General features: G+C 47.6%; 2 protein-coding genes across 4 annotated transcripts in view; both read left to right on the plus strand.

The window, feature by feature from the left end:
- Window positions 1–9,901, plus strand: part of LOC144479589 (homer protein homolog 3-like) — a 78,151-nt gene extending 68,250 nt beyond the window's left edge. For all 3 annotated transcript variants that reach the window (XM_078198485.1, XM_078198484.1, XM_078198486.1), the window contains 3 exons: window positions 1,026–1,136; window positions 1,534–1,614; window positions 2,724–9,901. In XM_078198485.1, the coding sequence (XP_078054611.1) occupies window positions 1,026–1,136; window positions 1,534–1,614; window positions 2,724–2,921 (390 nt within the window). In that variant the 3' untranslated portion in view covers window positions 2,922–9,901. The remainder of the gene's footprint in view (window positions 1–1,025; window positions 1,137–1,533; window positions 1,615–2,723) is intronic.
- A 13,297-nt stretch (window positions 9,902–23,198) lies between these two features.
- kxd1 (KxDL motif containing 1) lies at window positions 23,199–57,297 on the plus strand. Its single transcript, XM_078198493.1, has 5 exons — window positions 23,199–23,283; window positions 33,461–33,566; window positions 35,826–35,978; window positions 44,179–44,225; window positions 56,692–57,297. The coding sequence occupies exons 2-5, from the start codon at window positions 33,472–33,474 to the stop codon at window positions 56,931–56,933; spliced, it is 537 nt and encodes a 178-aa protein (XP_078054619.1). The 5' UTR covers window positions 23,199–23,283; window positions 33,461–33,471; the 3' UTR covers window positions 56,934–57,297.
- The last annotated feature ends 3,651 nt before the right edge of the window (window positions 57,298–60,948 follow it).

The following is a 60,948-nucleotide window of genomic DNA, read 5'->3' on the forward strand; positions in this document are numbered from 1 at the left end:
CCCCCACACTCTGCCCTCCCCAATCACCTTCCCACTCTGCTCCCTCCCATTCCCCCCTCCCTCCCTCCCATTCCCCCCTTCCCTCCCTCCCATTCCCCCCTTCCCTCCCTCCCATTCCCCCCTCCCCTCCCTCCCATTCCCCCCTCCCCTCCCTCCCATTCCCCCCTCCCCTCCCTCCCATTCCCCCCTCCCTTTCTCCCCCATTCCTTCCCTCCCTTCAACACCCTCCCAACTCCCCCTCCTCTGCCCCTCAACTCTGCCTCCCCTCAACATACCCTCCCCTCCCTCCTCCCTGTCACCTCCCTCCTCCCCCTCCCCTCTTCCTTCCCCTCCTCTCTCTCCTCCCTCCTCCCCTCCCTCCTCCTCCCCCTTCCCTCCCTCCTGCTCCCCCTTCCCTCCCTCCTGCTCCCCTTCCCTCCCTCCTCCTCCCCCTTCCCTCCCTCCTCCTCCCCCTTCCCTCCCTCCTCCTCCCCCTTCCCTCTCTCCTCCTCCCCCTTCCCTCCCTCCTCCTCCCCCTTCCCTCCCTCCTCCTCCCATTCCCTCCCTCCTCCTCCCCCTTCCCTCCCTCCTCCTCCCCCTTCCCTCCCTCCTCCTCCCCCTTCCCTCCCTCCTCCTCCCCCTTCCCTCCCTCCTCCTTCCCTTCCCTCCCTCCTCCCCCTTCCCTCCCTCCTCCTCCCCCTTCCCCCCATCTCCTCCTCCCCCTTCCCCCCATCTCCTCCTCCTTCTCTCCTTCCTCCTCCCTTTCCTTCCCCCTCCCACCTCCCCACTCCTGTCCCCCACCCACTCCCCTCCCTTTCCCACCCCCTGCCCACTCCCCTCTCCCCATCTCCCCCTCTACTCCCTCCCCCTCCCCCCTGCCCTCCCCCCTTCCAATCTCCCTCTCCCCCTCCTCTCCCTTCACGCTACCCTCTCCCTCCACCACCTCCCCTACTCTCCCTCTACCTCCTCCCCATCCCTATCCCCACTCTCTTTTATCCCTTGCCCCTAACCGCTCCTTCCTGCCCGCACCCCCGCTCATTCTCCAGATTATCGAACTTGAGTCACAAGGTGAGGCTGTTGTAACTGTTGCAACTCAGAACACGGATCTCAGCCAATCAGTGGAAGAGCTGGAGGGCCTTTTAAAGGAAAAAGAGGAGGTAACCTTATCTCTCTGATATCACAGACACACTCGGGGTAATATAGGGGTAATATAGTTGTTGTTGTTCGTGCATATTCACACCCAAACTGTTTCCCTTTGCTGAGCAGAGAGAACCCTGACCCAAGCTAGAATTGGATGCGATTCATTCAATGTATGAGTTTGGCATCGGTGTGTGGCCTCCACCCACCTCAGGATCACATTTTTCCTCCCGCTTGACATCACATCTCTCCTCCCTCCCCTCCTCCCACCTCAACAGTGCCGCGGTCTGCCTGTGCTGCGCTCTGCCCGTGCCACGGTCTGCCTGTGCCACGGTCTGCCCAGTGCCGCAGTCTCCCCGTGCCGTGGTCTGCCCCGTGCTGCGGTCTTTGTGTCCCTGATCGTTTCGTTTTTCTCAGGAAATCCAGATGTTGAGAAGCCAAAAATCTGATGTGAACGAGTTAGAAAGTGACCGGGAAGAGGCGCTGCTCCGACTGCAGGTAGAGGCGGCGGCCGGCAGGGTTGGGGGAGGGGTGGGGCAGGGTTGGGGGAGGTGTGAGGGTGGGGCAGGTTTGAAGGGGGGGTGGGGCAGGATTGAGGGGGGTTGGGGCAGGGTTGGGGGGTGGGCAGTGTCGAGGGGGGAGGGTGGGGCAGGGTTGAGGGGATGTGGGGCAGTGTTGGGGGGGGTGGGGCAGGGTTGAGGGGATGTGGAGCAGAGGTGAGGGTTGGGGGGCATGGTTGGGGGGGGGGGGCGCAGGGTTGAGGGGGGGTGGGGTGCTTGTATTTGATGCCTTGTCCAGTTTCCTCCCTTTTAGAGCTCGGCTGTGCTGTGATAATAGTGTGGTTGAAGTCCAACAGGTTTATTTGGTAGCAAAAACCACTAGCTTTCGGTGCGCTGCTCCTTCATCAGGCGAAGTGGAAATTCTGTTCACAAACAGGGCATATAAAGATACAAACTTGGTACATTGGGGAGACCATGCAGATGTTACGACAACGGATGAATGAACACCGCTCGAGACTGTTCTCTTCCTGTTGGGGGAGCACTTCGGCGGTCACGGGCATTCGGCCTCTGATCTTCGGGTAAGCGTTCTCCAAGGCAGCCTTCACGACACACAACAATGCAGAGTCGCTGAGCAGAGACTGATAGCCAAGTTCCGCACACATGAGGACAGCCTCAACCGGGATCTTGGGTTCATGTCACACTATCTGTAACCCCCCACAACTTGCCTGGGCTTGCAAAATCTCACTAACTGTCCTGGCTGGAGACAATACACATCTCTTTAACCTGTGCTTAACCCTCTCTCCACTCACATTGTCTGTACCTTTAAGACTTGATTACCTGTAAAGACTCGCATTCCAACCATTATTTTGTAAATTGAGTTTGTGTCTTTATATGCCCTGTTCGTGAACAGAACTCCCACTTACCTCACTTAGCGCTCCGAAAGCTAGTGGTTTTTGCGACCAAATAAACCTGTTAGACTTTAACCTGGTGTTGTGAGACTTCTTACTCATAGAAACAGGACAGACAGTAAGGAAACAGAGCGGCCTGTGGGCCTGGACAAAGCTGCAACTAACCAAACTCATTTAACCGCGGACAATTATTTTTCAGGAAGTTGAGAGTCGGAATGCTGATCTGGAACAGCAGTTACAGGATGTGGAGCAGACACTGGTCGACTGTGTGAATGATCGGGAGAGGATCCAGTGTGATGCCCGGAAGCTGCTGGATATCCTCGATGTCAAACTCTACGAATTGAATGATTTGCGACATGGTTTAGCGAAAATTGCAGAGAAGGAAGAAAAGTCTTGAAATATTCAGTTCGCCTTGGAGTGATGAAGAATCATTGCATTTTTGCTTTGATTTCCAGTGACACCCTCATGTAGAGCAAACTCTTCAATTGCTTTATATCTGTTCCCACTCCCATCACTCATCCTTATTTACATTCACTTCCATTTCACCCGGGACACAGTCAGATGTGGACACAGGATCTCAGCAGTAAGACAGAGCTTCGGATTATCTGTCTAAATCAGCATTTCACCCATGTCCAGAAGCTACAAAGCCAACGCTGCAGCTTATCTCTGTGAAGCTTCGCTCTCAGCTTGCCCTGACTGCCCTGTATTCACTTATAATCCTGCAGTTCTTTCATTCAACTATTTATCCAATTCTCCTTTCAAATTTAGGATTGAGTCAAGCAGATTAAGTCATTGGAGGAAACACCACTGCCCCTCAGGAATGAACACTGGACCTCACTTCAAATTCAGCACGGTGGCACAGTGGTTAGCACTGCTGCTTCACAGCTCCAGGGACCTGGGTTCAATTCCCGGCTTGGGTCACTGTCTGTGTGGAGTTTGCACATTCTCCTTGTGTCTGCGTGGGTTTCCTCCGGGTGCACCGCTTTCCTCCCACAGTCCAAAGATATGCGGGTTAGGTTGATTGGCCATGCTAAAATTGCCCCTTAGATACCTGAGATGCCTAGGTTAGAGGGGTTAGCGGGGTAATATGTAGGGATATGGGGGTAGGGCCTGGGTGGGATTGTGGTTGGTGCAGACTCGATGGGGGGCCTCTTTCTGCACTGTAGGGTTTCTATGTTTCAAATACGTTGGTCTGCAAGGCATGAACTGAACACTGGGGGACTATCCACAGCTCATTAAGATCCTGTCTCTGGATGTAAAACTCAAATACCCACACCCCTCATTGTAACCCTTTAATATATCCCACACCCCTCACTGTAACACTCTGATATATCCCACACCCCTCACTGTAACACTGATATACCCCACAACCCTCACTGTAACACTCTGATATACCCCACACCCCTCACTGTAACACTCTGATATACCACACAGCCCTCACTGTAACACTCTGATATATCCCACACCCCTCACTGTAACACTCTGATTATCCCACACCCCTCACTGTAACACTGATATACCCCACAACCCTCACTGTAACACTCTGATATACCCCACACCCCTCACTGTAACACTCTGATATACCCCACACCCCTCACTGTAACACTCTGATATACCCCACAACCCACACTGTAACACTCTGATATGCCCCACACTGTAACACTGATATACCCCACATCCCTCGCTGTAACACTCTGATATACCCCACACCCCTCACTGTAACACTCTGATATACCCCACACCCCTCACTGTAACACTCTGATATACCCCACACCCCTCACTGTAACACTCTGATATACCCCACAACCCACACTGTAACACTCTGATATGCCCCACTCCCTTCACTGTAACACTCTGATATACCCCTCACTGTAACACTGATATACCCCACATCCCTCGCTGTAACACTCTGATATACCCCACACCCCTCACTGTAACACTCTGATATACCCCACACCCCTCACTGTAACACTCTGATATACCCCACACCCCTCACTGTAGCACTCTGATATACCCCACAGCCCTCACTGTAACACTCTGATATATCCCATACCCCTCACTGTAACACTGATATACCCCACAACCCTCACTGTAACACTCTGATATGCCCCACACCCTTCACTGTAACACTCTGATATACTCCACACCCCTCACTGTAACACTGATATACGCCACATCTCTCACTGTAACACTCCGATATATCCCACATCTTTCACTGTAACACTGATATATCCCACACCCCTCACTGTAACACTCTGGTATACACCACACCCCTCACTGTAACACTCTGACATATCCCACACCCTTCACTGTAGCACTCATATACCCCACACCCCTCACTATAACACTCTGATATACCCCACATCCCTCACTGTAACACTCTGATATACCCCACACCCCTCACTGTAACACTCTGATATACCCCACACCCTTCACTGTAACACTCTGATATATCCCACACCCCTCACTGTAACACTGATATACCCCACACCCCTCACTGTAACACTCTGATATACCCCACACCCCTCACTGTGACACTCTGATATACCCCACACCCCTCACTGTAACACTCTGATATACCCCACACCCTTCACTGTAACACTCTGATATACCCCACACCCCTCACTGTGATTTCAGTTTTTGCTGGGTACATAAATGGAGAGCACGGTTGTGATCTCAACACTCTGTAACTGATCTTTCTGTAACTGATCTCTCCGAGATTGGAAAATCCTGCCTGAGATCAACAGACCTTTAAACGGCCTGTGAAATTTCCCATCCCCCCCACGGTGACTCCTGTGGAGGGCGGGACCTGAAAATCTACCTCCATCAAGAGGCTTTGCTGCAAATCATTGAATCTTATTTAGATGGTGGTCATTCAGCCCATCGTGCCCAGTGCTGTCTCATTGAAGGAGTTATCCACTTACCTTTCAGCATCTTATCCCTCGCCTTGAAATTTCTTGCTCCTTTTCTCCAATTCCCTTTTGAAAGTTGTTAATGAATCTGCTTCAACCACCCTTTCTGACAGTATATTCCAGATCACAACCATTTGCTGTAAGATGTAAACGGGATTCTAACTCATGAGGGGTTTGGACAGAGCAGATCAGGAGAAACTATTCCAAATGCCGGGCGGTTGGTAACCAGAGGATCCTTAATTCAAGGTGATTGGCTAAGAAACAGAAGAAAACATGAGTAAAGGATTTCCACACAGGTTAGGATGTGGAATGCGCTGCCTGCGAGTGTGGTGGACACAGATTCAATCATGACTTTCAAAAGGGGATTCGATAATTATCTGCAGAGAAAGATATTGCAGGGCTGTGGGGAAAAGAGGGGGGAGTGGCATCAGCTCAGTTGCTCTTATAGGGAGCTGACACATATGATAGACCAAAGGGCCTCCTTTGTGGTGTTGCTATCATTCTATGATACAAACACACCAGTGATCTCACCTCTGCCAATCGCCTTAAATCAGTGCTAAAATAAACACAAAATACTGCAGATGCTGGAAATCTGAAATAAAGGCACACAAGGTTGGCACAGTGGTTAGCGCTGCTGCCTCACAGCGCCAGGGATCGGGTTCGATTCCCGGGGGCACGGCAGAGTGGTTAGCGCTGCTGCCTCACAGCGCCAGGGATCGGGTTCGATTCCCGGGGCACGGCAGAGTGGTTAGCGCTGCTGCCTCACTGCGCCAGGGATCGGGTTCGATTCCCGGGGGCACGGTGGCACAGTGGTTAGCGCTGCTGCCTCACAGCGCCAGGGATCGGGTTCGATTCCCGGGGGCACGGTGGCACAGTGGTTAGCGCTGCTGCCTCACTGCGCCAGGGATCGGGTTCGATTCCCGGGGGCACGGTGGCACAGTGGTTAGCGCTGCTGCCTCACAGCGCCAGGGATCGGGTTCGATTCCTGGCTTGGGTCACTGTCTGTGCGAAGTTTGCATGTTCTCCCCGTGTCTGCATGGGTTTGTTCTGGGTGCTCCGGTTTCCTCCCACAGTCTGAAAGACGTGCTGGTTAGGGTGCATTGACCCGAACAGGCGTCGGACTGTGGCGACTAGGGAAATTTCACAGTAACTTCATTGCAATGTTAATGTAAGCCTACTTGTGACTAATAAATAAATAAACTAAAAACTGAATGCTGGAAGTACTCAGCAGGTCTGCCTGTATCTGTGGAGAGAGAAACAAAGCTAGCATTTTAACTCATACATGATGCAGAATTTCTGAAGAAGTCATATTCAACACAGAATGTTAACTCGGTTTCTTACTCTACAGATGCTGCCAGACCTGTTGAGTATTTCCAGCATTTTCTGTTATAAATCTGTATCTTCTGGTTACTGACCCACCTGCCACTGGGAACAAGTTTTCTTTACTTACTCGATCAAAACCCTTCATAACCTTGAACACCTCCATTAAATCTCCCCTTAACCTTCTCTGCTCTAAGGAGAACAATTGCAGCGTCTCCATATAACTGAAGTCCCTCATCCCTGCAGCCGTTCAAATAAATCTCCTCTGAACCACCTCGAAAGCTTTGACATTCTTTGTAAAGTATAGTGTTCAGTATTAAACACATTACTCCAGCAAAGGCTTCATCAGTGATTTTGAAGATTCAGTATAACTTCCTTACTTTTGTACTGAACGTCTCGATTTATAAAGCCCAGGATCCCTTACTGGATGTCAGTATACTCAGTTTGCCCTACCACCTTCAAACATTTGTGTACATATACCCCAGAACTCTGTTCCTGCACCCCTTTTAAAATTGTTCCATTTAGTTTATATTTCCTCTTCTCATCCTTCCTATCAAAATGTAATACTTCACATTTCTGTGCGCTAAATTTCATTTATATCTGTCCATTTCACCAGTCGCATTCTCCTGAAGTTTATTATCCTCCTCATTGTTGACTACATTTGAGTTTTGGATTATCTGCAAAATTTGAAGTTGTGCTCTGTATACCCAAGTGCAGGTCATTAATATATATCAGAAAGGGCTGTGACCCCAACACTGAGCCCTGAGGAACACTATGCCCTCCAGTCTGCAATACGATCCCTCACCAATAATGCCTACTTTCTGACTTTGTCTATTCTCTACCCATGCTGTCAGTATTCCTTTAATCCCATGGACTTTAATTTTGCTATTAAGGTTATTATGTGATACTTTATCAAACACGTTTCGAATGTCCTTGGGTACTACATGCCAAGCTATGCTCACTGTAGGTTTTTAATGGTTCACACAGCCGGTGATGGTGTGTGTGTTGCATGTTATAAATTAATCCCCAAAGGTTCTGTCATGCTATTTATAGGTGGCAGTAGCCTGGTAGATTTATAATCTTAGTAAATTCTCCTGGTGGAGAATATAGATTTAATTAGCATTAAATGTGTGCTATAGTTAAGGTTTGATTAGGTAATAACCAAACTGCACATTTACAGGAGCTCCAAGTGTTGCACCGTTCCGTCAGAGTGCTTTTTCTTTGGAGCAGGAGCCCTGTGAGCTCAGTAATCCGAGAGTCATCGCGGGAGATCAGAGGGAATGGATTTCCATGTCAGACTGTGAGAAATAGATTAGATTGAGTGTCTGATTTCTACAAGTGGCCACACCGGCTTTGTCTCTGATTAAATCCCTCGAGTAATCTTGAACATGTCAGTTTTTCAGTGAGCTTATCAAGTCACATTGGTAACCTCAGTCAGGTAGACAGGAGGGGCTACAATTAGAGGGGAAATCAGCTAGGGTTCCTGTTCCTGATCACTGTTCAGTGATCCCTGAGTTAGAGGGAGAGGGGAAATCAGCCAGGGTTCCTGCTTCTGATCACTATCCAATGATCCTTGGGTTAGAGACAGAGTGGAAATCAGCCAGGGTTCCTGCTTCTGATCACTATCCAATGATCCTTGGGTTAGAGACAGAGTGGAAATCGGCCAGGGTTCCTGCTCCTGATCACTATCCAGTGAGCCCTGGGTTAGAGAGAGAGAGGGGAAATCAGCCAGGGTTCCTGTTCACTGTCCAATGAGCCCTGGGTTAGAGAGAGAGGAAATCAGTCAGGGCTCCTGCTCCTGATCACTGTCCAGTGATCCCTGGGTTAGAGAGAGAAGAAATCAGTCAGGGTGCTGCTCCTATTCACTGTCCAGTGAGCCCTGCTGCGGAGTTGAGATTGGAATTATGGTATCACTGGTTGAATAGTAAATTGGCAGCCTGTTTTATATCTCTCTGACTTTATTTCCACGTGTCTGGCTTGGCTCTGATGTGATGTATGGGGCTTTGTGTGAGATATCAGACGGAGCTTCATCATGTCTCACACTGGAGTAGAATCAATGCTGGAATAAACGGATTACTCTGTTTCACTATTCACCTCCTGGAGCTCAGAGCTCCCATGAATCTTCACACCACTGTTGCTTCAGACGCCAATGGTTAAAATGTACAATTGGCTGCTTTTCTCACATTTATCAAATTGTTAAAATGCTTAGTAATCTGGAGTGGAAAAATGTTGCTGGAGCAAATGCAATCAAAGTGAACATTGTGACAATTCAGATTTGCTTACAGATCTGATGTAGAAATAATCCCAAAACAAATTCTCACTCTCTGCCCCAATCGCTCCACCACTCGCTCCACCCAACACAATAAATCCTGGAGGCTGGATTCACACACACAGTCCAGCCACTGCACCAGTTTAAGGGCTGAAATAAGCAAGAAAGTGCACACAGGATGGACTGTCAGGCTGTGAAAACCACCGGGAAGCCATAAACTCACACGGGCTGCAGCCAAAAAGAGCAGCAGTGAGCAGGAAACTGCCTTCCGAGTGGAGCCCAGACCAGTGAGCATTCCATCAGACTGCACGCCAATTATCAAAACCACACTTGGTAAAACTCTCACCATTGTTTAAAAGCAATTCATGTGGTATTTATTACTAGTTTAAATAACTAAAATCAATCACAATACAACCACTAGGATATCTTTGATATTTGTATAAAATAAACTGAAATTTTGTCAATGTATTAGAGATTTATTAAGTTGTGCAATTTATGATCAGGATACACACGAATAAGCACAGTAAATACACAGCCAATACTAATCTATATGCAGTGTGTATATGGCACGTCTGTAGTATGTATTCAGGTAGTGTGCATACTTTAGGCAGCAGCACAGACAGTATATGCAGTACATACACAATGTGTACACTCTGTAGGTAGTGTGTTTAACTACACCCAATGTATTCTATGCACGCAGTATCTACACAATATACAGAGTATAAAATATCATTTCAGCATTCGGCTTCAGACTGCAAGTTTGAATAGAACTGGTCTACCATTAATAATTTGATCCTATACAAGTCTATCAAACGCTGAATTGAGAATTTGTCGATGTTTTGTCTATACAGAATAATAAATAAAATCCACAAATAAACTGTCCCGGCATCAGTTATTTTGTCATCAAAGCACAGATCTGAGAAAGTTCACTGTCAGACTCAGCAGGGTATGGGGAACAGACAGGAGAACGGCATTAAATCACAATGCTCATTCAGCAAGCTACTGGAGATGCAATAGGCTAATTGGTCACTTACATCTCAACAATTCTGTGATTCTGTACAGATCATTAAATGTCACTGTTTATTCAGCAAGGTAAAGGTCATTCACTGTAACTGTACAGAGTCCCATTTATTCAGGGTAAGGATCACTCACTGTGTAACTGTACAGAGTCACTGTTTATTCAGGGTAAGGATCACTCACTGTGTAGCTGTAGAGTCACTTTATTCAGCAGGGTAAGGATCGCTCACTGTGTAACCGTACAGTCACTGTTTATTCAGGGTAAGGATCACTCTGTGTAACTGTACAGAGTCACTGTTTATTCAGGGTAAGGATCACTCTGTGTAACTGTACAGAGTCACTGTTTAGTCAGGGTAAGGATCACTCACTGTGTAACTACAGACAGTAAGAAGTCTCACAACACCAGGTTAAAGTCCAACAGGTTTATTTGGTAGCAAATACCATAAGCTTTCGGAGCAGTGCTCCTTCGTCAGATGGAGTGGATATCTGCTCTCAAACAGTGCACAGACACAGAAATCAAGTTACAGAATACTAATTAGAATGCGAATCTCTACAGCCAGCCAGGTCTTAAAGGTACAGACAATGTGGGTGGAGGCAATACAGGCAATATTGTCTGGAGACAATACACATCTCTTTAACCTGTGTTGAATGCTCCCTCCACCCACATTGTCTGTACCTTTAAGACCTAGCTGGCTGTAGAGATTCGCATCTAATTAGTATTCTGTAACTTGATTTCTGTGTCTGTGCACTGTTGGAGAGCAGATATCCACTCCATCTGACGAAGGAGCTGTGCTCCGAAAGCTTATGGTATTTGCCACCAAATAAACCTGTTGGACTTTAACCTGGTGTTGTGAGACTTCTTACTGTGCTTACCCCAGTCCAACGCCGGCATCTCCACATCATAACTGTACAGAGTCACTGTTTATTCAGGGTGAGGATCACTCTGTGTAACTGTACAGAGTCACTGTTTAGTCAGGGTAAGGGTCACTCACTGTGTAACTGTAATGAGTCACTGTTTATTCAGCAGGGTAAGGATCACTCACTGTGTAACTGGACAGAGTAAGAAGTCTCACAACACCAGGTTAAAGTCCAACAGGTTTATTTGGTAGCAAATACCATAAGCTTTCGGAGCGGTGCTCCTTCGTCAGATGGAGTGGAAATGTGCTCTCAAACAGTGCACAGACACAAAATCAAGTTACAGAATACTGATTAGAATGCGAATCCCTAAAGCCAGCCAGGTCTTAAAGGTACAGACAATGTGGGTGGAGGGAGCATTAAACACAGGTTAAAGAGATGTGTATTGTCTCCAGACAGAACAGCTAGTGAGATTCTGCAAGCCCAGGAGGCAAGCTGTGGGGGTTACTGATAATGTGACATGAATCCAACATCCCGGTTTAGGCCGTCCTCATGTGTGCGGAACTTGGCTATCAGTTTCTGCTCAGCGACTCTGCGCTGTCGTGTGTCGTGAAGGCCGCCTTGGAGAACGCTTACCTGAAGATCCAAGGCTGAATGCCCGTGACTGCTGAAGTGCTCCCCCACAGGAAGAGAACAGTCCTGCCTGGTGATTGTAGAGCGGTGTTCATTGATCCGTTGTCGTAGCGTCTGCATGGGTTCCCCAATGTACCATGCCTCGGGACATCCTTTTCTGCAGCGTATCAGGTAGACAATGTTGGCCGAGTTGCAAGAGTAGGTACCGTGTACTTGGTAGATGGTGTTCTCACGTGAGATGATGGCATCTGTGTCGATGATCCGGCACATCTTGCAGAGGTTGCTGCGGCAGCGTTGTGTGGTGTCGTGGTCATTGTTCTCCTGAAGGCTGGGTAGTTTGCTGCGGACAATGGTCTGTTTGAGGTTGTGCGGTTGTTTGAAGGCAAGAAGTGGGGGTGTGGGGATGGCCTTGGCGAGATGTTCGTCTTCATCAATGACATGTTGAAGGCTCCGGAGGAGATGCCGTAGCTTCTCAGCTCCGGGGAAGTACTGGGCGGCGAAGGGTACTCTGTCCACCGTGTCCCGTGTTTATCTTCAGAGGAGGTCGGTGCAGTTTTTCGCTGTGGCGCGTCGGAACTGTCGATCGATGAGTCGAGCGCCATATCCTGTTCTTATGAGAGAATCTTTCAGCGTCTGGAGGTGTCTGTTGCGATCCTCCTCATCCGAGCAGATCCTGTGTATACGGAGGGCTTGTCCCTACGGACAACTGCAGAGAAGGGTCACTCACTGTGTAACTGTACAGAGTCACTGTTTATTCAGGGTAAGGGTCACTCACTGTGTAACTGTACAGAGTCACTGTTTATTCAGGGTAAGGATCACTCACTGTGTAACTGTACAGAGTCACTGTTTATTCAGGGTAAGGGTCACTCACTGTGTAACTGTACAGAGTCACTGTTTATTCAGCAGGGTAAGGGTCACTCACTGTGTAACTGTACAGAGTCACTGTTTATTCAGCAGGGTAAGGATCACTCACTGTGTAACTGTACCGAGTCACTGTTTATTCAGCAGGGTAAGGATCACTCACTGTGTAACTGTACAGAGTCACTGTTTATTCAGCAGGGTAAGGATCACTCACTGTGTAACTGTACAGAGTCACTGTTTATTCAGGGTAAGGATCACTCACTGTGTAACTGTACAGAGTCACTGTTTATTCAGGGTAAGGGTCACTCACTGTGTAACTGTACAGAGTCACTGTTTATTCAGCAGGGTAAGGATCACTCACTGTGTAACTGTACCGAGTCACTGTTTATTCAGCAGGGTAAGGATCACTCACTGTGTAACGGTACAGACAGTAAGACATAGAACATAGAACAGTACAGCACAGAACAGGCCCTTCGGCCCACGATGTTGTGCCGAGCTTTATCTGAAACCAAGATCAAGCTATCCCACTCCCTATCATCCTGGTGTGCTCCATGTGCCTATCCAATAACCGCTTAAATGTTTCTAAAGTGTCTGACTCCACTATCACTGCAGGCAGTCCATTCCACACCCCAACCACTCTCTGCGTAAAGAACCTACCTCTGATATCCGTCCTGTATCTCCCACCACGAACCCTATAGTTATGCCCCCTTGTAATAGCTCCATCCACCCGAGGAAATAGTCTTTGAACGTTCACTCTATCTATCCCCTTCATCATTTTATACACCTCTATTAAGTCTCCCCTCAGCCTCCTCCGCTCCAGAGAGAATAGCCCTAGCTCCCTCAACCTTTCCTCATATGACCTACCCTCCAAACCAGGCAGCATCCTGGTAAATCTCCTCTGCACTCCTTCCAGCGCTTCCACATCCTTCCTATAGTGAGGTGACCAGAACTGCACACAATATTCCAAATGTGGTCTCACCAAGGTCCTGTACAGTTGCAGCATAACCCCACGGCTCTTAAACTCCAACCCCCTGTTAATAAAAGCTAACACACTACAGGCCTTCTTCACAGCTCTATCCACTTGAGTGGCAACCTTTAGAGATCTGTGGATATGGACCCCAAGATCTCTCTGTTCCTCCACAGTCTTCAGAACCCTACCTTTGACCCTGTAATCCACATTTAAATTTGTCCTACCAAAATGAATCACCTCACATTTATCAGGGTTAAACTCCATTTGCCATTTTTCAGCCCAGCTTTGCATCCTATCTATGTCTCTTTGCAGCCTACAACAGCCCTCCACCTCATCCACTACTCCACCAATCTTGGTGTCATCAGCAAATTTACTGATCCACCCTTCAGCCCCCTCCTCTAAGTCATTAATAAAAATCACAAAGAGCAGAGGACCAAGCACTGATCCCTGCGGCACACCGCTAGCAACCTGCCTCCAATCCGAAAATTTTCCATCGACCACCACCCTCTGTCTTCGGTCAGACAGCCAGTTGCCTATCCAATCGGCCAACTTTCCCTCTATCCCACACCTCCTCACTTTCATCATAAGCCGACCATGGGGGACCTTATCAAACGCCTTACTAAAATCCATGTATATGACATCAACTGCCCTACCTTCATCAACACACTTAGTTACCTCCTGAAAAAATTCTATCAAGACAGGCTAAAAAGATGTGTATTGTCTCCAGACAAGACAGCCAGGAAAACTGGAGACAATACACATCTTTTTAGCCTGTCTTGATGCTCTCTCCACTCACATTGTTTTGTTTCTTAAAGACTTGATTAGTTGTAAGTATTCGCAATCCAACCATTATTCATGTAAATTGAGTCTGTGTCTTTATATGCTCTGTTTGTGAACAGAATTCCCACTCACCTGAAGAATGGGCTTAGAGCTCGGAAAGCTTGTGTGGCTTTTGCTACCAAATAAACCTGTTGGACTTTAACCTGGTGTTGTTAGACTTCTTACTGTGTTTACCCCAGTCCAACACCGGCATCTCCACATCATAACTGTACAGAGTCACTGTTTATTCAGCAGGGTAAGGATCACTCACTATGTCACTGTACAGAGTCACTGTTTATTCAGCAGAGTAAGGATCACTCACTGTGTAACTGTACAGAGTCACTGTTTATTCAGCAGAGTATGGATCACTCACTGTGTAACTGTACAGTCACTGTTTATTCAGCAAGGTAAGGATCACTCAGTGTTTAACTGTACAGAGTCACTGTTTATTCAGGGTAAGGATCACTCACTGTGTAACTGTACAGAGTCACTGTTTATTCAGCAGGGTAAGGATCACTCACTGTGTACCTGTACAGAGTCACTGTTTATTCAGGGTAAGGATCACTCACTGTGTAACTGTACAGAGTCACTGTTTATTCAGGGTAAGGATCACTCACTGTGTAACTGTACAGAGTCACTGTTTATTCAGGGTAAGGATCACTCACTGTGTAACTGTACAGAGTCACTGTTTATTCAGGGTAAGGATCACTCACTGTGTAACTGTACAGAGTCACTGTTTATTCAGGGTAAGGATCACTCTGTGTAACTGTACAGAGTCACTGTTTATTCAGCAGGGTAAGGGTCACTCACTGTGTAACTGTACAGAGTCACTGTTTATTCAGGGTAAAGATCACTCACTGTGTAACTGTACAGAGTCACTGTTTATTCAGGGTAAGGATCACTCTGTGTAACTGTACAGAGTCACTGTTTATTCAGGGTAAGGATCACTCACTGTGTAACTGTACAGAGACACTGTTTATTCAGCAGGGTAAGGATCACTCACTGTGTACCTGTACAGAGTCACTGTTTATTCAGGGTAAGGATCACTCACTGTGTAACTGTACAGAGTCACTGTTTATTCAGGGTAAGGATCACTCTGTGGAACTGGACAGAGTCACTGTTTATTCAGGGTAAGGATCACTCACTGTGTAACTGTACCGAGTCACTGTTTATTCAGCAGGGTAAGGATCACTCACTGTGTAACTGTACAGAGTCACTGTTTATTCAGCAGGGTAAGGATCACTCACTGTGTAACTGTCCAGAGTTACTGTTTATTCAGCAGGGTAAGGATCACTCACTGTGTAACTGTACAGAGTCACTGTTTATTCAGCAGAGTAAGGATCACTCACTGTGTAACTGTACAGAGTCACTGCTTATTCAGCAGGGTAAGGATCACTCACTGTGTACCTGTACAGAGTCACTGTTTATTCAGGGTAAGGATCACTCACTGTGTAACTGGACAGAGTCACTGTTTATTCAGCAGGGTAAGGATCACTCACTGTGTAACTGGACAGAGTCACTGTTTATTCAGGGTAAGGATCACTCACTGTGTAACTGTACAGAGTCACTGTGCATTCAGCAGGGTAAGGGTCACTCACTATGTAACTGTACAGAGTCACTGTTTATTCAGCAGGGTAAGGATCACTCACTGTGTAACTGTACAGAGTCACTGTTTATTCAACAGGGTAAGGATCACTCACTGTGTAACTGCACAGAGTCACTGTTTATTCAGGGTAAGGATCACTCACTGTGTAACTGTACAGAGTCACTGACTATTCAGGGTAAGGATCACTCACTGTGTAACTGTACAGAGTCACTGTTTATTCAGCAGGGTAAGGATCACTCACTGTGTAACGGTACAGAGTCACTGTTTATTCAGGGTAAGGATCACTCACTGTGTAACTGTACAGAGTCACTGTTTATTCAGGGTAAGGATCACTCACTGTGTAACTGTACAGAGTCACTGTTTATTCAGGGTAAGGATCACTCACTGTGTAACTGTACAGAGTCACTGTTTATTCAGGGTAAGGATCACTCACTGTGTAACTGTACAGAGTCACTGTTTATTCAACAGGGTAAGGATCACTCACTGTGTAACTGTACAGAGTCACTGTTTATTCAGCAGGGTAAGGATCGCTCACTGTGTAACTGTACAGAGACACTGTTTATTCAGGGTAAGGGTCACTCACTGTATAACTGTACAGAGTCACTGTTTTTTCAGGGTAAGGATCGCTCACTGTGTAACTGTACAGAGTCACTGTTTATTCAGGGTAAGGATCGCTCACTGTGTAACTGTACAGAGACACTTTATTCAGGGTAAGGGTCACTCACTGTGTAACTGTACAGAGTCACTGTTTATTCAGGGTAAGGATCACTCACTGTGTAACTGTACAGAGTCACTGTTTATTCAGGGTAAGGATCACTCACTGTGTAACTGTACAGAGTCACTGTTCATTCAGGGTAAGGATCACTCACTGTGTAACTGTACAGAGTCACTGTTTATTCAGCAGGGTAAGGATCACTCACTGTGTAACTGTACAGAGTCACTGCTTATTCAGCAGGGTAAGGATCACTCACTGTGTAACTGTACAGAGTCACTGTTTATTCAGCAGGGTAAGGATCACTCACTGTGTAACTGTACAGAGTCACTGTTTATTCAGGGTAAGGATCGCTCACTGTGTAACTGTCCAGAGTCACTGTTTATTCAGCAGGGTAAGGAGCGCTCACTGTGTAACTGTACAGAGTCACTGTTTATTCAGCAGGGAAAGGATCGCTCACTGTGTAACTGTACAGAGTCACTGTTTATTCAGCAGGGTAAGGATCACTCACTGTGTAACTGTACAGAGTCACTGTTTATTCAGGGTAAGGATCACTCACTGTGTAACTGTACAGAGTCACTGTTTATTCTGGGTAAGGATCACTCACTGTGTAACTGTACAGAGTCACTGTTTATTCAGCAGGGTAAGGATCACTCACTGTGTAACTGTACAGAGTCACTGCTTATTCAGCAGGGTAAGGATCACTCACTGTGTAACTGTACAGAGTCACTGCTTATTCAGCAGGGTAAGGATCGCTCACTGTGTAACTGTACAGAGTCACTGTTTATTCAGCAGGGTAAGGATCACTCACTGTGTAACTGTACAGAGTCACTGTTTATTCAGGGTAAGGATCACTCACTGTGTAACTGTACAGAGACACTGTTTATTCAGCAGGGTAAGGATCACTCACTGTGTAACTGTACAGAGTCACTGTTTATACAGGGTAAGGATCACTCACTGTGTAACTGTACAGAGTCACTGTTTATTCAGGGTAAGGATCACTCACTGTAACTGTACAGAGTCACTGTTTATTCAGCAGGGTAAGGATCACTCACTGTGTAACTGTACAGAGTCACTGCTTATTCAGCAGGGTAAGGATCACTCACTGTGTAACTGTACAGAGTCACTGTTTATTCAGCAGAGTAAGGATCACTCACTGTGTAACTGTACAGAGTCACTCTTTATTCAGGGTAAGGATCACTCACTGTGTAACTGTACAGAGTCACTGTTTATTCAGCAGGGTAAGGATCACTCACTGTGTAACTGTACAGAGTCACTGCTTATTCAGCAGGGTAAGGATCACTCACTGTGTAACTGTACAGAGTCACTGTTTATTCAGCAGGGTAAGGATCACTCACTGTGTAACTGTACAGAGTCACTGTTTATTCAGGGTAAGGATCACTCACTGTGTAACTGTACAGAGTCACTGTTAATTCAGCAGGGTAAGGATCACTCACTGTGTAACTGTACAGAGTCACTGTTTATTCAGCAGGGTAAGGATCACTCACTGTGTTACTGTACAGAGTCACTGTTCATTCAACAGGGTAAGGATCACTCACTGTGTACCTGTACAGAGTCACTGTTTATTCAGGGTAAGGATCACTCACTGTGTAACTGTACAGAGTCACTGTTTATTCTGGGTAAGGATCACTCACTGTGTAACTGTACAGAGTCACTGTTTATTCAGCAGGGTAAGGATCACTCACCGTGTAACTGTACAGATTCACTGTTTATTCAGCAGGGTAAGGATCACTCACTGTGTAACTGTACAGAGTCACTGTTTATTCAGGGTAAGGATCACTCACTGTGTAACTGTACAGAGTCACTGTTTATTCTGGGTAAGGATCACTCACTGTGTAACTGTACAGAGTCACTGTTTATTCAGCAGGGTAAGGATCATTCACCGTGTAACTGTACAGAGTCACTGTTTATTCAGCAGGGTAAGGATCAGACACTGTGTAACTGTACAGAGTCACTGTTTATTCAGGGTAAGGATCACTCACTGTGTAACTGTACAGAGTCACTGTTTATTCAGCAGGGTAAGGATCACTCACCGTGTAACTGTACAGAGTCACTGTTTATTCAGGGTAAGGATCACTCACTGTGTAACTGTACAGAGTCACTGTTTATTCTGGGTAAGGATCACTCACTGTGTAACTGTCCAGAGTCACTGTTTATTCATCAGGGTAAGGATCACTCACTGTGTAACTGTACAGAGTCACTGTTTATTCAGCAGGGTAAGGATCACTCACTGTGTAACTGTAAAGAGTCACTGCTTATTCAGCAGGGTAAGGATCACTCACTGTGTAACTGTACAGAGTCACTGTTTATTCAGCAGGGTAAGGATCACTCACTGTGTAACTGTACAGAGTCACTGTTTATTCAGCAGGGTAAGGATCACTCACTGTGTAACTGTACAGAGTCACTGTTTATTCAGCAGGGTAAGGGTCACTCACTGTGTAACTGTACAGAGTCACTGTTATTCAGGGTAAGGATCACTCACTGTGTAACTGTACAGAGACAATGTTTATTCTGCAGGGTAAGGATCACTCACTGTGTAACTGTACAGAGTCACTGTTTATTCAGCAGGGTAAGGATCACTCACTGTGTAACTGTACAGAGTCACTGTTTATTCAGGGTAAGGTCACTCACTGTGTAACTGTACAGAGTCACTGTTTATTCAGGGTAAGGATCACTCACTGTGTAACTGTACAGAGTCACTGTTTATTCAGGGTAAGGATCACTCACTGTGTAACTGTACAGAGTCACTGTTTATTCAGGGTAAGGATCACTCACTGTGTAACTGTACAGAGTCACTGTTTATTCAGGGTAAGGATCACTCACTGTGTAACTGTACAGAGTCACTGTTTATTCAGGGTAAGGATCACTCACTGTGTAACTGTACAGAGTCACTGTTTATTCAACAGGGTAAGGATCACTCACTGTGTAACTGTACAGAGTCACTGTTTATTCAGCAGGTTAAGGATCGCTCACTGTGTAACTGTACAGAGTCACTGTTTATTCAGGGTAAGGATCACTCACTGTGTAACTGTACAGAGTCACTGTTTATTCAACAGGGTAAGGATCACTCACTGTGTAACTGTACAGAGTCACTGTTTATTCAGCAGGTTAAGGATCGCTCACAGTGTAACTGTACAGAGACACTGTTTATTCAGGGTAAGGATCACTCACTGTGTAACTGTACAGAGTCACTGTTTATTCAGGGTAAGGATCACTCACTGTGTAACTGTACAGAGTCACTGTTTATTCAACAGGGTAAGGATCACTCACTGTGTAACTGTACAGAGTCACTGTTTTTTCAGGGTAAGGATCGCTCACTGTGTAACTGTACAGAGTCACTGTTTATTCTGCAGGGTAAGGATCGCTCACTGTGTAACTGTACAGAGACACTGTTTATTCAGGGTAAGGGTCACTCACTGTGTAACTGTACAGAGTCACTGTTTAGTCAGGGTAAGGATCACTCACTGTGTAACTGTACAGAGTCACTGTTTATTCAGCAGGGTAAGGATCACTCACTGTGTAACTGTACAGAGTCACTGTTTATTCAGGGTAAGGATCACTCACTGTGTAACTGTACAGAGTCACTGTTTATTCAGCAGGGTAAGGATCACTCACTGTGTAACTGTACAGAGTCACTGTTTATTCAGGGTAAGGATCACTCACTGTGTAACTGTACAGAGTCACTGTTTATTCAGGGTAAGGATCACTCACTGTGTAACTGTACAGAGTCACTGTTTATTCAGCAGGGTAAGGATCACTCACTGTGTAACTGTACAGAGTCACTGTTTATTCAGGGTAAGGATCACTCACTGTGTAACTGTACAGAGTCACTGTTTATTCAGGGTAAGGATCACTCACTGTGTAACTGTACAGAGTCACTGTTTATTCAGGGTAAGGATCACTCACTGTGTAACTGTACAGAGTCACTGTTTATTCAGGGTAAGGATCACTCACTGTGTAACTGTCCAGAGTCACTGTTTATTCAGCAGGGTAAGGATCACTCACTGTGTAACTGTACAGAGTCACTGTTTATTCAGCAGGGTAAGGGTCACTCACTGTGTAACTGTACAGAGTCACTGTTTATTCAGCAGGGTAAGGATCACTCACTGTGTAACTGTACAGAGTCACTGTTTATTCAGCAGGGTTAGGATCACTCACTGTGTAACTGTCCAGAGTCACTGTTTATTCAGGGTAAGGATCACTCACTGTGTAACTGTACAGAGTCACTGTTTATTCAGGGTAAGGATCACTCACTGTGTAACTGTCCAGAGTCACTGTTTATTCAGCAGGGTAAGGATCACACTGTGTAACTGTACAGAGTCACTGTTTATTCAGGGTAAGGATCACTCACTGTGTAACTGTACAGAGTCACTGTTTATTCAGGGTAAGGATCACTCACTGTGTAACTGTACAGAGTCACTGTTTATTCAGGGTAAGGATCACTCACTGTGTAACTGTACAGAGTCACTGTTTATTCAGGGTAAGGATCACTCACTGTGTAACTGTACAGAGTCACTGTTTATTCAGCAGGGTAAGGATCACTCACTGTGTAACTGTACAGAGTCACTGTTTATTCAGCAGGGTAAGGATCACTCACTGTGTAACTGTACAGAGTCACTGTTTATTCAGCAGGGTAAGGATCACACACTGTGTAACTGTACAGAGTCGCTGTTTATTCAGGGTAAGGATCACTCACTGTGTAACTGTACAGAGTCGCTGTTTATTCAGGGTAAGGATCACTCACTGTGTAACTGTACAGAGTCACTGTTTATTCAGCAGGGTAAGGATCACTCACTGTGTAACTGTACAGAGTCACTGTTTATTCAGCAGGGTAAGGATCACTCACTGTGTAACTGTACAGAGTCACTGTTTATTCAGCAGGGTAAGGATCACTCACTGTGTAACTGTACAGAGTCACTGTTTATTCAGCAGGGTAAGGATCACTCACTGTGTAACTGTACAGAGTCACTGTTTATTCAGCAGGGTAAGGATCACACACTGTGTAACTGTACAGAGTCGCTGTTTATTCAGGGTAAGGATCACTCACTGTGTAACTGTACAGAGTCGCTGTTTATTCAGGGTAAGGATCACTCACTGTGTAACTGTACAGAGTCACTGTTTATTCAGCAGGGTAAGGATCACTCACTGTGTAACTGTACAGAGTCACTGTTTATTCAGCAGGGTAAGGATCACTCACTGTGTAACTGTACAGAGTCACTGTTTATTCAGCAGGGTAAGGATCACTCACTGTGTAACTGTACAGAGTCACTGTTTATTCAGCAGGGTAAGGATCACACACTGTGTAACTGTACAGAGTCGCTGTTTATTCAGGGTAAGGATCACTCACTGTGTAACTGTACAGAGTCGCTGTTTATTCAGGGTAAGGATCACTCACTGTGTAACTGTACAGAGTCACTGTTTATTCAGCAGGGTAAGGATCACTCACTGTGTAACTGTACAGAGTCACTGTTTATTCAGCAGGGTAAGGATCACTCACTGTGTAACTGTACAGAGTCACTGTTTATTCAGCAGGGTAAGGATCACTCACTGTGTAACTGTACAGAGTCACTGTTTATTCAGCAGGGTAAGGATCACTCACTGTGTAACTGTACAGAGTCACTGTTTATTCAGCAGGGTAAGGATCACACACTGTGTAACTGTACAGAGTCGCTGTTTATTCAGGGTAAGGATCACTCACTGTGTAACTGTACAGAGTCACTGTTTATTCAGCAGGGTAAGGATCACTCACTGTGTAACTGTACAGAGTCACTGTTTATTCAGCAGGGTAAGGATCACTCACTGTGTAACTGTACAGAGTCACTGTTTATTCAGCAGGGTAAGGATCACTCACTGTGTAACTGTACAGAGTCACTGTTTATTCAGCAGGGTAAGGGTCACTCACTGTGTAACTGTACAGAGTCACTGTTTATTCAGGGTAAGGATCACTCACTGTGTAACTGTACAGAGTCGCTGTTTATTCAGCAGGGTAAGGATCACTCACTGTGTAACTGTACAGAGTCACTGTTTATTCAGCAGGGTAAGGATCACTCACTGTGTAACTGTACAGAGTCACTGTTTATTCAGGGTAAGGATCACTCACTGTGTAACTGTACAGAGTCGCTGTTTATTCAGGGTAAGGATCACTCACTGTGTAACTGTACAGAGTCACTGTTTATTCAGCAGGGTAAGGGTCACTCACTGTGTAACTGTACAGAGTCACTGTTTATTCAGGGTAAGGATCACTCACTGTGTAACTGTACAGAGTCGCTGTTTATTCAGCAGGGTAAGGATCACACTGTGTAACTGTACAGAGTCACTGTTTATTCAGCAGGGTAAGGATCACTCACTGTGTAACTGTACAGAGTCACTGTTTATTCAGCAGGGTAAGGATCACTCACTGTGTAACTGTACAGAGTCACTGTTTATTCAGGGTAAGGATCACTCACTGTGTAACTGTACAGAGTCGCTGTTTATTCAGGGTAAGGATCACTCACTGTGTAACTGTACAGAGTCACTGTTTATTCAGGGTAAGGATCACTCACTGTGTAACTGTACAGAGTCACTGTTTATTCAGGGTCACTCAGTGCGGGAGGGTGTTGCTGGGTTGAGAGGGGTGCGGTTCCCATGGAAACGCAGGCCTGTGGCTTCATCCGGGGATTGTGATCACATGACAGCGCCATCCGGGACGGTGGGAACCTCACAGGGGCGGGGCTGCGCCTGCGCGCTGCGTTTGCAGCCAGTGAGCGCCGGGCCTCCGGAAGCAGGTCAGAGAATTCGCGGGAAACCGCCCTCTTCCCCGCGCCCGCCGCCGGCCCCCGCCCCCCGCCCCCCGCCCCCACACTCCCCAGCCCTCCCCCCACAACCCCCCGCCCCACACCACCCCCACACTCCCGCCGTCACCCCACCCGGGCAAGAATCAACACCCTACGCCGCTGTAACCCAGTCTGTAACTCCATGGGTACAGTACTGGTGGGGACGGGTCTGTCAGTGTATAACACTGGGGTACAGTACTGGTGGGGACGGGTCTGTCAGTGTATAACACTGGGGTACAGTACTGGTGGGGATGGGTCTGTCACTGTATAACACAGGGGTACAGTACTGGTGGAGACGGGTCTGTCACTGTATAACACTGGGGTACAGTACTGGTGGGGACGGGTCTGTCACTGTATAACACTGGGGTACAGTACTGGTGGAGACGGGTCTGTCACTGTATAACACTGGGGTACAGTACTGGTGGAGACGGGTCTGTCACTGTATAACACTGGGGTACAGTACTGGTGGAGACGGGTCTGTCACTGTATAACACTGGGGTACAGTACTGGTGGAGACGGGTCTGTCACTGTATAACACTGGGGTACAGTACTGGTAGGGACGGGTCTGTCACTGTATAACACTGGGGTACAGTACTGGTGGGGACGGGTCTGTCACTGTATAACACTGGGGTACAGTACTGGTGGGGATGGGTCTGTCACTGTATAACACTGGGGTACAGTACTGGTGGGGACGGGTCTGTCACTATATAACACTGGGGTACAGTACTGGTGGGGACGGGTCTGTCACTATATAACACTGGGGTACAGTACTGGTAGGGACGGGTCTGTCACTATATAACACTGGGGTACAGTACTGGTGGGGACGGGTCTGTCACTGTATAACACAGCGGTACAGTACTGGTGGGGATGGGTCTGTCACTATAACACAGGGGGACAGTACTGGTGGGGACGGGTCTGTCACTGTATAACACTGGGGTACAGTACTGGGTGGGGACGGGTCTGTCACTATATAACACTGGGGTACAGTACTGGTAGGGACGGGTCTGTCACTGTATAACACTGGGGTACAGTACTGGTAGGGACGGGTCTGTCACTATATAACACTGGGGTACAGTACTGGTGGGGACGGGTCTGTCACTGTATAACACAGCGGTACAGTACTGGTGGGGATGGGTCTGTCACTGTATAACACAGGGGGACAGTACTGGTGGGGACGGGTCTGTCACTGTATAACACTGGGGGACAGTGCTGGTGGGGACGGGTCTGTCACTGTATAACACTGGGGGACAGTACTGGTGGGGACGGGTCTGTCACTGTATAACACTGGGGTACAGTACTGGTGGGGATGGGTCTGTCACTGTATAACACGGGTACAGTACTGGTGGGGATGGGTCTGTCACTGTATAACACTGGGGTACAGTACTGGTGGGGACGGGTCTGTCACTGTATAACACTGGGGGACAGTACTGGTGGGGACGGGTCTGTCACTGTATAACACTGGGGTACAGTACTGGTGGGGATGGGTCTGTCACTGTATAACACAGGGGTACAGTACTGGTGGGGATGGGTCTGTCACTGTATAACACTGGGGTACAGTACTGGTGGGGACGGGTCTGTCACTGTATAACACTGGGGTACAGTACTGGTGGGGATGGGTCTGTCACTGTGTAACACTGGGGTACAGTACTGGTGGGGACGGGTCTGTCACTGTATAACACTGGGGTACAGTACTGGTGGGGACGGGTCTGTCACTGTGTAACACTGGGGTACAGTACTGGTGGGGACGGGTCTGTCACTGTATAACACTGGGGTACAGTACTGGTGGGGACGGGTCTGTCACTGTATAACAGTGGGGTACAGTACTGGTGGGGACGGGTCTGTCACTGTATAACACTGGGGTACAGTACTGGTGGGGACAGGTCTGTCACTGTGTAACACTGGGGTACAGTACTGGTGGGGATGGGTCTGTCACTATAACACTGGGGTACAGTACTGGTGGGGACGGGTCTGTCACTGTGTAACACTGGGGTACAGTACTGGTGGGGATGGGTCTGTCACTGTATAACACTGGGGTACAGTACTGGTGGGGACGGGTCTGTCACTGTATAACACTGGGGTACAGTACTGGTGGGGACAGGTCTGTCACTGTGTAACACTGGGGTACAGTACTGGTGGGGATGGGTCTGTCACTGTATAACACTGGGGTACAGTACTGGTGGGGACGGGTCTGTCACTGTGTAACACTGGGGTACAGTACTGGTGGGGATGGGTCTGTCACTGTATAACACTGGGGTACAGTACTGGTGGGGACAGGTCTGTCACTGTATAACAGTGGGGTACAGTACTGGTGGGGACGGGTCTGTCACTGTATTACACTGGGGTACAGTACTGGTGGGGACAGGTCTGTCACTGTGTAACACTGGGGTACAGTACTGGTGGGGATGGGTCTGTCACTGTATAACACTGGGGTACAGTACTGGTGGGGACGGGTCTGTCACTGTGTAACACTGGGGTACAGTACTGGTGGGGATGGGTCTGTCACTGTATAACACTGGGGTACAGTACTGGTGGGGATGGGTCTGTCACTGTATAACACTGGGGTACAGTACTGGTGGGGACGGGTCTGTCACTGTATAACACTGGGGTACAGTACTGGTGGGGACGGGTCTGTCACTGTATAACACTGGGGTACAGTACTGGTGGAGACGGGTCTGTCACTGTATAACACTGGGGTACAGTACTGGTGGAGACGGGTCTGTCACTGTATAACACTGGGGTACAGTACTGGTGGAGACGGGTCTGTCACTGTATAACACTGGGGTACAGTACTGGTGGAGACGGGTCTGTCACTGTATAACACTGGGGTACAGTACTGGTGGAGACGGGTCTGTCACTGTATAACACTGGGGTACAGTACTGGTGGAGACGGGTCTGTCACTGTATAACACTGGGGTACAGTACTGGTGGAGACGGGTCTGTCACTGTATAACACTGGGGTACAGTACTGGTAGGGACGGGTCTGTCACTGTATAACACTGGGGTACAGTACTGGTGGGGACGGGTCTGTCACTGTATAACACTGGGGTACAGTACTGGTGGGGATGGGTCTGTCACTGTATAACACTGGGGTACAGTACTGGTGGGGACGGGTCTGTCACTATATAACACTGGGGTACAGTACTGGTGGGGACGGGTCTGTCACTATATAACACTGGGGTACAGTACTGGTAGGGACGGGTCTGTCACTATATAACACTGGGGTACAGTACTGGTGGGGACGGGTCTGTCACTGTATAACACAGCGGTACAGTACTGGTGGGGATGGGTCTGTCACTGTATAACACAGGGGGACAGTACTGGTGGGGACGGGTCTGTCACTGTATAACACTGGGGTACAGTACTGGGTGGGGACGGGTCTGTCACTATATAACACTGGGGTACAGTACTGGTAGGGACGGGTCTGTCACTGTATAACACTGGGGTACAGTACTGGTAGGGACGGGTCTGTCACTATATAACACTGGGGTACAGTACTGGTGGGGACGGGTCTGTCACTGTATAACACAGCGGTACAGTACTGGTGGGGATGGGTCTGTCACTGTATAACACAGGGGGACAGTACTGGTGGGGACGGGTCTGTCACTGTATAACACTGGGGGACAGTGCTGGTGGGGACGGGTCTGTCACTGTATAACACTGGGGGACAGTACTGGTGGGGACGGGTCTGTCACTGTATAACACTGGGGTACAGTACTGGTGGGGATGGGTCTGTCACTGTATAACACGGGTACAGTACTGGTGGGGATGGGTCTGTCACTGTATAACACTGGGGTACAGTACTGGTGGGGACGGGTCTGTCACTGTATAACACTGGGGGACAGTACTGGTGGGGACGGGTCTGTCACTGTATAACACTGGGGTACAGTACTGGTGGGGATGGGTCTGTCACTGTATAACACAGGGGTACAGTACTGGTGGGGATGGGTCTGTCACTGTATAACACTGGGGTACAGTACTGGTGGGGACGGGTCTGTCACTGTATAACACTGGGGTACAGTACTGGTGGGGATGGGTCTGTCACTGTGTAACACTGGGGTACAGTACTGGTGGGGACGGGTCTGTCACTGTATAACACTGGGGTACAGTACTGGTGGGGACGGGTCTGTCACTGTGTAACACTGGGGTACAGTACTGGTGGGGACGGGTCTGTCACTGTATAACACTGGGGTACAGTACTGGTGGGGACGGGTCTGTCACTGTATAACAGTGGGGTACAGTACTGGTGGGGACGGGTCTGTCACTGTATAACACTGGGGTACAGTACTGGTGGGGACAGGTCTGTCACTGTGTAACACTGGGGTACAGTACTGGTGGGGATGGGTCTGTCACTATAACACTGGGGTACAGTACTGGTGGGGACGGGTCTGTCACTGTGTAACACTGGGGTACAGTACTGGTGGGGATGGGTCTGTCACTGTATAACACTGGGGTACAGTACTGGTGGGGACGGGTCTGTCACTGTATAACACTGGGGTACAGTACTGGTGGGGACAGGTCTGTCACTGTGTAACACTGGGGTACAGTACTGGTGGGGATGGGTCTGTCACTGTATAACACTGGGGTACAGTACTGGTGGGGACGGGTCTGTCACTGTGTAACACTGGGGTACAGTACTGGTGGGGATGGGTCTGTCACTGTATAACACTGGGGTACAGTACTGGTGGGGACAGGTCTGTCACTGTATAACAGTGGGGTACAGTACTGGTGGGGACGGGTCTGTCACTGTATTACACTGGGGTACAGTACTGGTGGGGACAGGTCTGTCACTGTGTAACACTGGGGTACAGTACTGGTGGGGATGGGTCTGTCACTGTATAACACTGGGGTACAGTACTGGTGGGGACGGGTCTGTCACTGTGTAACACTGGGGTACAGTACTGGTGGGGATGGGTCTGTCACTGTATAACACTGGGGTACAGTACTGGTGGGGACGGGTCTGTCACTGTGTAACACTGGGGTACAGTACTGGTGGGCCGGGTCTGTCGCTGTATAACACTGGGGTACAGTACTGGTAGGGACGGGTCTGTCACTGTATAACACTGGGGTACAGTACTGGTGGGGACGGGTCTGTCACTGTGTAACACTGGGGTACAGTACTGGTGGGGACGGGTCTGTCACTGTATAACACTGGGGTACAGTACTGGTGGGGACGGGTCTGTCACTGTATAACATTGGGGTACAGTACTGGTGGGGATGGGTCTGTCACTGTATAACACTGGGGTACAGTACTGGTGGGGACGGGGCTGTCACTGTATAACACTGGGGTACAGTACTGGTGGGGACGGGACGGTCACTGTATAACACTGGGGTACAGTACTGGTGGGGACGGGTCTGTCACTGTAACACTGGTGTACAGTACTGGTGGGGATGGGTCTGTCACTGCATAACACTGGGGTACAGTACTGGTGGGGACGGGTCTGCCACTGTATAACACTGGGGTACAGTACTGGTGGGGACGGGGCTGTCACTGTGTAACACTGGGGTACAGTACTGGTGGGGACGGGTCTGTCACTGTATAACACTGGGGTACAGTACTGGTGGGGACGGGTTTGTCACTGTATAACACTGGGGTACAGTACTGGTGGGGACGGGTCTGTAACTGTATAAAACTGGGGTACAGTACTGGTGGGGACGGGTTTGTCACTGTATAACACTGGGGTACAGTACTGGGTGGGGACGGGATTGTCACTGTATAACACTGGGGTACAGTACTGGTGGGGACGGGTCTGTAACTGTATAACACTGGGGTACAGTACTGGTGGGGACGGGTTTGTCACTGTATAACACTGGGGTACAGTACTGGTGGGGACGGGTCTGTAACTGTATAACACTGGGGTACAGTACTGGTGGGGACGGGTTTGTCACTGTATAACACTGGGATACAGTAATGGTGGGGACGGGTCTGTAACTGTATAACACTGGGGTACAGTACTGGTGGGGACGGGTTTGTCACTGTATAACACTGGGGTGCAGTACTGGTGGGGATGGGTTTGTCACTGTATAACACTGGGGTACAGTCCTGGTGGGGACGGGTTTGTCACTGTATAACACTGGGATACAGTACTGGTGGGGATGGGTCTGTCACTATTTAACACTGGGGTACTGTACTGGTGGGGACGAGTCTGTCACTGTATAACACTGGGGTACAGTACTGGTGGGGACGGGTCTGTCACTCTGTAACACTGGGGTACAGTACTGGTGGGGATGGGTTTGTCACTGTATAACACTGGGGTACAGTACTGGTGGGGATGGGTTTGTCACTGTATAACACTGGGGTACAGTCCTGGTGGGGACGGGTTTGTCACTGTATAACACTGGGATACAGTACTGGTGGGGACGGGTTTGTCACTGTATAACACTGGGATACAGTACTGGTGGGGACGGGTCTGTCACTGTGTAACACTGGGGTACAGTACTGGTGGGGACGGGTCTGTCACTGTGTAACACTGGGGTACAGTACTAGTGGGGACGGGTCTGTCACTGTGTAACACTGGGGTACAGTACTGGTGGGGACGGGTCTGTCACTGTGTAACACTGGGGTACAGTACTGGTGGGGACGGGTCTGTCACTGTGTAACACTGGGGTACAGTACTGGTGGGGACGGGTCTGTCACTGTATAACACTGGGGTACAGTACTGGTGGGGACGGGTCTGTCACTGTATAACAGTGGGGTACAGTACTGGTGGGGACGGGTCTGTCACTGTATTACACTGGGGTACAGTACTGGTGGGGACAGGTCTGTCACTGTGTAACACTGGGGTACAGTACTGGTGGGGACGGGTCCGTCACTGTGTAACACTGGGGTACAGTACTGGTGGGGATGGGTCTGTCACTGTATAACACTGGGGTACAGTACTGGTGGGGACGGGTCTGTCACTGTATAACAGTGGGGTACAGTACTGGTGGGGACGGGTCTGTCACTGTATTACACTGGGGTACAGTACTGGTGGGGATGGGTCTGTCACTGTATAACACTGGGGTACAGTACTGGTGGGGACGGGTCTGTCACTGTGTAACACTGGGGTACAGTACTGGTGGGGATGGGTCTGTCACTGTATAACACTGGGGTACAGTACTGGTGGGGACGGGTCTGTCACTGTGTAACACTGGGGTACAGTACTGGTGGGGATGGGTCTGTCACTGTATAACACTGGGGTACAGTACTGGTGGGGACGGGTCTGTCACTGTGTAACGCTGGGGTACAGTACTGGTGGGGACGGGTCTTACTGTATAACACTGGGGTACAGTACTGGTGGGGACGGGTCTGTCACTGTATAACAGTGGGGTACAGTACTGGTGGGGACGGGTCTGTCACTGTATAACACTGGGGTACAGTACTGGTGGGGACAGGTCTGTCACTGTGTAACACTGGGGTACAGTACTGGTGGGGATGGGTCTGTCACTGTATAACACTGGGGTACAGTACTGGTGGGGACATGTCTGTCACTGTGTAACACTGGGGTACAGTACTGGTGGGGATGGGTCTGTCACTGTATTACACTGGGGTACAGTACTGGTGGGGACAGGTCTGTCACTGTGTAACACTGGGGTACAGTACTGGTGGGGATGGGTCTGTCACTGTGTAACACTGGGGTACAGTACTGGTGGGGATGGGTCTGTCACTGTATAACACTGGGGTACAGTACTGGTGGGGACAGGTCTGTCACTGTATAACAGTGGGGTACAGTACTGGTGGGGACGGGTCTGTCACTGTATTACACTGGGGTACAGTACTGGTGGGGACAGGTCTGTCACTGTGTAACACTGGGGTACAGTACTGGTGGGGATGGCTCTGTCACTGTATAACACTGGGGTACAGTACTGGTGGGGACGGGTCTGTCACTGTGTAACACTGGGGTACAGTACTGGTGCGGATGGGTCTGTCACTGTATAACACTGGGGTACAGTACTGGTGGGGACGGGTCTGTCACTGTGTAACACTGGGGTACAGTACTGGTGGGCCGGGTCTGTCGCTGTATAACACTGGGGTACAGTACTGGTAGGGACGGGTCTGTCACTGTATAACACTGGGGTACAGTACTGGTGGGGACGGGTCTGTCACTGTGTAACACTGGGGTACAGTACTGGTGGGGACGGGTCTGTCACTGTATAACACTGGGGTACAGTACTGGTGGGGACGGGTCTGTCACTGTATAACATTGGGGTACAGTACTGGTGGGGATGGGTCTGTCACTGTATAACACTGGGGTACAGTACTGGTGGGGACGGGGCTGTCACTGTATAACACTGGGGTACGGTACTGGTGGGGACGGGACGGTCACTGTATAACACTGGGGTACAGTACTGGTGGGGACGGGTCTGTCACTGTAACACTGGGGTACAGTACTGGTGGGGATGGGTCTGTCACTGCATAACACTGAGGTACAGTACTGGTGGGGACGGGTCTGCCACTGTATAACACTGGGGTACAGTACTGGTGGGGATGGGGCTGTCACTGTATAACACTGGGGTACTGTACTGGTGGGGACGGGTCTGTAACTGTATAACACTGGGGTACTGTACTGGTGGGGACGGGTCTGTCACTGTGTAACACTGGGGTACAGTACTGGTGGGGACGGGTCTGTCACTGTATAACACTGGGGTACAGTACTGGTGGGGACGGGTTTGTCACTGTATAACACTGGGGTACAGTACTGGTGGGGACGGGTCTGTAACTGTATAACACTGGGGTACAGTACTGGTGGGGACGGATTTGTCACTGTATAACACTGGGGTACAGTACTGGGTGGGGACGGGTTTGTCACTGTATAACACGGGTACAGTACTGGTAGGGACGGGTCTGTAACTGTATAACACTGGGGTACAGTACTGGTGGGGACGGGTCTGTAACTGTATAACACTGGGGTACAGTACTGGTGGGGACGGGTTTGTCACTGTATAACACTGGGATACAGTAATGGTGGGGACGGGTCTGTAACTGTATAACACTGGGGTACAGTACTGGTGGGGACAGGTTTGTCACTGTATAACACTGGGGTACAGTACTGGTGGGGATGGGTTTGTCACTGTATAACTCTGGGGTACAGTCCTGGTGTGGACGGGTTTGTCACTGTATAACACTGGGATACAGTACTGGTGGGGATGGGTCTGTCACTATTTAACACTGGGGTACTGTACTGGTGGGGACGGGTCTGTCACTGTATAACACTGGGGTACAGTACTGGTGGGGACGGGTCTGTCACTCTGTAACACTGGGGTACAGTACTGGTGGGGACAGGTTTGTCACTGTATAACACTGGGGTACAGTACTGGTGGGGATGGGTTTGTCACTGTATAACACTGGGGTACAGTCCTGGTGGGGACGGGTTTGTCACTGTATAACACTGGGATACAGTACTGGTGGGGATGGGTCTGTCACTATTTAACACTGGGGTACTGTACTGGTGGGGACGGGTCTGTCACTGTATAACACTGGGGTACAGTACTGGTGGGGACGGGTCTGTCACTCTGTAACACTGGGGTACAGTACTGGTGGGGATGGGTTTGTCACTGTATAACACTGGGGTACAGTACTGGTGGGGATGGGTTTGTCACTGTATAACACTGGGGTACAGTCCTGGTGGGGACGGGTTTGTCACTGTATAACACTGGGATACAGTACTGGTGGGGATGGGTCTGTCACTATTTAACACTGGGGTACTGTACTGGTGGGGACGGGTCTGTCACTGTATAACACTGGGGTGCAGTACTGGTGGGGACGGGTCTGTCACTGTGTAACACTGGGGTACAGTACTGGTGGGGATGCGTTTGTCACTGTATAACACTGGGGTACAGTACTGGTGGGGACGGGTCTGTCACTCTGTAACACTGGGGTACAGTACTGGTGGGGATGGGTTTGTCACTGTATAACACTGGGGTACAGTACTGGTGGGGATGGGTCTGTAACTGTATAACACTGGGGGACAGTACTGGTGGGGACGGGTTTGTCACTGTATAACACTGGGGTACAGTACTGGTGGGGATGGGTCTGTCAATTTAATTCAATTGATTTATACTTGTCACCTCTATTGGGATAGTCAACCGTATTGCGTTGTCCACTAGTTTTGTTCGAATCGCACTCTGTGATGGTGCATTGTGTGTTTTCCAGGCTTGCACAGGATGGAGGCGTCTGCCTCTGGTGTGTTCTGTAGCAGGATGTTGAGCATGGTGAACCGCGAGGATGTTAATGCCATTGTCCAAGCACAAAGACACATGTGAGTATGGGGTTGCTGAGACCCTGGCTCTGGATGATAGATGGCTGTCACTGATCTTTTTTCTAAGAGAAAGCATCATCAACCTGACTGACTCTCACTTGGGTACGGGTTCCACACACACTGACTCTCACTGGGTTACGGGTCCCACGCACACTGACTCTCACTGGGGTACGGGTCCCACGCACACTGACTCTCACTGGGGTATGGATCCCACACACACTGCCTCTCACTGGGGTATGGATCCCACATACACTGACTCTCACTGGGTTACGGGTCCCACGCACACTGACTCTCACTGGGGTACGGGTCCCACGCACACTGACTCTCACTGGGGTACGGGTCCCACGCACACTGACTCTCACTGGGGTATGGATCCCACACACACTGCCTCTCACTGGGGTATGGATCCCACATACACTGACTCTCACTGGGGTACGGGTCCCACGCACACTGACTCTCACTGGGGTACGGGTCCCACGCACACTGACTCTCACTGGGGTACGGGTCCCACACACACTGACTCTCACTGGGGTACGGGTCCCACACACACTGACTCTCACTGGGGTACGGGTCCCACACACACTGACTCTCACGGTCCCTCATGGCAGGCTGGTGCAAAAGGTTAAATCTCACGGGATAAAAGGTGAGCTAGCTCGATGGGTGGAGACCTGGCTTAGCCATAGAAGACAGAGGGTAGCAGTGGAGGGGTCTTTTTCCAGTTGGAGGTCTGTGACCAGTGGTGGTGTTCCGCAGGGCTCTGTACTGGGACCTCTGCTGTTTGTGATATATAGAAATGATTTGGAGGAAGATGTAGCTGGTGTGATCAGTAAGTTTGCGGACCACACGAAGATTGCTGGAGTTGAGGATAGTGATGAACATTGTCAGAGAATAGAGCAGGATATAGATAGGCTGGAACATTGGGCGGAGAAATGGCAGATGGAATTTAATCCAGGTAAATGCGAAGTGATGCATTTTGGTAGATCTAATGTGAGGGGGAGCTATACAATAAATGGCAGAACTATCAGGAGTATAGACACACAGAGGGACCTGGTTGTACAAGTCCACAGATCCTTAAAGGTGGCAGCACAGGTGGAGAGGGTGGTGAAGAAGGCATATGGCATGCTTGCCTTTATAGGACGGGGCATAGAATATAAGGGCGGCACGGTAGCGCAGTGGTTAGCACTGCTGCTTCACAGCTCCAGGGTCCCGGGTTCGATTCCCGGCTCGGGTCACTGTCTGTGTGGAGTTTGCACGTTCTCCTCGTGTCTGCGTGGGTTTTCTCCGGGTGCTCCGGTTTCCTCCCACAGTCCAAAGATGTGCGGGTTAGGTTGATTGGCCAGGTTAAAAATTGCCCCTTAGAGTCCTGAGATGTGTAGATTAGAGGGATTAGCGGGTAAATATGTGGGGGTAGGGCCTAGGTGGGATTGTGGTCGGTGCGGACTCGATGGGCCGAATGGCCTCCTTCTGCACTGTAGGATTTCTATGATTTCTATAAAAGTTGGCATATGATGTTGCAGCTGTATAGAATGATGGTTCGGCCATATTTGGAATACTGCGTCCAGTTCTGGTTGCCACACGACCAGAAGGACGTGGAGGCTTTGGAGAGAGTACAGAGAAGGTTTACCAGGATGTTGCCTGGTATGGAGGGTCTTAGCTATGAGGAGAGATTAGGTAAACTGGGGTTGTTCTCCCTGGAAAGATGGAGGATGAGGGGCGACCTAATAGAGGTGTATAAAATTATGAAGGGCAGAGATAGAGTGAACAGTGGGAAGCTTTTTCCCAGGTCGGAGGTGACAAACACAAGGGGTCACGGGTTCAAAGTGAGGGGGGCAAGGTTCAACACAGATGTCAGGGGGACGTATTTTACACAGAGGGTGGTGGGGGCCTGGAATGCACTGCCAAGCAAGGTGGTTGAGACGGACACGCTGGGATCGTTTAAGACTTATCTAGATAGCCACATGAACAGACTGGGAATAGAGGGATACAAAAGAATGGTCGAGTGGGCACATGAGCGGCGCAGGCTTGGAGGGCCGAAGGGCCTGTTCCTGTGCTGTATTGTTCTTTGTCACTGGGGTACGGGTCCCACACACACTGACTCTCACTGGGGTACGGGTCCCACACACACTGACTCTCACTGGGATGCAGGTTCCACGCACACTGACTCTCTCTGGGATACAGGTTCCACGCACACACACTGACCATTGGAATCTCACTGTTGCGAATTATGCCCAACCTTTACTAACCTTTGTTCTCTGTCAGGTTGGACCGTTTTGAGAAGACAAACGAGATGTTATTGAACTTCAACAATCTGTCGAGTGTGAGGCTGAATCAGATGACAGAACGATACCAGCACCATACTCGAGCCCTTGTGGAGATGAAAAAGGATCTTGACAGTATCTTTCGGCGAATAAGGTACAACAGTGAATGGACACGGGTGTTTTGAGTGATTGGAATGGGAAGTCGCTGTCCCTCCCTCTTCCTGCCATCTTCACGCCTCTCCTTCATGATCACATTGATTCAAATCCTTGATCCTTGTTTCCAGGCTTGTCCACACCCCCACACCACTCGACCTCTGCTCCCCCTCCAGCTGACATTCCTGCCTTTCTGATCCTGGTCTCCCCACACCAGCCTCTGGCACAACCTGCAGCCGTATTACACGACACTCTGAAGTTTCCTTCTCATATCAGCTGCTTCAAAACACTACAGATCTTGCCTTGTTCCTGGGCTAGTGTTGAAACTTTTTTTAAAAATTATTAGTGTCACAAGCAGGCTTACATTAACACTGCAATGAAGTTACTGTGAAAATCCCTTAGTCGCCACACTCCTGTTCGGGTACACTGAGGGAGAATTTAGAACGGCCAATGCACCCTAACCAGCATGTCTTTCGGACTGTGGGAGGAAACCCACGCAGACATGGAGAGAACGTGCCGATTCTACACAGACAGTGACACAAGCTGCAAATTGAACCTGACTCCCTGGCGCTGTGAGGAAGCAGCGCTAACCATTGTGATACCAGTTAGAAGTTCAGTTGGAATTCCTAGTTCTGGTCTCAGTCTGGTGACTCATGCTCTCCACCCGTTGAAGACAGGATGTGGCTGTAAGTCCTCCACTCTCGCAGTGATTAAACACGCTGCCAGCAGCTGTAACCACTGGAGACACAAGAAGAATGAGTTAGCAGTGGGCTTCTGCTCCTGAAGGAATTGCACTTCGGAAAGCTTTGTGGGATGGGGGAGCAGATTTCACAGAATTGTTACAGCACGGGAGGAGGCCATTTGGCCCTTTGTTCCTGTGCTGGATCTCGTCCTTCTCCCCACGTTCTCTCTTTTCAAATAATAATCCGATTGGTTAATGGACCCTGTGTTCACCACTCGGGCAGCAAATTCCAGTTCCCAACCACTCGCTGCGTGAAAAAGTTTCTCCCTATGTCGCCATTTTGCCAGTTATCTAATTCTGTGCCCTCTGTTTCTCCATTCTTCCACCAATGGGAGCAGCTTTTCCCTCTGTCCAGACAGCTCTTTATTTTGAATACCTCTTTCAATGTCCTTTCAGCTTCTCTCCTTCAGGTAAAGCAGTGCCAACTTCTCCAATCTGTCCACACAACTGAAATTCCCCATTCCTGGAACATTCTCACCAATTTATTCTGCACTCTCTGATGCCTTCACATCCTCACTAAAGCATGGCGTCCAGCGCAGGATACAGTCGAGGCCAATCCTGTGTTTTGTGCAGATTTGACATAACCGCCGTGCTTTTGTACTTTGCCCCTACTAATAAAACTACAGTATGCTTTATTAACCACTCTCCCAACCTGTCCTGCCACCTTTAATGACTTATGCATGTATACACCCAGGTCCCTCTGCTCCTGCACTCCCTTTAGAATTGTACCCTTTGTTTTGTACTGTTTTTATGTGTTCTTTCAAATGAATTCCATCACATTTCATACATTTATAGAATCCCTACAGTGCAGAAGGAGGCCATTCAGTCCATCAAGTCTACTCCGACAACAATCTCACCCAGGCCCTATCCCCGTAACTCCAAGTATTTACCCTGCTAATCCCCCTGACACTAAGGCGCAGTTTAACATGACCAATCAACCTAACCTGCACATCTTTGGACTGTGGGAAGAAACTGGAGCACCCGGAAGAATCCCACGCAGACACAGGGAGAACGTGCAAACTCCACACAGACAGTCACCCGAGGCCAGATTTGAACCTGGGTCCCTGGAGCTGTGAGGCAGCTAACCACTGTGCCACCCATTCATTCATAGAAATCCTACGATGCAGAAAGAGGTCATTCAGCCCATCGAGTCTGCACCGACGACAATTCTACCCAGGCCCTATCCCCATAACCCCATGCATTTACCTTGCTAATCCCCCTGACAGTAAGGAGCAATTTAGCATGGCCAATCCACCTAACCAGCACATCTTTGGACTGTGGGAGGAAACCGGAGCACCCGGAGGAAACCCACGCAGGCACGAAGAGAATGTGCAAACTCCACACAGACAGTGACCCAAGGCGGGAATCGAACTTGAATCCCTGGCACTGTGAGGCAGCAGTGCTAACCACTGTGACACTGAGCCTCCCGATTTCTCTGCATTGAATTTCATCTAACAGGTTTATTTGGCAGCATTAGCTTTCGGAGTCTCGTTCCTTCATCAGGTGAGTGAGGACTTGTGTTCACAAACAGGGCATGTAAAGACACAAACTCAATTTACAAAATAATGGTTGGAACGCGAGTCTTTCAAGGTAATCAAGTCTTAAAGGTACAGACAAACAAAGAACAATACAGCACAGGAACAGGCCCTTCGGCCCTCCAAGCCCGCGCCGCTCCCCGGTCCAGGATTGAATCCTGAATCCAGGATCCCCGCCCAATTTTCCAGCCTATCTACATACCAATATCCTATCCACCGAGCTGTCCCTCACAGCTACGATGCTTTGTTCATCACAACCTATTAACTCACCCCCACCCCCCCATTTCAGACCATGTGATCTCCAGGGAGAGGCGAAAACCCAGAGTGAAAACCCCAGGGCCAATATGGGGAAAAAAATCTGGGAAATTCCTCTCCGACCCCCTGAGGCGATCGAAACGAGTCCAGGAGATCACACTGGCCCTGATCGGAAAATGCTTCCCAACCCTAGTCATTTCCACTTCCACGAACACCATATGAATTCCCTGCCCCCGAGACAGGTTCCCAATGTGAGTGGAGAGAGGGTTAAGCACAGGTTAAAGAGATGTGTATTGTCTCCAGCCGGGACAGTTAGTGAGATTTTGCAAGCCCAGGCAAGCCATGGGGGTTACAGATAGTGTGACATGAACCCAAGATCTCGGTTGAGGCCGTCCTTGTGTGTGCGGAACTTGGCTATTAGTTTCTGCTCAGCGATTCTGCGTTGTCTTGTGTTGTGAAGGCCGCCTTGGAGAACGCTTACCCGAAGATCAGAGGCTGAATGCCCATGACTGCTGAAGTGTTCCCCGACTGGAAGGGAATACTCCTGCCTGGTGATTGTCGAGCAGTGTTCATTCATCCATTGTCGTGGCGTCTGCATGGTCTCTCCAATGTACCATGCCTCAGGACATCCTTTCCTGCAGCGCATCAGGTAGACAACATTGGCCGAGTTGCAAGTGTATGTACCGTGTACCTGGTGGATGGTGAGATGATGGCATCCATGTCGTTGATCCGGCAGGTCATGCAGAGGTTGCTGTGGCAGGGTTGTGTGGTGTCGTGGTCACTGTTCTCCTGAAGGCTGGGTAGTTTGCTGCGGACAATGGTCAGTTTGAGGTTGTGCGGTTGTTTGAAGGCAAGAAGTGAAGGGTGGCCTTGGCGAGATGTTTGTCTTCATCGATGACATGTTGAAGGCTCCAGAGAAGCTTCTCTACTTCGGGGAAGTACTGGACGACGAAGGTACTCTGTCCGCCATGAGGAGGTCGGTTAACTACCCTGCCTTCAGGAGAACAGTGACCACGACACCACACAACCCTGCCACAGCAATGTCTGCAAGATGTGCTGGATCATCGACATGGATGCCATCATCTCACGTGAGAACACCATCCACCAGGTACACGGTACCTACTCTTGCAACTCGGCCAACGTTGTCTACCTGATATGCTGCAGGAAAGGATGTCCTGAGGCATAGTACATTGGGGAGACCATGCAGATGCTACAACAACGGATGAATGAACACCGCTCGACAACCACCAGGCAGAAGTGGTCCCTTCCAGTTGAGGAACACTTCAGCGGTCACGGGCATTCAGCCTCTGATCTTCGGGTAAGCATTCTCCAAGGCAGCCTTCACGACACACGACAACGCAGAGTCGCTGAGCAGAGACTGATAGCCAAGTTCCGCACACATGAGGACGGCCTCAACCGGAATCTTGGGTTCATGTCACAATATCTGTAACCCCCACGACTTGCCTGGACTTGCAAAATCTCACTAACTGTCCCGGCTGGAGACAATACACATCTCTTTAACCTGTGCTTAACCCTCTCTCCACTCACATTGTCTGTACCTTTAAGACTTGATTACCTGTAAAGACTCTCATTCCAACCATTATCTTGTAAATTGAGTTTGTGTCTTTATATGCCCTGTTTGTGAACACAAGTCCTCACTCAGCTGAAGAAAGAGCAGCGCTCTGAAAGCTAGTGCTACCAAATAAACCTGTTTGGACTTTAACCTGGTGTTGTGAGACTTCTTACTGTGCTTACCCCAGTCCAACGCCGGCATCTCCACATCTTGAATTTCATCTATCAGTTGTTCACTCATTCCACTGACCTATTTCTGTCCTTTTGGAGTTGTACATTCTCCTCCTTGCAGATCGCAATGTTTTCAAGTTTCGTATCGCCCACAAATTTAGGAATTGTTCCCTGGACCAAGGTCCAGATCATTAATGTATATCAGGAAAGGCCTGAACACCCAAACCCTGGGGAACGCCACTACAAAACATCCTCCAGCCTAAAAAATATCCATTGACCATTACTCTCTGGGACTTGATGGATTGAGTTATAAGGAGAGGCTGGATAGACTGGGACATTTTTCTCTGGAGCGTAGGAGGCTGAGGGGGACCTTATAGAGGTCTATAAAATAATGAGGGGCACAGACGAGGTGGATAGTCGATATCTTTTCCCAAAGGTAGGGGAGTCTAAAACTAGAGGGCATAGGTTTAAGGTGAGAGGGGAGAGATACAAAAGTGTCCAGAGCGGTAATTTTTTCATACAGAGGGTGGTGAGTGTCTGGAACAAGCCACCCGAGGCAGTAGTAGAGGCGGGTACAATTTTATCTTTTAAAAAGCATTTAGATAGTTACATGGGTAAGATGGGTATAGAGGGATATGGGCCAAATGTGGGCAATTGGGATTAGCTTAGGGGTTTAAAAAAAAATAAGGGTGGCATGGACAAGTTGGGCCGAAGGGCCTGTTTCCATGCTGTAAACCTCTGTGACTCTGCTTCCTGTCGCTCAGCCAGTTGGTTCATTGTTGCTGTCTCTCTGATCCCATGAGCACTGACTTTGCTCACAGATTTGTGGTTATTTAACAAATGTCTTTTGGAAATTCATCTCATCAACACTGCTGCCCCTCAGCATTACCTCAGCAAAAAACTCCAGCCAGTTAGTACAAGATCATTTACCCCAACCGAGTACATGGGGGTTTTCCTTAATTAATCCACATTTGCCCAAGTGAATATTAATTTTGTCCTGAATTATTGTCTGTGAGGAGAAATTGGAAATCTTTGTGCTGCTCAGCCCTGTATTGAGATGTTGTGTTGTACCACTGGAGGGAGCAGCTCCCGGGTGGTGTTTAGCCAGATCACTGTAAGGTGTGTGCAGTGTGGGGCCGTTGTAACCAGCCTGATACTGGGTGTGTGCAGTGTGGGGCCGTTGTAACCAGCCTGATACTGGGTGTGTGCAGTAGTGCTGTCGCTGAACTCTTCTTTGCAATAAACTAGTGAAAACTCAAAGCGAAAATAACAGATTAAATGTCAGCAAATTGGTAAGTTAAGCAATTTAACAAATCAAATAAGGTGAAAAAAAAAGCCCTTGAAACGTCACTGCAACAAAAACAGAAATTTGAAAGGAAACTTTTAACACTTTGTGTTCTGGGGTCTAAAGTTAAAGTTTATTTATTAGCCACAAGTAAGGCGTACGTTAACACTGCAATGAAGTTACTGTGATGGTCCCCAAGCGCCCGAGCCCCCCACACGCTCACCCATCACAGAAAGCCTCCACCGTGCCACTGAACGCCATGTGCTCCCTGTCCAGGGATACCCAATGGCAAATGTGGGCAGAGAGACTGCCCGCTCCCCATACCTATTATTGACCAGCTTGGCCAGGACCAGGAGCAGTTCCACGAGGAGGTCCGCTCCCCCGCCTTTGCTCCCCCCCCTGCGCGCGGGCTCTCCCCCTCCCCTTGCGCGCGCGCTCCCCCCCCCTTGCGCGCTCCCCCGCGCGTGCACTCCCTCCCCCTGAAGTGCAACAAAAAAGAAAGTAACACATTTTTTACCAACTCCAAGGCGTGACTGCAGCCTGGGACAAGATGCGTGTGCGTATTCCACAGACTCCACAAGACCCGAAAAGACGCACGCATCCACCTAAATCTGTGAACCTGTGGGACTGCTTCATGCAACACTCTTCACCCCAGATCCCCAGTGGTAAGGGAGAGGACCCCTGCGTGGAGAGCCCTCCACTGGGTCCTCTCCTGCTGGATGGCAGCAATGCAATGCCAGGGCATGTCCAGGTGATGGGTGAGGGCAAGGAGGTGAAAGGTGTGCAGCAGCCGCCCATATTGCAGAGCTCTTTGTGCCGTGTTAAAGACACGGAGGGGAAGCCTTCCTTCCATTGCCATCCAAAGACCCGGTGTTCAAGGCGCCCCTGCAGTCGAAGGCGGGTTGAAAAACACCTCGAGGTTGCACGATGGTTCTGGTTGGGGTTGCACGGCTGCCTCGAGTGCTGCACCCTCTCTACCCATTGAGGCTCTGGGTTCAGGCGACTGCAGCAACACCACGTCCAGGAGGCTGGGGCCTGCGCAAAGTGGGGGGGGGGGGGGGGGGCGTCTCTTCTGGCGCGGTTAGAGGCTCGGGATACCATCATCTCAAAAGCCTCCCTCTCCTTGCCATCCTGACCCTGACGCCATTCTCTTCCGGATTTGGCCGACTTTCATTTACAAAGGATAACAACTAACTTATGGTCGCATGCAAGTGAGTGAGTAAAACAGCAGACAACTCCTGGCAGACTCTGAGTTCCTCCCACAAACTGACTGTGGGCGCGCGCGCGGGGTAGCGGTCGGTGGGCGCGCGCAGGATCACGGTATCTCTGTGATGAAGGGTGATCCAGACTTGAAACGCTGCCTCTATTCTCTCTCCACAGATACTGTCAGACTTGCTGAGATTTTCCAGCATTTTCTGTTTTTGTTTCAGATTCCAGCATCCGCAGTATTTTGCTTTTATTGCAGTTTTTCTACGTACAGCTTTAGGCAGTATTATTGTATGGGGAAAGCAAGCGTACATAATCTGTGGTGAAGGAAGTCTCATCGACTGTCTCAGAAAAAATGTCTAAAATTAGAAGGCTTTGTCTGAATGTGTTTCATAAGTTCGTAAGATATAGGAGCAGAATTAGGCCATTCGGCCCATTGAGTCCACTCCTCCATTCAATCATGGCTGATATGCTCCTCATCCCCATTTTCCTGCCTTCTCCCCATAACCCTTCAACCCTTTACCAATTAAAAATCTGTCTAACTCCTCCTTAAATTTACTCCCTGTCCCAGCATCCACCGCACTTTGAGGCAGCGAATTCCACAGATTCACAACCCTTTGGGAGAAGTAGTTTCTCCTCAACTCTGTTTTAAATTTGCTGCCCCTTATCCTAAGACTATGGCCTCTCGTCCTAGAATGCCCCACAAGAGGAAGCATCCGCTCCACGTCTACTTTATCCAGACCGTTTATCATCTTGTCTAACTCCATTTGATCTCTCCCATTCTTCTAAATTCCAGAGAGTATCGGCCTAAATTGTTCAATCTCTCTTCATACGACAAACCCCTCATCTCTGGAATCAATCGAGTGAACCTCCTCTGGGCGGCACGGTAGCACAGTGGTTAGCACTGCTGCTTCACAGCTCCAGGGTCCCGGGTTCGATTCCTGGCTCGGGTCACTGTCTGTGTGGAGTATGCACATTCTCCTCGTGTCTGCGTGGGTTTCCTCCAGGTGCTCCGGTTTCCTCCCACAGTCCAAAGATGTGCGGGTTAGGTTGATTGGCCAGGTTAAAAATTGCCCCTGAGATGCGTAGGTTAGAGGGATTAGCGGGTAAATATGTGGGGGTCGGGCCTGGGTGGGATTGTGGTCGGTGCAGACTCGATGGGCCGAATGGCCTCCTTCTGCACTGTAGGGTTCCTATGATTTCTATGAACTGCCTCCAATGCCACTGCATCTTTCCTCAAATAAGGGGACCAAAACTGTGCGCAATACTCCAGGTGTGGCCTCACCAATGCCGTGTATAGTTGCAACAATACTTCCTCACCTTTATATTCTATTCCTTCAGCTATAAATGCCAACATTCCATTTGCTTTCTTTATTATCTGCTGTACCTGCTTCCCAGAGACCTGATCAGTCATCGTTTGTTTTATCCCTTGCAGGATTTTGAAGGACAAACTCGCAAAGCAACATCCGGAAGCATTCAATAGTAAGTATGTTCAGGGGGGTTGTACATTTTTCACAGAGTAAAGCCATTTATCCAGCTATGGGGACTGTCAGAGATTCCCTTAGACATCTAACAAGTTGTGACATAGTTAGGAACGTTTCACACACAAACAGTAATGTTTTGCTTTGAGACAGCTTGCGATTCAGCCTTTCACACTGGGAAGGTACAGACAGCAATAGTTCCAGGATTAGATCCAGTGGAACGATGTTCAGGGTAATGAAGGGACGGGCAGTGAATGCAATGGCCACATACCCAGACTCTTTTCGTACTTGCATTTGAATCAAATAAGCAAGTAAATCCACACTGTGTGTCAATAATAGATCCAAATATTCAGAATCACAAAGCTTTATTTTAATTAGTGCAAGAATAATAAAGCATTTCCACAGTGCTTGGTGTGACAACCAGTTAATCAGCATCTTCAGCTGCCGCTCGAGTTGTGTGTGATAGGATGGGGCAAGCATCCCCATGGATGGAATGGGGTGCATCCGCCTGCTCTGTGAGACATTGGAAACATTGCTCTCTGCTCAGTAAAGTTTCAGAATTCCTCTTTCTGACAGGAGTTTTATTTAATCCATTTTCTCCTTTCAATTGGAAACTATCCTGAAGATTGATCAATCTTGGGAGTTGGCTATCGGGGAATACGGACCAAATGCGGGCAATTGGGACTAGCTTCAGGGTTTAAAAAAAAAAGAGCAGCATGGACAAGTTGGGCTGAAGGGCCTGTTTCCACGCTGTAAACCTCTACGACTCTAAACCTCAGGCTCTGTGACTGTGTCTCGAGTTAGCATTCTAACCAGAGAATCCCGACCTGTCTGGCATTAACTCTTTCTGTGGAGATGCCGGCGTTGGACTGGGGTAAACACAGTAAGAAGTTTAACAACATCAGGTTAAAGTCCAACAGGTTTATTTGGTAGCAAAAGCCACACAAGCTTTCGGAGCTGCAAGCCCCTTCTTCAGGTGAGTGGGAATTCTGTTCACAAACAGAGCATATAAAGACACAAACTCAATTTACATGAATAATGGTTGGAATGCGAATACTTACAACTAATCAAGTCTTTAAGAAACAAAACAACGTGAGTGGAGAGAGCATCAAGACAGGCTAAAAAGATGTGTATTGTCTCCAGACAAGACAGCCAGTGAAACTCTGTGGGGGTTACAAATAGTGTGACATGAACCCAATATCCCGGTTGAGGCTGTCCTCGTGTGTGCGGAACTTGGCTATCAGTCTCTGCTCAGCGACTCTGCGTCGTCGTGTGTCGCGAAGGCCGCCTTGGAGAACGCTTACCCGAATATAAGCGGTCACGGGCATTCGGCCTCTGATATTCGGGTAAGCATTCTCCAAGGCGGCCTTCGCGACATACGACGGCGCAGAGTCACTGAGCAGAAACTGATAGCCAAGTTCCGCACACACGAGGACGGCCTCAACCGGGATATTGGGTTCATGTCACACTATTTGTAACCCCCACAGAGTTTCACTGGCTGTCTTGTCTGGAGACAATACACATCTTTTTAGCCTGTCTTGATGCTCTCTCCACTCACGTTGTTTTGTTTCTTAAAGACTTGATTAGTTGTAAGTGTTCGCATTCCAACCATTATTCATGTAAATTGAGTTTGTGTCTTTATATGCTCTGTTTGTGAACAGAATTCCCACTCACCTGAAGAAGGGGCTTGCAGCTCCGAAAGCTTGTGTGGCTTTTGCTACCAAATAAACCTGTTGGACTTTAACCTGGTGTTGTTAAGCTTCTTACTGTGATTAATTCTTTCACCCGGGGAAGCATCTATCCTCAGCAGTCCTCTGGGAGAAAGGCTTCTCCCTCCTGATTGATCATTATGCAGTGACTCATGCTGGAAAGTTTGAGGTTGTGCGCGTGTAAAGCCTGGGGACAGTGTGTATGTGTAAAGAATTGGAGTCAGCTATGATCAGTGCTCCCTCTAAACTGTGCAGCCGCCCACAAGTTAGCCACTTTACATTAATTACTTTGTGTAAAAAAAGCTTAGAGGCAATGCACTTCAATAAAGAGGGAGATGAGGTTTGTGAGATCTCCACAGTTTAATGCCTCATTAACTTTTCCAAACTTCCGGGAATGACCGCAGCAGAATACCACGAAACATTAGTAAATATGCAAACTGAGCATGTAATTGGTATTGAGTCGCAACACAGAGGATTGTGAGGTGTACTTTTTGGTAGGAAGATTAAGAAGGCTGAGAACTCCCTGGGAAATGAAGCTAAAAAGTTTATTTTTATTAGTGCCACAAATAGGTTTACATTAACACTGCAGTGAAGTTACTGTGAAAATGCAGGCTGTAAATGAGGTAGAGAGCCTGCAGGAATCTGGAGTACAGATACATCAATCACTTAAAAAAAAAAAACCTGACACAGGTTAATTGTTTTTATAAAGCAAAAGAATACAGTTGAAAAGCAGAGAAATTATGTTAAATTTGTAGAGAGCCTGAGTTATATCTCACTGGTCTCCTAATGTATTATAAGCAAAGATACAGATACGTTCAAGAAAATGTAAACATGATTCCCGAAAGTAATACCAGAATTGAAAGGAAGCACTGCCTCAGAATGTGGTGGAGACAGGTTCAAATGAAAGGAGATTAATCTATTGTCTAAAAAGGAGTAATGTGCAGCATTACTGGGAGAAAGTGGTAGAATGGCACTAAGTGAATTGCTCATTGGGAGAGCCAGTAGAGATATGATGGGCCAAATGGACTCGTCTATGCTCTAAAAGTCCTGTAATTATATGATACAAACAGTATAAGAGGTAGGTGAGGTGGTGACCAGATAGAGGTGGTTAAGATTATGAAATGGTTTGATTTGGTTGATATAGAGGAAGTGTTCCCACTTTTCAAACAGTTCAAATGAGACGCCATCAATATAGGAGAATCATAGGAAGACAAGAAATAGGAGCAGGAGTAGGCCATTTGACCCTGGAACCAGCGCTGCCATTCTAATATATCACTGCTGATCTGCCGCAATGCCAGTTCCCCACGATATCCCATATCCCTTGATATCGTCAGTGTATAGAAATCTATTGGTCGCTGCTTTGAATACACTGTGACTGAAGTTCCACAGACCTCTGGGGCAGAGAATTCCAAAGATTCACCAGCTTCTGACTGAAGACATTCTTCTTCTCAGTCCTAAATGGCCGACCTCTTATTCTGAGACTAACCCCTGGTTTTAGAATCTCTAGCCAGGGAAATGTCATTTCTGCATCTACCCTGCTGAGCCCTTTAAGAATGTGGTATACCTCAGTAAGATCAATTCTCATTCTTCTGAATTGTGGAAAATGTGGGCCCAGTTTCCTCTCGCTTTCCTCATAGGACAATCCTCCCATTTCAGGGATCAGTTGGTGAACCTGGGCTGCAGCACTCCCTCGATGGTATGTAAATACCTCCTTGGGTAAGGAGACCAAAACTGCACACAATACACCAGATGCAGTCTGACCAAGGCTGTTTACAATTCCAGCAAGACTTCCTTACCTCTGTACTGAGAGTGGATATATCCAAGGGTTTGCCCATAAGAACATAAGAAATAGGAGCAGGAGTAGGCCATCTAGCCCCTCGAGCCTGCCCCGCCATTCAATAAGATCATGGCTGATCTGAAGTGGATCAGTTCCACTTACCCGCCTGATCCCTATAACCCCTAATTCCCTTACCGATCAGGAATCCATCTATCCGTGATTTAAACATATTCAATGAGGTAGCCTCCACCACTTCAGTGGGCAGAGAATTCCAGAGATTCACCACCCTCTGAGAGAAGAAGTTCCTCCTCAACTCTGTCCTAAACTGACCCCCCTTTATTTTGAGGCTGTGCCCTCTAGTTCTAGTTTCCTTTCTAAGTGGAAAGAATCTCTCCATCTCTACCCTATCCAGCCCCTTCATTATCTTATAGGCCTCTATAAGATCCCCCCTCAGCCTTCTAAATTCCAATGAATACAACTGAGTCTATATGGGTTGAACTGAGAAATAAGAAGGGGGAAAGCACTTTGATGGGATTGTACTACAGGCCCCCAAATAGTCAGCAGGAAATTGAGGAGCAAATATGTAAGGAGATTACAGATAGCTCCAAGAAAAATAGGATGGTAATAGTAGGGGACTTTAACTTTCCCAACATTGACTGGGACAGCTATAGCATTAGGGGCTTGGATGGAAAGGGATTTGTTGAGTGTATTCAGGAGAAATTTCTCATTCAGTATGTGGATGGCCCGACTATAAAGGGGCAAAACTTGACCACCTCTTCAGAAATAAGGAAGGGCAGGTGACAGAAGTGTTAGTGATTTGATTTGATTTATTATTGTCACATGTATTAACGTATAGTGAAAAGTATTGTTTCTTGCGCGCTATACAGACAAAGCATACCATTCATAGGGAAGGAAACGAGCGAGTACAGAATGTAGTGTTACAGTCTTAGCTAGGGTGTAGAGAAAGATCAACTCAGTGCAAGGTAGGTCCATTCAAAAGTCTGACAGCAGCAGGGAAGAAGCCGCTCATGAGTCGGTTGGTACGTGACCTTTTGTATCTTTTTCCCGACGGAAGAAGATGGAAGAGAGAATGTTCGTGGGGTCCTTAATTATGCTGGCTGCTTTGCCAAGGCAGTGGGAATTGTAGACAGTCAATGGATGGGAGGCTGGTTTGCGTGATGGATTGGGCTACATTCATAACCTTTTGTAGTTTCTTGCGGTGTTAGGCAGAGTAGGAGCCATACCAAGCTGTGATACAAACAGAAAGAATAGTGAGGGAACACTTTGGGACTAGTGACCATAATTCCATTAGTTTTAAGATAGCTATGGAGAATGATAGATCTGGCCCAAAAGTTAAAATTTTAAATTGGGGCGAGGCCAATTTTGATGGTATCAGGCAGGAGCTTTCAAAAGTTGATTGGGGGAGTGTGTTGGCAGGCAAAGGAATGTCTGGTAAGTGGGAGGCTTCAGAATTCAGGGTAAGCACATTCCTTTTAGAGTGAAGGGCAAGGCTGGTAGAAGTAGGGAACCCTGGATGACTCGGGATATTGAAGCCCTGGTCAAGAGGAAGAAGGAGGCACATGCCATGCATAGGTAGCTGGGATCAAGTGGATTCCTTGAAAAGTATAGGGGGTGTAGGAGTAGAGTTAAGAGAGAAATCAGGAGGGCAAAAAGGGGACACGAGATTGCTTTGGCAGATAAGGCAAAGGAGAATCCAAAGAGCTTCTACAAATTCATAAAGGGCAAAAGAGTAGCAAGGGAGAAAGTAGGGCCTCTTAAGGATCAACAAGGTCATCTATGTGCGGATGCACAAGAGATGGGTGAGATCCCAAATGAATATTTCTCATCAGTATTTACTGTTGAGAAAGGCATGGATATTAGGGAACTTAGGGAAATAAATAGTGATGTCTTGAGGAGTGTACATATACAGAGAAGGAGGTGCTGAAGTCTTAAAGCGCATCAAGGTATATTAAATCTCTGGGACCTGATGAAGTGTATCCCAGGACATTGTGGGAGGCTAGGGAGGAAATTGCGGGTCCCCTAGCAGAGATATTTGAATCATCAAGAACAACAGGGGAGGTGCCTGAAGATTGGAGGGTGGCAAATGTTGTGCCTTTGTTTAAGAAGGGCTGCAGGGAAAAGCCTGGGAACTACAGGCTAATGAGCTTCACATCTGTAGTGGGTACGTGGTTGGAAGATATTCTGAGAGACAGGATCTACAGGCATTTAGAGAGGCCAGGACTGACTAGGAACAGTCGGCATGGCTTTGTGAGTGGAAAATTATGTTTGACAAATTTGATTTGAGTTTTTTGAAGGGGTAACCAAGAAGGTAGATGAGGGCAGTGCAGTTGATGTTGTCTGCATGGACTGAGCAAGGCCTTTGACAAGGTAGGTTGTTGTATAAGGTTAAATCTCACAGGATCCAGGGTGAGGTAGCCAAATGGATACAAAATTGGCTTCTTGACAGAAGCCAGAGGGTGGTTGTAGAGAGTTGTTTTTCAAACTGGAGGCCTGTGACCAGCGGTGTGCCTCGGGGATCGGTGCTGGGACCACTGTTATTTGTCATTTATATTAATGATTTGGATGAGAATTTAGGAGGCATGGTTAGTAAGTTTGCAGATGACACCAAGATTGGTGGCATAGTGGACAGTGAAGAAGGTTATCTAGGATTGCAAAGGAATCTTGATCAATTGGGCCAGTGGGCTGACGAATGGCAGATGGAGATTAATTTAGATAAATGTGAGGTGATGCATTTTGGTAGATTGAACCAGAGCAGGACTTACTCAGTTAATGGTAGGGCATTGGGGAGAGTTATAGAACAAAGACATCCAGGGGTATAGGTTCATAGCTCCTTGAAAGTGGAGTTGTAGGTAGATAGAGTAGTGAAGAAGGCATTCGGCATGCTTGGTTTCATTGGTCAGAACATTGAATACAGGAGTTGGAATGTCTTGTTGAAGTTGTACAAGACGTTGGTAAGGCCACACTTGGAATACTGTGTACAGTTCTGGTCACCCTATTATAGAAAGGATATTATTAAACTAGAAAGAGTGCAGAAAAGATTTACTAGGATGCTACCAGGACTTGATAGCTTGAGTTATAAGGAGAGGCTGGATAGACTGGGACTTTTTTCTCTGGAGCGTAGGAGGCTGAGGGTGATCTTATAGAGGTCTATAAAATAATGAGGGGCACAGATCAGCTGGATAGTCAACATCTTTTCCCAAAGGTGGGGGAGTCTAAAACTAGAGGGCATAGGTTTAAGGTGAGAGGGGAGAGATACAAAAGTGTCCAGAGGGGCAATTTTTTCACTCAGAGGGTGGTGAGTGTCTGGAACAAGCTGCCAGAGGTAGTAGTAGAGGCGGGTACAATTTTGTCTTTTAAAAAACATTTAGGCAGTTACATGGGTAAGATGGGTATAGAGGGATATGGGCCAAGTGCAGGTAATTGGGACCAGCTTCGTGGTTAAAAAAGGGGCAGCATGGATAAGTTGGGCCGAAGAGCCTGTTTCTATGCTGTGAACCTCTGAGTCTATGTGGTCCATGATAATTTTCTAGTTTTATTTGGGAGATCATGGTTGGAGAAGATAAAGCTTAACTGGAATGCTGTCAACAGATTGGTCGATGCCAAAACAGACCTACAGCACCTTCTGGATAATTACAAGAGTGTACTCGAAGAGACACTTGGCTCAATGAAGGGAGTTCAAATGAAACTCAAGATAAAGCTTAATAGTCAACTAAAAAGTCTCAAAGCAAGAGCGGTGCTATATGCAATTCATCCCACGGTCGAGGGAGAATTAGTACAACTTGTTAACATTGGTGTGTTCGAGCCAATTATAATGAGTGACTGGGCTACTCCCATTGTGCCTGTCAAGAAACCAGATGGTTCTGTTTGTATTTGTGTTGATTTTAAAACAATCATAAATCCGGTGCTGTGCGCTGATCGATATCCACTTCCTTTAGTTGAAGATTTGTTTGCTGGATTATCAGGTGGACAGAAATTCAGCAAGATTGATCTTTCACCAGCATAATTACTGATGAATGTAGCTGCTGAATCTCAACCATTGCTTACCATCGTTACTCATAAAGGTCTTTTTGTTATAAATGATTGCCTTTTGGAATAACATCTGCACCAGCCCGATTCCAAAGGTCAATGGATCAGATTTCAAGTGGTCTCTCTGGCGTATAATGTTACCTGGATGATATTCTAATTACACGGTCCAGTGAACAGGAGCACTTGAATAATTCAGAAGCAACATTGGAACGTCTTCATTTACATGGTCAGAGTATTGAGGAAGAAAAGTCTGAACTTTTCCAGATGTCAGTCCAGTATTTGGGTCACATTATTGATAGTAAAGGGCCACATAAAGCAACTGAAAAGATGGACGCTATTTTAGAAGCACTATATTTGACAAATGTGATGCAATTGAGATCGTTACTGAGATTAATAAATTATTATGGCAAATTTATTCCTAACTTAGTTACATTATTGAAGCCATTGTGTAATTTAGTATATGTGAAACAATCATGGGGCTGGACAGCAGAATGTGAGAAAGCATATACAGATGTCAAAGATGCTTTGCAGAAGTCTGAAGTATTGGTTCGTTTTTAATCCTAAGCTACCATTACTGCTTGCTTGCAGCACTTCACATTATGGAGTAGGGGCAGCAGTTTCACATATTATGCCTTCAGGAGAAGAATGACCAGTTGCTTTTGCTTCTCATAGTGCTGAATCTATGTTCAGCTAGAAAAAGGAGCATTGAGTCTAATTTTTGGCACAAAGTTTTCATCATTATTTATATGGTCATCATTTCACATTATTGACTGATCGTTGACCCTTTACTGTTTTTGGGCCGTATAAAGGCACAAAGTCGTTAGCTGCTAGCCAATTGCAATCAGTGACCTTATCTACACACTCCTACAATATAAAGCATCATCAGTCAGAGTGCTATGCTAATGCTGATGCATTATCATGCTTACCTTTACCTGTTCAGCAGATATCACCAACTAGTTTTGCTAATATTCATCATTTTTCGCTAGTTGATCATTTGCCTGTGACAGCTTCTCAAGTTTGAAAGGAACGAAAGCTGGGCTGCATCGTCCGCATCCTGATTTAAAACCATGTGTGTCAAGAAGGCTTGAATTGACTGTCCAAGGTGGGTGTCTATTGTGGGGAATCCAAGTGATCATTCTTCCTCTGTCTGCGTGGAAAAGTTCCTGAACAACAACAGGAGGGACATCCTGGTATAGTCCCGATGAGGGAACTAACTCAGTTATTTTTGGTGGCCGGGTCAGGGTGCTCAGATTGAAGGAAAAATGGGACAATGTCAATCCTGTGCACCATTAATCAATATGCCACTCTTTACATCCTTGGGTGTGGCCTAAAATGACATGGCAACAAAGACTATTTCCTCGGGTGAATGGAGCAGTAACTAGGGGGCATAGCTATAGGGTTCATGGTGAGAGATATAGGAAGGATGTCCGAGGTAGGCTTTTTACTCCGAGAGTGGTTGGGGTGTGGAATGGACTGCCTGCGGGGATAGTGGAGTCAGAAACTTTAGGAACATTTAAGAAGCTATTGGATAGGCACATGGAGCACTTCGGGATGATAGGGAGGAAATAGCTTGATCTGGGTTTCAGACAAAGCTCGGCACAACATCGTGGGCCGAAGGGCCTGTTCTGTGCTGTACTGTTCTATGTTCTAACAATTGAATGTAGATTTTACTGGTCCGTTTGAGGGTTACATGTTCTCGGTCATAACTGATGCACACTCAAATTGGCCAGAAGTTATCATGAAATGTATTACATCTGTAGAAACCATTGAAAAACTTGACAAAATATTTGCAAGATTTGGTAAACCAGAACAGATTGTTAGCGAAGGTGATTCACACTTTACTTCACAAGGGTTTGAGGATTATCTCAAAGTAAATCGCATTCAGTATATAAAATCAACATTTGTACAATCCTTCAAATATTCTTTCAAAGCTTCAAGACAGCAAGGTTCTTTATCATGTTGTGTGAATGGCTTTTTGGCACCTTATAGAAACACTGCTCAATGTGACTACCCAAAGTTCACCTGCATTACTCTCTTAAAGAGAAAGTTAAGAACTATGTTTGATTTGTTACCTCCAGAACTTCAGAGATAGATGCTGGAATTCTGCCGCCCCGTCTGCCATGGAATTGGAGAGAGCGAGGGGCGGATAATGGAAATGTCCGTTGACCTCGGGCAGGATTTTCCGGTCTTGGGTCGAGCGAGACTGTAAAATCCCGCCCAGAGTGTCAACAACATTCATTCCAGCGAGGAGATTGAGTGTTAGAGTGGAATTCTACCCCGAGTGATAAATGGGCAACAGCCATAGTTAGAGCAAAAACAGGTCCAGTTTCTTACACGGTTCAAACTGAAGATGAACTAGTTTGGCAACGCCGTGCTGACCAATTGTTAGCATCTCAAAGTGATTTCTATAATCATCTCCAGAAATACCAACTTCCTTAGTCCCTCGTGTTGTGAACACTGCTACAGAAGACTTAGAATCTGAGTTGCTTCGTGATAGTGTCTATGCTACAATACCACACAAGAATGATGCAGAATTAGTTCCAAGAAGTCTGCTGAAGTTCCAAATCATACTTCTAGGATCAGCTCAGCCAAATTCCAGAACAGCGCATATAATCAAAGAGGACTTGACGTCCTCATGATTGACTTTCTTATTGACTGTGTATAATGATTAATGAGGCTTCGCACTGTGTCTAGAGTATTATCGATCCTGTGTATAATATCGTAGTAATTTGTTGTCATGACCACAGAAGTAAAGAAGGAGCGATGTCATACATTTAAAAGTTGCTTTCAGAGCTGTGATGGTGATGTCAGTAAGGTGTTGCTCTTGGGTTTTACTCTCGGGTTTACTTGAAGGGCATCCTGAGGGCGGGTGGGGGTGATGATGAGGCAGAGGTCATGGTACATGTTGGTACTAATGACATAGGTCGAAAGAGGGATGAGATCTTGCATCAAGAATTTATAGTTGGGCAATAGAATAAGGAGCAGGACCTCTCAGGTTGTAATCTCAGGATTACTCCCAGTGTCACGTGCTAGCAAGCACAGAAATAGGAAGATAATGCAGGTGAATGTGTGGCTTAAGAGTTGGTGCAGGAGGGAGGGTTTTAGATTCCTGGATCACTGGGACCGTTCCTGGGGAAGGTGGGATCTGTACCAGCGGGACGGTCTACATCTGAACCAGAGTGGGACTAACATCCTTGCTGGAGGTTTGCTGGTGCTGTAGGGAGGAGTTTAAACTATTTTGGTAGGCGGAGGAGATACAGATTGTTAGCAGAATAAGGACACAGCATCGTACAGTAAAGCAATCATGTCGGAGTGCAGCTGTATTAAGTTTCAAGGGAGTAAGGAAGGCCAGGCTGGATGGCATCTACTTTAATGCCAGGAGTATTGCAGGTAAAACGGATGAGTTAAGGGTGAGGATTGATATGTGGAATTGTGATACAGTAGCCATCACAGGGACGTGGTTGAGAAAGGGGCAGGATTGGCAGCTCAACATTCTGGGATATAGAATCATCAGTCGAGACAGGGGAGGGGGTAAAAGAGGAAGAAGCATTGCATTGTTCGTTAAGGAGTCAGTTACTGCAGTGAGAAGAGATGATATCTTGGAGTGGGCATCGGATGAAGCTTTGTGGATAGGAAGCGGCAGCTACATTTGCTAGGTGGCTTTTAATGTTGAGAAAATTAAACGACCTAAGATAATTGCCGATTATTGTTTATACACACCTCTGCGGATTGTGCATGTACTTGTCCTCAATTTCCCGCTGACTCTCTGAGGGTCTGTATTAAGGAGGGATGTACTTGCATTGGAGGCACATGAGAGAAGGTTCATTAGGTTGATTCCTGGGATGAGGGATTGTTTTATGAGGAAAGGCTGAGCCTATACTCTTCGGAGTTTAGAAGAATGAGAGGTCATCTTATTCAACCACTTAAATTCTGAGGGGGCTTGAGAGGGTATTCCCCCTTCTGGGCAAATCTAGAACTAAAAAAATAATCTCCAATTTACGATGGAGTTGAAGAGGAATTTCTTCTCACTGAGGGTCATTAGACTTTGTAATAAATTCTCCTCCACAGAGAGCAGTGGAGGGAGAGAGTCCAGCATAGTGGCGGGGGGGGGGGGGAAGCAGTGGCTACAGACAAATCAGCCATGATCTAATTGAATAGCTCAGCAGGCTCAAGGGGCCAAATGGCCTATTCCTCCTCTTTCTTGTCATCTTATTATTTTAACATGAATGGAAGGCTACACTGATAGGTTTAGATAATGTACAGTGGGAGGAGGTTGTTGTGGAGCAGAAACTCCAGCACAGACCAGCTGGGCCTGTTTCTGAGCTGTAAACCTGTTCTAACGTTTGCTGTTACTTGGGCGAGGCGCCAGGTCCTGACTGCTGCCTGAGAAATGGTTCCAGCAAATAGAGAATCACCGGGGACATGGAAAAAATAGCCCATTACCCGCAGGAAGGAAAAGCTAAACAATGAACTGATTTAAAGATATTAGTTTGGAGGGATTATCTCCAGTTGTTCACTGGAGTGTGAAAATGCTGCCGATAGTTTCTCTGTGTCTCTGCTATACCGAGAAACCTGGCCTGTATTGTGGGTAATGATATGCCATGGAAGGGTCGGCTGTAAGTTTGTACCTATGAATTGCCCGGGGAATGTTTCTTAACCTCAGCTGCACAATGCAGTCTGATGGGCATGTTGGAGGGAACAGGGCCAGGGTAGCATGTTGGGGAACGTGGTGGAGTCAGCAATGGGGTGAAGTTGGGAGAGGAGTGGGTATTGATGTTGGAGTTGCAAGATGGGATAGGAATAGGTTGGGTGAGGATGGGATGAATGTTTGGGTTGGGGTGGGTGGACTGGCAGGTGGTAACTGAGGTGTGTGTGACTGGCTTGACATGTGACTGCATCGTGCTGACATTCGCTTCTGTTTTTTTGGTGGACAGGTATCTACAGTTCCCTGGTTGCAGAAGACGATGAAGATTTTGATCCAATCCCAAAGGGCTCATTACCACTTTCTGCCACTTTGGATCTAAGCTCTGACTCCAGTAACACCAGCCCCACGTTACTGTCCACAGGAGCAAGCGGAGATTCAGAAGACGCCTTGCAGGGACTTGCAGACACTCTGGCAGTTAAGGGACAGACTGATGGACATGAGCAGCCTGTCAGGGTAGGTGGGGGAGAGTAAACCCCAAAATGCATCTGGATAGTGTGTCCCCCTCCACCGGGAGGGTGTAGGCAGCCTGCAAATCAGGCTCAAGGACCCAGCAAGCTCTGAAAGAAGCTTTTAGCCTGTTATTGGCAGAGCAAAGACACGGAGATTGATGCCTGAGGAAAAATGAATTCCCTTCAAGCATTGTCTGTTTTTCTTGTTTTTTTATTGCAGTGTGACTTACTGTTTCTAACTATATTCAGGGACCTCCACTCACTATGTGATCCTCGGGGTTAATATGAAACTCTCGCTGTGACACATTCACTGTGTGACTGTAGGATTTGCGCAATGTGGATTGATGATGATGTAAAAGTGACAAAATAAACTCTTGCCAGCAGCTGTAGCTGATGGGATGGAATGTGTTGCAAAGTCGGGTGGGGCAGGTTAGTTGTTGCTGAGTTGAGATTGCCTCGGCTGGTGTAAATCCTTGTCACTCAGTCCCCTCCTAAAACTGGCAGTGTTTTATCTCAGGCTAGGATGCTGTGGATCACGGCCAGAGCAGGTAGGTAGCAGTGAGATTTTAATTGTCTCTTTTTGAATCAAGACACAGATATTAAACTGAATTATTGTGGAAAAACCTCAGGAATGATGAGACTGCCAAACAGACGGAGATTCCTGCCAGTAAAAATGGAAAAGGAGTAAGCAAGGTCGGGTAATTGTCACACTCTGAACTCGCACTGTGCCAGGGATCCCTGTGCTGACTCACCCTGAATGTTCTTCACTCCATTCCACTTGACAGTGAAGTCCACACGGTCTGTTTTATTAACTGTGCTTTGTTCCTAATCTTACCCAATTCAACATTCCCAAAGGGACATATTAAACTTATGTTGCTAGTTGTAAAGTTTCTCCTGTCAGTTGCTAAAGTTATATTGCTAGTTCTAGTTATGTTGTAATTAAGCTGCTATTCGTTTTCCTGCCTTTTCAATAAGAAGCTTCAGTGCTTTCTCATTCCAGGGCTTCTTGCAAGAGGACCACTTTCCAGGTGTTTACACAGAGCCCAGCTGTTCACATCTGTTATTGTGCTTACGACAACATGCATTACATAGAGCTGTAACACAGGCAAATGTCCTCAAGGAGTGATTATGACAGGAACTGTCTTTGGGCATAACATAACACAAGGAATTGGAGCAGAAGAGCACATGGCTCTCCCACCATTCAATATGATTGTAGCTGATCTTAGACTTCAACTCCCATTTTCTTGCCAACTCCCCATATCCCATAATGCCCCGACAGACCAAAGATCTCTCCATGCCAGCTTTAAATATATTAAATGATGGAGCGCTCTCAGTTCTCTGGTGTAGAGAATTCCAAAGTTGCACAACCCTTTGTTGAAGAAATTTCTTCTCATCTCGATCCTAAATGATCCCACCCTCCCCCAGGGGAAACAATCTCTCAGCATCCACCCTATCAAACCCTTTCAGTATCTTGAATGTTCCAATGACATCATCTCTCATTCTACTAAAAGCCAGTGAATGTAATTGTAATTCACTCAGCCTCACAACATAGGACAGCCCTCTCTGCCCAGGGGCCAATCTAATGATCCTTCACTGTACCTCCCCCCACCACACAGTGTAAGTATTTCCTCCTTTAAATGTGGATGCCATCTCTTGTTGCACTGACATGGTGTCAGTCATCAGCGTGGGGCTGTTTTGTCCTTTATGCTGTCCAGCATCTTGAGTGTTGTTGGAGCTGCACCCATCCAGGTAAGTGGAGAGTATTCCAACACAGTCCTGACTTGTACCTTGAGGATGGGTGGACAGACTTTGAGGAGTTGAGAGGTGAGTTACTTGCCACAGGATTCCTTGTCTCTGTGCACCCAAGTCTCTCTGAATATTTGCACCTTTTAAAAGGTATTCTGCATTTTTATTCTTATAACCAAAGAAAATAACCTGACACTTCACCGCGTCATTCTTTATCTGTTATCTTGTTACCCACTCATTTAATCTGTCTATCTATTTGGGGCGGCACGGTAGCACAGTGGTTAGCACTGCTGCTTCACAGCTCCAGGGACCTGGGTTCGATTCCCGGCTTGGGTCACTGTCTGTGTGGAGTTTGCACGTTCTCCCTGTGTCTGCGTGGGTTTCCTCCGGGTGCTCCGGTTTCCTCCCACAGTCCAAAGGTTAGGTTGATTGGCCAAGCTAAAAAAAAATTGCCCTTAGTGTTCTGAGAAGTAAGTGTAGGTTAGAGGGATTAGTGGATAAATATGTAGGGATATGGGGGTAGGGCCTGGGTGGGATTGTGGTCAGTGCAGACTCGATGGGCCGAATGGCCTCTTTCTGTACTGTAGGGTTTCTATGATGATTCTATGATTCTCTTTGCAGCCTCTTGGTGTCCTCCTCACAGCTTGCATTTCCCTACCTAGCTTTGTATCATCAGCAAACTTTGATGCATTTCTACAAACTGTTTGTGTCACAGTTCCATCCACACAATGCGTGTTGTGTTCTGGAGTTATTCCCAGTACTTTTTGTTGTTATCTCAGATTTCCAGCATTCTCAGTATTTTGCTTTATGATATTATGGACGGGGTTTACTCTGATCTAACAGCAACACTTCACAGGGACAAATCCAGCACTAACGCTGCTTTTGGGACTACTATATTTAACTCACTGTCAGCAATTCTCTGGGCTGGTGTTTACGGTCTGGCATTGGTGCGACAGTTATCAGTGTGGGGTTAGAGTCACATGTAGGACTGATCAGGGGGATTGACAGATTCCTTTTGCTAAAGGATACTAATGATTCAGCCAAAAACAACCTGTTTGCTAAATCTGGTATCGTGGATGGGATTAGAACTCGTTACTCTAGTGTCAGAGCAATGAGGGAACTCTGTCTATTTGTTCAGCCTCAGAGTATTAGTCTGACAGACATCATAATAGCCAGTTCAGATCACACTTGGTGATAGGATCCTCCCATTTACCCCAGGGGTGGAAAGACTAACAAGACAAGGGAATAAACAATGAATGATACGACACTAAGAAGCTCAGAGGACCAGAGAGACCTCGGGGTGCATGTCCAAAGATCCCTGAAGGCAGCAGGACAGTTAGAGAAGGTGGTTAAGAAATGGTTTTGAAGGCATTATGGATACTTGCCTTTATTAGATGAGGAATAGAATATAAGAGCAGGGAGGTTATGAGGGAAATGTATAAAATGCTGGTTTGGCCACAGAGTACTGTGTGCAGTTCTGGTCGCCACATTATAGGAAGGGTGTGATTGCACTGGAGGGGGTGCAGAGGAGATTCACCAGGATGCTGCCTGGGATGGAGCATTCCAACTATGTAGGGAGACTGGTTAGGCTGGGGTTGTTTTCCTTGGAGCAGGAAAGGTTGAGGGCGGGATTGAGGTGTTGAAGCTTATGAGGGACATAGATAGGGTGGATAGGAAGAAACCGTTCCCGTTAGAACAAAGAAAATTACAGCGCAGGAACAGGCCCTTCGGCCCTCAAGTCTGCACCGACTGAACTAAAACCCCCTACCCTTCCGGGGACCATATCCCTCTATTCCCATCCTATTCATGTATTTGTCAAGACGCCCCTTAAAAGTCACTACTGTATCTGCTTCCACTACCTCCCCCGGCAATGAGTTCCAGGCACTCAACACTCTCTGTGTAAAAAATCTGCCTCGTGCATCTCCTTTAAACCTTGCCCCTCGCACCTTAAACCTGTGCCGCCTAATAATTGACTCTTCCATCCTGGGAAAAAGCTTCTGACTATCCACTCTGTCCATGCCACTCATAATCTTGTAGACTTCTATCAGGTCGCCCCTCAACCTCCGTCGTTCCAGTGAGAACAAACCTCTCCTCATAGCTAATGCCCTCCATACCAGGCAACATCCTGGTAAATCTTTTTTGTACCCTCTCCAAAGCCTCCACATCCTTCTGGTAGTGTGGCGACCAAAATTGAACACTATATTCCAAGTGCGGCCTAACTAAGGTTCTATAAAGCAGCAACATAACTTGCCAATTTTTAAACTCAATGCCCCGGTCAATGAAGGCAAGCA

This window comes from Mustelus asterias, chromosome 26, assembly GCF_964213995.1.
Source record: "Mustelus asterias chromosome 26, sMusAst1.hap1.1, whole genome shotgun sequence".
NCBI classification, from domain to species: domain Eukaryota; kingdom Metazoa; phylum Chordata; class Chondrichthyes; order Carcharhiniformes; family Triakidae; genus Mustelus; species Mustelus asterias.

What these genes read in the sequence shown, in the direction of transcription:
- kxd1 (XM_078198493.1), top strand. Translation starts at nt 33,472, where the DNA reads ATGGAGGCGTCTGCCTCTGGTGTGTTCTGTAGCAGGATGTTGAGCATG. An exon ending in GTCCAAGCACAAAGACACAT is followed by an intron (nt 33,567 to 35,825) that starts GTGAGTATGGGG and finishes GTTCTCTGTCAG; the next exon opens with GTTGGACCGTTTTGAGAAGA. An exon ending in AGTATCTTTCGGCGAATAAG is followed by an intron (nt 35,979 to 44,178) that starts GTACAACAGTGA and finishes TATCCCTTGCAG; the next exon opens with GATTTTGAAGGACAAACTCG.